The following is a 72,089-nucleotide window of genomic DNA, read 5'->3' on the forward strand; positions in this document are numbered from 1 at the left end:
CGACTTCTGTGTCCGACTAATTAGTTTACCAGTATCTGTTAATACCGAACCCCCCCCCCCCCCCCCCACCCCACCTCCTGAAGCAGCTCTGTTTGGAATAACAAATGAAACTAGTTTTTTCATTTTTAATCTAAACAATACGAATACGTATTGTTTACACTATATACACTAAAGCAATGGTAGACATTTAACATTTTACTTTAACTTGTAAAACTTGCAAATCAAATTGTAAGCAACGCAATATGGAGTCCATTGGGTTTTTAACAAAAACGCAGCTTCGTAATTGGAAAACCACAAATAAAAAATTTCAGAACTAAAAAGAGAGTAAAACGTTAATTGTCTATCATTGCTTTAGTGTATACAACTTTGCTGCGAACGCGTTCATCAATGGAGATTACATGAGCCTTTTTTATCTGAAGGTCACAACCCCATGTAGGCACACCTATACAGAGATAATGACCTGGAAAATGTGTCAATTTATTTCTGTGTATTATTTGAAGAAAAAAAAAACTTAAAAAAACGCCAACTTTTTTTGCAAAAGAAAAATGCACTCAAATAATGTTTTTAAATATTGCAAATTCCAGCGTACATTGTTTTGGGGATTTGCAATGGACCTATACAAGCATTTTGTGCGTTTCATTGGAGTTTTGCTTATCGGTTGCTAAAGGGACTATTGGTGGCTGCCGCTATAAATTGGCTAGCCGATAATTTTCTAACATATAATTAGTAGCTAGTCATCAGCTAGCCACTTTTGGCAACTGCAACTAATGGTCCACTAGATAACCGATGAGCAAAATTACAGTAGACCGCTCAAAATATTTGCTCGAATTACTTGCGTACATTCAAACATTAAAATGCACTCAATATCAATGTGATCCTTTCAATCAAAGGTGTAAAAATTAAACATTATTTGAATGTTCGAGGCTGGAAACTGCATGACGGTAACAGTTCATTATTAAGCTGATCAATAATTCCCGAAAACCCTGAAATACACAGATTTCTACCACATTTCTAAAAGTTATATACAAAATCCTCGAAAAAATGGTTCTTTTTTTTTGTTTACTCACAACAATATTCTTAAGGACCAAGACCAAAGACCTAGTTCCAGGTCCTCAGGGAATTTCCCCGGTCTTCAAACAGCGCCGCCTTATGGCCATAAACTATAGCAATGGCTGCGCCGTTTGAAGACCGGGGAAATTCCCTGAGGACCTTGAACTAGGTCTTTGGTCTTGCTCCTTAAGAATATTGTTGTGAGTAGTATAGCATGTGTAATTTACGAAATAATTTTTTGTTATAAATTATTGTTTTTTATTATTTTTATTAATTATGGATAAGTTTAAAGACTTTGATGGATCTTATTATCAGGGATATTATTATTATTACTAAAAATGATGGATACTATTATTAAGTTTAAACAAGTATTAGATCGATTTCAGGTAGCTTATGATGCATCAGATAATCGTCGTGGAGCAATGGCTACATCGACTCCATCAAGAGGTGTTGTTGGTCACAAAAGACCTAAAGAGGAATAGTCTCCTATATTATTTGATTCACCTTTTAATGCTGGAAGTAAACCTAGTATTCCTAATATGGTTCCTATTTGACAAGGTAATTCTTTGGTGTTAGAAAATAATAGTGGTACTCCTGTTAGGGCAGAAAATTATAATATCCATGCTGCTGATCATCATTATAAAGAAAAAAGAATATTAAAGACTGTATATCAAATGCAATGTAATAATATGTCAACTTATCCTTTTATATTCCATGGAAAAGCATGGAAATACATCCATATGAAACAATAACGGAAGTTATGCGTAATGTTTCAAAATGGAAGCCTGTTACTGCAACTGTTGAATTTGATACTGGTAGAGCTTATTTAATTGAGCCCCCAACTAATTTTTTAAGTCAGCAAAGAGAAGCGTCAGATTTTGAAATGTTATTCTTTGCAGCTGGAGATAAAAGTCCTCCTAATTTAACTATATTTCAATCAGGTGCTGATGCAGATAATTGGTATAACCAAATTTATGGATATGATGGGTTAACTTATACAGTTCCTCCTAAGCGTAATTTACTTTATGATTTTGATTCTGCTTCAAAGATACCAGTTACAAGAAGGGATCCTTGTTGGATGACTAAAATTGCTGGACGTCAAACATTTGGATATTTTAAATGGGAACATAATTTACATGTAGATTCGCCTTGGCGTTCTAATAATGAACCATTCATGAATAATGAAACACAGTACTATGACATTGATAAACCTTTGGATCCATTATTTACGTATGATAATATTAGTTTACTCAAAATTTATCATTGTAGTAGATTTGATTACTAAGGTGGTTATGTTGAATCTCCACATGTTCATTTTACTTCTTATGATCAAAGGAGAATAATTGCTTCAAAATTAATACAAGATAGCGCTGAAGCACCTATTCATCCATCAGAAATACGATTTACAGATTTGGAAGCTTTAAATTTGAAGTATCAAATGGAAGGATTGCAAACACAAATAAATAATGATTACGATAACTATGCTCTTAGTAATCCACCGCAACGAGTTGTAGATTATAAATTTAATAAAGTACCTGGATTTTTGAATCATAAACAAAGTCTATTATCAACTAGTTATCGACAATTATATTTTGAAAATAATATTCTGAAACCTATAATGTTTTGGCCTAATCAAATACACGGTGGTGATTTTAATATTGCGGTTATTATTAACCGCATTATTATTAACCACAAAAATTGAGGTTATTGTTTCTAATAGAAGAGCTTACCCTGAAAATATTTATAGTAAATGCCAAACCGTTGCTAAAAATCATGAATTATTTAATGCACCTGACCTAACTAAAGATGCTTCAAAAACAATTAATATTTTACAGACGCTTATCAAGGTAGACGTGTTTATGCAGAACAGGATGCTACTTGGACTTATTATATTCCAAAATGTTTTCCTATTATGTTAAGTTCAATAAAAACAATTACATAATGTAAATTTTTTATTAATAAAAATTAAATGTACAATTATTAAAAACATTGTTTTTTTTAAATATATCCAAATCTTCGATGTGTTGATTTAAGTCGTTAAGGTCAAAAGTACAATTATTAAAAATACTATTTATGTTAAATATATCGACGTTGCCTCTTCGTCTGAATAACCTTCAAGATCCGTTTGATTCGTTACCGTCGCTCTTATTTCTTTTCTCTTCAAGTAAATCATGTACATTCGACTCATTATATTCGTGCTCTTTTCGATTATCATAGGAAGATATTGTTCTGGGATCGTTTGGTAATCTGTTTTTTAACATATATATAAAACATCTGTTTAAAATTGCTTCTTTTTCACTTGAAATGAATATACAATTATCACTTATATTTTGTCCATTAGCTGTTATTATTATTAGCGTTTTAGGTATTGTTATATTGTCTTTATACTTTACATTGCCTAACAATGATGGGTTACCTTCAAACAATTTTTTAAAATCTTGTGCAATTTATGAAGTTGTTATAACTAGTTCTTCACATCTTTTTATATGTGTAAATACACATCCTTGAAACCAAAATTCGCTTAACCTATCATTGTTAGGCCCTAATATTCCTCCAATTTCATAACTATGATAAGGAGAAACTGTAAAACTGCTTAAAAATGACTTACCTGCATTTGATTCGCCAGACATTAGTGATTTATTATTACTATGACTAATTTGTTTAAAAAATGAAATCATTAAACCACATAATCTTGAAATTATTAGATTTTCATCTATTACATAACAACTCATAATTTTCTGAAAAAGAATTACTTTAAAATCACTCATGCAACGAGTGTATAGTTTATTTATAATATTGTTAGTGTTATTCGGAGGCAATTTATTATGTAGTTCCCTGAACTCTTTATCTATTTTTAAAAAATGTAATAGCATAGTATAAGATGTAATTTTATATTTAATAAATAAATCTGTAAAATTGTAAAAATTACTAACTTTTGGAATTTCATAATAGTTACTTATAGTATTCTCCTTATCAAATATAATATTGAAAAAATTTGTATTTAAGACAATATCAATAACCTTATTCTTCTTCACTGAAACTGGTGCTTCCTCTATACAATCTGTTTCTTTGATATTTTTCCGCTTTTCTGATTTTTTCGTTGACGAATCGAATATAATCTTCCCAAAAGCATGGTTGCTGGTATTGGTCTTCGCATAATGCTGGAATAAGTCCGTTTGTCTGGTTTTCGTCGATATGTGAAAGACATTGGGGGCAATTTTTGCAATTAAGTTGGCAGTAAGACGATTGATATCCAAGCTTGATCCGGATATAAACGATTGTATTTTCAAAGTAATCTGCGGTATTGCAATATTTGATGTTGGCAGTGTGCACAGATCCGCTATATTTTTTATAACAAATAATGTCAAAAATAGCGTTAGTTCTTTTGGGCATTTCCTAGCATTTATTCATTTGCCAAATATCATATTCTCTGTTTTGATTGCTTTTAAGTTAGAAAGTATTCTGCGATATAGCAAATATCATTATTTAATAATTCTTCAATGAAATTAAAAATCTTATTTAAGCAATAAATAACAGTGTCATCTGCAAATATTATAACTTCAACGTGTTTTAAGGATTTCACAAAGTCATTAAAGTAAAGTATAAATAGGAAAGGTTTTAAAATAGAACCTTGTGGAACTCTACTTTTAACATGTAAGGAACTTGTTAGAGCTCTGTCTAAAGAAACTATTTGTGTACAACTAAGAAGATAGTCACACATCCAATCAAGTTCTTTTTTGTTTATACCATAAGCTTCTAGTTTACTAAGCAGGACTATGACTTAGGGTATCATTTGGATTTGTCTATGTTGTCCATAAATAAGGTTGCAGCAAGCTCAGTGAAACGTTTAAGCCTGTATACGAATTGTGAACTGGATAGTAATAAGTTTTTTTCCAAATGTTCAGAAAGCTGATCATGTACAACTTTTTCTAGAATTTTTGATAATACAAGTAATACAGATATAAGGCAATATTTCTCGATTTTTGTTAATGATGTTTATTATGTGACTCATAGGTGTTGATACGTGTGTCTTTTAAAAGTTCTGCAGGTAGTTTGTCAGCACCTGTTGTCTTCTACTTTTTAATTTCTTAAAGCTTTCTTTCTATATAAAATTTTGAAACATACATAGGTTGAAACTTGCTGGTGGTCTGCATTGGATACTGCCTATAGTACTCCAAACAAAGTTTATTAGCGGCATGGCTTTTAACTTTAACGATTGTGCACTTGAGGCAAAGAACCAACAAAACATTTCTGATTTGTTTTTTGCATTAGTCAATTTTACTGGAACACTTTCATCTTCTATAAAAGGTTTAGCGGTACATTTTATTTCGTTGGTTCATACTTGGTCTTATGTCGGTAGTAAGCCAAGGACAGATGAAGAAGCTCTTTGAAGAAACTCTGAAGAAGCTCTTTGAGGCTACTGTCAATGGTATCACTTTGTTGCTGAGTTTTAATTTCCTTGGTTTTTTTTATATTGTTTTAACAATAGGCTTGTATATTCACGGCATATTAACAGTATTCCTAAAAAATAATTTGGTTACTACTGCCAAACAAAGGTACAGCAACAAAGAGAAAAGGTTCATTTATTTTTAGTTTAAGTTAGGTAAAACACAAGCTAAAGCAAACAGAAAATTGAAAAAAATCTTTTTTATGTTTGTGGGATACAATCACCTTTAAAGATTGCGTTTCCTTTCAACCCTCAAATTTAAAAAAGATTAAATTTTAAATTTATAGTATTTTAACCGCAGTAATATTTTTACTATAAACAGCGTAAAACTTCATTTTTACGGTATATTAAAAAATTACTTTATAAATAAGAGGGTTGATCACGGAAACAAAAAGTAGATTCGTTTTTGATAAAATAAAAAATCAGTAATTTTGAAATTCTTTTTTTCATTCAGTTTTTTAAATTTGAATAACTAGTTTTGCACCGAAATTACTTTTTTTTTCCATATTCAAGAGACAGCATAATTTTATTTTTATATCATCGAAATCCTGAAAATGTAAACGAAAATATTTTTCTCTTTCGAAGTTCTAAAAAGTGTGTTTTTGAAATTGTGAAATTAGAACTAAAAAAATTTTCCATTTTCAAGTTCTAAAAATTTTCCATTTTCATGTTTTAAAAATTGATTTGAAATATTTTTAGGTCGGATTATATCTATAACCAAATTTTAGGAAATGTAATTCGATTTCAATTTCTATTATCTAGTTGTTGCTGTTGTTGTTAGTTTTTTTTATTCTTAAACCTTCCGTTTCTATAATCTATTTATGGTTTTTCTATATTTATTTGCTGTAACCTAGTTACATAAAATGAAATCCGAAAAAACGCAAATGGTCTATCAACAATTATTTTATAAATAAGATTAACGTTTTTTTTTTTGGTTTGTTTGTTTTTTTCGTTTTGTTTTGTTGTTGTTGTTTTTTTTTGGGGGGAAAAGGGTTAAGTTTTTGTGTAACTAAAGGTGTTTTTCTAAAACTACGGAAAAGATTCCGAGTCTTCGTACTTAATAAACAGACTTCTTTTTGCTATTTTTGGACCACTTATGTTAATAAGCTGTTACTTTTCAATCTGACTTTGGTTTCAATCAGACTTTGGTTTATAAAAGTATTTGATAAATTTCGACAAGAAATGCATAATTTTTAACAAAATGCAGGCATAACACTTTGGGATGGTAGTCGGTAAAATGCTAAATGCAAACCGCAAACTGCCAATTCGTCCGCTGAGAATTGGAGTGTTCTATGTCCATTTTTGAGTTTTTTGACTTAGATGCATTTTATCGTTGACAATATGCAAATGTACTATGTCCAAAAGTTTCTCATTGATCTGTCAAGTCTTGCACTTGTTTTCTTCAATAATCGTTTAAAATATGTCCAATTCGATGGGCCTGTTTAGTATTGGAGTGGTCTATGTCCGTCACCCAATAGAATTTCACCGTCCGACTGAAGTTGAAAATGGCAGCTGAAGAGGCTAGGATTCGTGTTCTTTTAGATGAAATTGATTCTGACGAAAGGTAAACTCATTTGTATCACTAAACTTTCATGTTATTCAATAAATCTATTAATTTTTATCTGTTTAAGTCATGCCTCTTCCAGACCTAATTCTTTATGCATTTAACATAGATATTTATTGTACCTTACATGGCAGATTAGGGTTATGTTTTATTTTTGTTTATTGTAATTGAAGTTTTTTTTATAGCCGGCATCAAGAACGTAGTGACCCATCTGATAGTAGTGATGATGAAGACGAGCTTGATGTAGATGAGGCTGCCGACACAGACGGGAAAGAAAATGAAGGTTCAGATGAGGTTGATGAAGAAGATGCTGTGTCCGCTGCTGATACGAACGATAACAGAGTCGAAGGTGCTGATGATGAAACTGCCGACTTGGTCGAGAATGGAATACTAACATAAGCGTTTTTAGCATGACACTTTTTTATTGAAAACTTATATTAATTATTATTATTATATTTGTGTTTCTTTATTTAACAGGGAGACTCCAAAGCTTCTTACGCAAAAAAAGTTGGTGGCGAACGTATTCAGGTTTGTAAAACCTATTTCTTAAATTCTCTCAATATAAGTGCTAGAAGAATTAGTTATTTTTTTGACCACAATTTAAGCCCAGACAGTGGAGTGGCCACGTCTCCAAAGAAGGGGAGAAACAAAAAGAAATTCTTGCCTCAGAAAACTGTGCAGCAAATTTGTGACCATATCAACTCTTTTCCGAGGGGGGAGAGCCACTACAACCGCGCCAATACAAAGAAAGAGTTCTTAGAAACCGAACTTAGTCTAAAGAAGATGTTTCAGCTGTATAAAGAAATCCACACCAATGATCGTGTCACTACTGAAAGCAAATACAGAGATACTTTCAACACAAAATTTAACATCGCTTTTCACAAACCGAAGAAAGATCGCTGTGATTACTGCGAAGAAATGAAACTGATTCCAACACCGTCCGAAGAGGAGGAACTCAAATATCTGGACCACTTATCTAAAAAGCTAGAGTGCAAGGAAGTGCGCGATAGGGACAGGAAAAATCACAAAAATGGAATTGACCCTACCGTTGCGGTTGTATCCTTTGACATGGAAAATGTAATGGCTTTGCCGAAAGCCAACGTTTCAAATTTTTTCTACAAGAGAAAGCTCAATATGTATAACTTAACTGGCCACTGCTCGCTAGACAATGTTACGTATTGCGCCGTTTGGCATAAGATGATGTGTGGCCGCGCTGGAAATCATATCTGCAGTGCTCTACTTAAAATTTTTACCTGAAATCGGTTTGAGGCACCCGGGAATTAAGAAAATCATCTTGTGGTCGGATTCTTGTGTCCCACAAAACAAGAACAGCATCATGTCTTACGGTCTGGCGCATTTTATGAGACTAAATCCTCAAAGTGAAAGCGTCGAGCAAAAGTACTCAGAGCCTGGCCACGGGAACGTGCAGGAGGTCGACGCCATTCATAGTCTTATTGAAAAGAGTCTGCGTTATTCCGAAGTGTTCAGTCCAGTGTCGGTATTAAGAAATTTACGTGTCCTAGGTGAAAAGACGGGCAAACTACGAATCCTTCGAATGAAATCAGCAGACTTTTTCGACTTCCAAAAAATTAGCAAATACTACAATTACGACCAAGTGCCTTACACGCTAATCAAGTATAGCAAAATCGTTTGTACCAATTTGCTGCACATAGAATACAAACGGACGTTTTCGGATGAACAAACAAACGTTCGTCTAGGGCGAAAACCTGCTCGTGGTAAGGTTCCTCGTGACGCTCGGCCTACTGTATCGACGATATCAATCAAACCAGTGATGACTGCTGAGAAGAAAAAAGATTTAAGCTCAATGTTGAAGTACATGCCGCTCGTTGATCGCCAGTTTTTTGCGACAATTTTGTAATCAAAAACATGTTAAGAAACTTAAAAATACAAATTCTATGAACATTAGAATGCATTTTTCGTTTAATTGTCGATGAATATTTTGAACTGGTATTGAAAGCCATTCTAATATCCCGTTTATACTATATCCATTCAATCCCTCTCCTAGCTTTTGAGTTTTGAGAATTTTCATTAAAATAAGGAAGTGTTTCTCAAAGTATCAGTAAAAAAAATGGACTTAAAACAAGTATTTTTTTAACTTTAAAAATTTTCGGAATTATAATGATCTATGTCCAAATTTGGTCAGCCGTTTAACGACCTTATAATTTTTTTTATTGGAATTATATATTTTTTTAGAATCTTTACATCTGTTTAAATAAATAAATGGCCTCAAACAACACAATTGTTTAATAAAGAACAATTTGAGCAGTGTTGAACTTTCAAACTTGATTATCTCCAAACTAGCTTTTGTGGACTTAGAACACTCCAATTCTCAGCGGACGAATTGGTAAAATGTAAAATTTTGTGAACCATAGTTCTATTTGGTTGTTAATGATGTAATATTTTTCATTTTCCGTTTACCGTTAAATTATTTTACTATATATTTAATGGACTTCAAGTAGAAGCATAAATTATATTTAATTTAGAAGAAATACAACTTAATTTAAATAAAATAAATTAAATTACTCTGTTTCTAATTTAAAATAAAAAATTGATGATTAAACGTTTTTTTAAATATCATAACTGTAATGATCATTAAAATATAATGTCTTGCTTCGCAAAAAAGTTTGCATTTTATCGGTTCGCAGTTCACATTTTACCGACTACCCTTAGGGATCGTCCGTAAATTACGCAATGCTAAACATAGCTATAAAACAGAACGGAAAACAATAAAAGTTTTCTCTCGCAGTGTAAATAAAACCTCCCAGTTTAATTAAACCAAACAGTCAAAAGCGCTTCAAGTTCAATTAATATCATCGCGCAAAAGGGTAAATAATCTCCTACACCAATTTTTCGAACAAACTTTTTGTTTTTAGAACATTAACAATTTGTTTTGTCAGAATTAAGAATAATAATAATTAATATTAATCTTTTGTCAAAGCATAGTAAACATTAGGAGGTTGTTAAAAAAAACTTTTTTTGGTTTAAATTTGTAAATCGTTGTACAGCCTTAAGGGGCAACTACCCTCAAATTTCAAAACTACACATATAAAGTAACTTTCTCTTTAGTCACATAGGAAATATTATACTGACATTAAAAATACCAAAAAACACATAAAATGGTAGCTCGTTGCTATTTAGCTGAAAATACCACAAAAACTGTGTTTACGCCGTAAAAAAATAAAGACTTGTGAGTAAAGGAGTGTCAATGAAGTTTTGCAGAACTGTTCTAAATATCTAAATTTGTGATATGAACAAAGCAGATTTTTGAATAAATATTTTTTTTCCATAAAAGGCTACAGACAAATTAGGTTTTTTAAAAAAAGGTCAAAATGCAAAGAAAAAAACTTAATAACTCAAAATCTTAAGTCAAAGTCTTAATTTTACTCCGATCATATCATAAATTTTGGCAAAATTAACAATCCCTGAAAGTTTCATAATGATAGCATGTATACTTTTCAAGATTTTTTTCCGGCGTGTTTAAGAAGCAAATTCTCAGAAAACGCAAAACAAAAAATAAAATCATAAATTATTGTTCATTTCATAAATATTTCTTTAAAAAAATTACTTTTTAAAAGAATATTTTAAAAACTACCAGATTCATTATATTCCTTGGCCTTTTCTATTGACTTTTGGTGATCATTCTTTGACAATATTTGACGTCGTAACAACTTTTGTTTAATCTTAAAACTTTCACTCGATTCAAATGATGATAGATTTATTCGTTTTTTGTTTATGAGTCTGCAACCAGCTAAAGTAAAATGTCCTGGTTTCATATTTAGTTTTTCATGAATTAAAATAACAGACTTCAAACCAATGTTATAATTTGCAACAGCATCGTTCACTTCGAACTCTAAACTGGCTAAACCAACATAATTACTTTAATTTTTCCCATATTCAATTATTAAAACTCTCATTACAATTCTGGGTTCTGCCATGCAGACATTTTACTAATTCAGAATCTTTACTTAAATCAGCATATATTAAATCAGCATTTATTGGCTTGATTTTGTGAATAATATCAACAGGAATTCCAGTTTTTGTTGCTATTTTTGTATAGTTTTTGGGTGTCATGGGTTTAGGCATATTCATGAGCTTAGAAAATTTTTCAATTCCAGTATGACCATGTCCTAATACTCTCATTGCATATATTGTCCTGTTGTTAATATCAAACCCTTTATCACAATTATCTGATGTATAAAACTCATGTTTATAATCACAAGATAGTGTAGTACACTTCAAATATAGCAACGATGCTAGTCCTTTCTTTTTTTTTCATGGTGATCACCTAGGTACAGTGCACAGTTTTCACATTGAGGACACATTAACAATGAAAGAACTTTAGATAAAATTTCAGTGTCTATAATACTGTAACCACTATTTTTTTTAATGTTTTTACTTGGTACATTTGTAATGAATTTAACTTTCTTAGCAGAAGCGCCTAAAATATTACTGCCATTTAACTCACATCCACTTACATTAAATGCATTTTTATTTTTCTGCACATTAAATACTCTTCTTTTTTGTGGTTCTTTGTTCTCTGCTTTACTCTATCATTCATTTTTGTGTTTCTAATAACATCCAAATCATCCAAAACATCTAAAGGATTTTATCATATTTTTTTTTGTTTCTGCTGTTAGATAAATTAGCTTTGATAATTTGATAAAATCGCAATTGTAAATGGCCTATGTTTGAATATAATAAGGAACAGAATATTATTTAACAAAGAAGATATAAATCAAAACATATATTTGAAACAGTACTCCAGGATAAGTTTACCAACAAAATATTCACACCATAACAACGCGTTGCTATGCAAATATTATTTGCTTGGGTTCAAAAAAACATAAATTAAGCAAAAACTTATGAAGAAATCTATAATTTTTTTGCAGGTTCAAAATCTACATAAGATTTTGGTCAACAATTACTAGAAAAAAAAAATCAAATTTCTGAAAAAATTTGAGGGTAGTTGCCCCTTAATAATAACCAATAACGAAAATAATAATATAAACTTACAATGATAGAAAATATAACAAATATAAACAAGGTATCTGAATAAAGATCGCAAAGATCAGAACCTTAAATAGGCATTTAATAAGATAAAATAATTAATAAGATAAGATTACAAAATTATAATAAACTTTTACAAAATTGCAAGGTAAATAATCTGTGTCTGAAGAAAGATCAAGAAGATCTTCTCATTAGAATTTTATACTAGAGTAAACCAACATATAAATTAAAAAGTAAAAAGTATAAGAACAATAAATTAGATAAGTAGGAATAAACTTCTATAACGTAAACATGTATATAAACAACAACAAAAAGTAGACTAAAATATATTTTTAACTTTTACTACTCATAATAACTCAATATATTATCTAATGAAAGAATGAGGTTTTTCAGTTTTTATCTAATGAAAAAGTGAGGTTTTTCAGTTTTTTTTTAAAAAGGCAAAAAGTAATAGGTACTTCAAAATCAAAATTCAGCAAAACAATTTTATTCCAAAGGTGTGGCGCTCGATAGGTAATACAAAATTGATTAAAGTTTGTTTGACAAAAAGCTTCATTTAAAAAGTTATTACTTCGCAAAATACATTTACTGATTGGTATAAAAAAGAAAAATCTTTGAAGACAGCAAGGGATAAGTTATTTATCTACATATATACAAAACATAAAATATTAGATACATTTAACTCGTATATATTCAGAACTCTCATTTCAATAAAACAATGCTTCGAATGAGAGAAGCGATTTGCAAAATTGATTATACGGATGGCGCGTTGCTGACGGAGATAAAGATGTTGCAACTTACTTTTTTCTGTACTTCCCTAAGCAATATTGGCATATTTTAAATAACTATGTATAAATGAGTAATAAAGTTGGATTAAGACTTTCTTATTGAAATAGATTCGTGATTTATGTAGGATCCCCATGTTTTTAGAAATTTTTGTAATTATATAACCATTATGGTGATTCCAAGTAATGTTTTTATCAAGATAAACACCTAAAAATTATGTAACAAAAACTCATCAGAACAAATGCAATTATCTAGGGGTTCTAGATAATCAGTAACCAAAGACTTGGTCTTAGGGATTTTTTCAGTGTTCGTCCTATATGAGTGAAATATTTGTTAAATTCTTGAGCTATAGTTTTTGGTTCATATAAACTTTTGTTATCGACTCTAACCATTTGTGGCAGGAAACCAGAGCATGATTTTTTTTTGACAATAATTTCTTTCATTATTTACCACGTGCACTTTGTGTCGTTTTTAAATGTATTGAATAATTGAGAGTAATAATTTTTCTTCAGGTTTTTGCAAATTTTTTCAAATAGGTTTTTGTAGGTCTTATAAATTTTTTTGCTTGAAGCTGTTTTTGATTTTTTAAAACCTTTAGTAATCCAGGGTGCATTGGCATTCATAAACAGAAAAATGTTTTAAAAAAAGTTTCATAAATATTATTTGCGTTATCATCAAAATTTACGTTTTTCCAATCCAGCAATGATAGTTTAATATTAGTCTCATTATATATGCGTTTTCGTATTACTTTTTTGGTATGAATGATTCTTTCTGGGTTTGTTTTACTAAGTTTTGGGAATATAGGAAAATGAGCTGATATATCAGTTTTTATAATACCTATATGTATATATTATTGAAGATATCAGTAGTTATAATATTACCTATAAGATTTGCTGTGTTTATTGTTACTCTAGCGGGTCGATTTATTAAAGTAACTGACTCTATTTCAAAAATTGCATCATAAAAATTCTTAGTTTTATAGTCGTCATTATATAGAAAATAGTTCTTATTTAAGTCTCCGACTATTTAGTTTTCTTTTTTATCATTGGTTCCTTCTTTAATGGTTTGTTGTAAGAACATGCTCAGGTTATTGCTCACGCCGTCAGGTGGCCGATAACAACAGCTTAGTAAAATGTTTTTGGTTTGATTGTTTGTAATTTCAATAGTTTAAGGGGTAAATAGATTCTATCTGTTGACCAGCCTCGCACCCTTTCTTCATCTATTAGACTGGCGCAGATGTATTTTTAATACATTGTTTCCAGTTTAGGATGTTGAATGCTGGATCTTCTTGACTCAATGCATGGGTTTTGCTTATGTCTCTGTTTTTATGACTTGGCAACTCATTCTATTATCTCCTAATGAGGGTTCAGCTCTAAAACTCAGTTTTATGGTTCTGAGGCCGGCTGGTAGTCAGGTTTCCTGAACTCTGTGGTAGCTCTCAGAGAGGCTGAATCAATCAACAGCTGAAAAATATCGAAGTATTAACCATGTATGTTGCGCATGGATGTTGTCCCTGTTTGTACTTTTGGTGTGCATTGCGGAGGCCACATTCGGAGCCCTTTGCTACGGTTTAGGGTTTATTAATAGTAATGAGGCAATTGCTTGGGCTACTAAACAGTGTTCTGAGTACTATCTACGCTTTGAGTCAAGTTCTTCAACAAATATAAAAATGAATAAAGTACCAAAAACTATAAAACACAAAAAACCATTATCATCACCAGGTTTTTCTAAACCTATCATTCACTAATATTTGAAGTAACTTTTCTTCTGTTAAGTCTTATCTCTTGCAAATTTCACCAGACCTACTTGCTCTTTATGAGACTCATTTGAGTTCAGCTGTGTCATCTTGCAACCTTAGTGTTGATGGTTATCTTACTTTAATTCGTAAAGACTCCAATAGTCACATGCTTGGTCTTGGCATATACATTCGTAAGAATTCACCCGTGTGTCGTGAAACTAGGTTTGAGTCCAAAGACTATTCTTTCATGTGCTTTCGTTTAGCACAACTTCATTCTATTGCCTTTCTCTTTCTTCTATATCGCTCTCTTTCATCTCAAAACTGCACTCTTTTTGATGTTATTTCTGATAATATTGACCAAGCCCTCTCTCTTTATCCATCAGCTAATATAGTTGTTGTCGGTGACTTTAATGCTCACCACTCTGAATAGCTTGACTCTAGTGTCAGTGATTTTGCAGGCATTAAAGCCCACAACTTTTGGCTTTCTCAATCCCTAACTACAAAAGTCAAATTTCCGATTCGCTTTCCAGACAACCCGAATCATTTACCTTCTCTACTTGACTTATGTCTTGTTTCTGATCCTAGTCAGTGCTCAGTTTCTCCGCATTCACCCTTAGGTACTTCTGATCACAGTTTGATCTCTCTAAAACTAATATCTCATTCTTCTTCATCACCTGAATCCCCCTATTATCGTACCTCTTACAACTACCATAAAGCTGACTGGGACTCTTTCCGTGATTTTCTTCGTGATGGCCCTTAGTGAGTAGAAACCTTTCGTCTTCCTGTCGATACATGTGCTTCTTACATAACTTCGTGGATTCAGGCTGGCGTGGAATCTTTTGTTCCCTCTCAGCGAATCCAGGTCAGTCTGATTCTCCTTCATGGTTTTTCTCACGCTGTGCTGCTGCTGCGTCTGTTTATTACTACTAGAAACCATTGTAAAAAGGTTTTGTCTGACGCTAAAGCCCGCTATTCTCAAGCCCGGTATCTCATCTCAAAAGTTAGGCTCTTGCGACTTCTGGAGAATCTTTAATAGCATTAATAATAAGGGAAAATCTTTTATTCCACCTATCTTGTATGGTTCAGACTTTATCACCTCACCTAAAGACAAAGCTGAATTGTTTGCTAAAAGCAATTGTTTACTTTTTCATCAATATCATCTCTTGATTCCATTAGTTGCGTTCTACCTGATATTTCCAACAAGCAGGTTGATCCATTGCTTGACATTCGTATCACTCCAGCTTCTATATCTAAAGGGATTTCCTGCAAAGACTCTTTTACACCTTGTGGCCCGGACAACATACCTGTTATTGCCTTGCAGAAGTGTTCACCGGAACTGTCATCAATACTCTCAAAACTTTTCAAGTAGTGCTTATCAGAATCTTGTTTTCCGGCTTGCAGGAAAGCAGCATTTGTTATCCCTATCTTCAAAAAATCTGGAGAGCTATCTGATTTGTCTAACTACCGTCCCATTACTCTTCTTCCTATCATAAGCAAGGTTTTTGAATCTTTAATTAACAAATACTTAATTTCTTATCTTGAACTAATAACTTACTTTCTGACCATCAATATGGATTTCGATCTTCTCGTTCTACAGCTGATTTGCTAACAGTATTAAACAATAGGTTTTATCGTGCATTAGATAAAAAGCGGAGAGGTTAAGGCCATTGCCCTTGACATTTCAAAAGCTTATGTTAAAGTTTGGCATGCTGGTCTTCTACATAAGCTTTCTTCTTACGGTGTATCTGTCAACATCTTTAAAATATTGAATTCTTCCTTTCCAATCGTAGTATAAAATTTGTTCTCGATGGACAGCACTCTTCTTCTTATTCTGTAACTTCAGGGGTTCCTCGAGGTTCTATCCTTGGCCCTACATTAACGATCTTCCAGATATTTACATTAACGATCTTCCAGACCTTTTCACATCTAAGATGGCATTTTTTGCTGATGATACTACCATTTATTCTTGTCGTGATAAGAAACCAACACTCTCTGATTGCTTGGAAGGGGCATTTGAGCTTGAAAAAGATCTCACTTCTGCTACATCACTGGGCTCACATTGGCTGGTAAACTTCAATACAGTTAAAACTCAATTTTTTTCTGCCAATCGTTATCGCAATAAGTTAGATCTTTCTATATTTATGAATGGTGATGTACTCAATGAGTCATCTACTCTTCATCTTCTAGGATTAACTCTTACTTCCGATCTTTTTTGGAAACCATATATCAAATCAGTTGCAAGTTTAGCATCTGCTAAGGGCGCATCTCTTTATTAAGCTCGACACTTTCTTACTTCGGATTCTATTCTTTATCTCTATAAATCTCAAATTTTTTTTATTTTTTTATTTTTTTTTATTTTATGTGTCCCAAGAAGACCTAACGAACTTGTCACAGAGCACCGCAGAAATGCATTTAACCAGGAAGTTCACGCCTCAATTTATACCGTGACGTGTAATTATGTCGAGAGCTCGTTTTGAACCTGAATCTCCTGGTTATAAAGCAAGCGCTCTAACCACTGCGCCACGGCTGCAATCCGGTCTTGTATAGAATACTGTTGCCATATCTGGGGCGGATCTTCTAATGATGCCCCTTCTCTTTTAGCAAGGTGCAAAAACGCATTGTAAACATAATTTGACCTGCTCTTGCAGCCAACCTCCACCCATTATCACATCGTCGTAATGTTGCTTCTCTTTCTCTATTCTACAGATTCTATATCTAGGCACTACTCTAAAGAGCTTGCACTTCTTGTGCATCTACTAAAATTCATTCTCGTGTTACTCGTCAATCAGTTAAGTCTAATCCTTTTTCTGTGACTGTTCCTAAGTGCTCCAAAAACTGTTATTTGTTTTTTTTTTTTCCTCGAGCATCAGTTCTTTGGATTTCGCTTCCTTCATCTTGCATTCCTGATTTATATAATTTGCTATTCTTAAAGTTGTCCGGCAATCGTTTTCTTGCTCTGGATATCTTCCTCTTTTCTCTTCCAGTAACTTCCAACTTTAATTAGTGGTTGCTTGCAACCTTGTTGGAAGCGAAGATGTTTAAAAAAAAAAAAGAGTTACAATTTCTTTCTCGCAGCCAGAAACGCTTAAATCATTCCTAAAACAATACTCAAAGTTTTCGTGAACATAAATTAATACTCCACTGCCGCGCTTATTTGTTTTTCTCTCCATAAAGATTATATTAAAATGAGGAATATCAAAGTTACTACGTATTTCATCTACTGTGATCCAAGTTTCAGTTAAACAAATTATATTAAAAATGCGTTTTGTTTCTTCTAATGGATTTACAAGTTTTTCCAAATTGCATTTCAAACTTCTAATATTGAGGTGGAGAATTACAATATGAATATTATTTTTTTGCGATCATTCTTAAAAAGAAACCCTTCTAGTTGGCTAGGAAAATGATACGAACAATCGGATAAAAATACTGCGATAAAAATTATTTTCAGGGTCTAGGTTTTCTTCTAAAGAAATTAGATTTGTTTCATATAAATTAAAAATCTGGGATTCAAAGTTATTAGTCATGGCCATGATAATAAATGAAAAAAAACAAAGGGTTTCTTTTTAGTAGTGCTAGTAATTTGTTAAGATTGATTTTAGAATTATTATTCAGATAAATATTTTTGTCATATCCTTCCGTTAAATTTTTAACCATTTGAGCGCCTTTGTTTAACTTCCCCAAATAACTTTTTCCGAATAGCAACGGTCTTGCGAGTACATTCTTCGTTAATAAAGGAATTCGTACCTTTTAGTCGATGAGATTCTTTCAAGATTCTTATTTTGTCTTTTTATTTCTGCAGGTTAAGCACTATTGTCCTCGGTCGCCGAGGACAATAGTGCTTAACCTGCAGAAATACAAAAATCATTATCTTATTTTATATTTTTTACATAACTTTTTTTGTAAACAAATATAAATAACAACATTTTTTTTTGTGAATGTATATTTTATTTAACGTTAAAGACTTCATAATTTCTTGTTCATTGCAAAATCAGTTCACTAATTCAAAAAAACCAGTCTTACCCTGAGGCTAATTACTTTTTATCATTCGCTTACAGTAAATGATAAAAAGTAATTAGTCTCAGTAATGAATCTATACGACAATCATTTTTAACAACAGACACCATCGAGAAGGTGAGCTAAGGATTGTGTCAAAAACATTTGTGCTTTTCTATTAACACATGAAGTACACTTTAATACCGTCATGTCAATATCATTAAACAACTGTTTTTTCAGTAACGAAATGCGGCTTTCCATTAACGATATCCAGTATAAAAAACTGTTATTTTTTTCGCAGTATAAAAGACTGTTTTTTTCTCAAGTATCAAAGACTATTTTTTTAAATTGTATCAAAGATCGATTTAATAACCAGAATTAAAGACAGGTTTTTCTCATTCTCAATAACTTTAGTTTCTACAAAAACTGGCTTTGCAGCAACAAAAACAGTAAGTCAAAAACAAAAGTGGCTTTGTTTTTATTTATTAAAAAATGTAGTGTCTAGTAGTAAAGCAAAAGTAATAGTTTATAAATTTATTACATTTGTAATAAAAAATAAAAATAATACATCATTTTGTAAAATAGTACAACATTTTGTGTGTAAGATTTGTTAAATCCCTTACATTGTAATACATGTTTATCAACTTTAAAAAACAAACTCTTAAACTATCTTGTTATTGAATATGCAAAACATAATTGGACATGTGAAAAGCAAGGCTTTTTAAGATAAAAACTAATTTTATCAAAAGTTTGACCATGAATTTTATTAATGGTCATTGAGTATGCTAATCTAACTGGAAATGGGCAACGTTTAAGTATAAAAGGTAAATTTGAATCTGCTGGAGCTGATTGAACTCGAGAAACAAATACTCTGTTACCAGCTGATACCCCTCTCAAAACTTTACCATCAGTAATTTTGTTATGCACGTACCATCAAACAGGTTCTATCACAAATTCCAAAGATCTAAACCTCTAAGTAGCATAATAACAACACCAATTTTCAGTTTTAAGCAATAAACATAACTACCTGATTAAGACAAACTATTTAAAAACTTGACTGAAAAATTATAAATTTCATTACGATCATCAATTTTAATGCTAATTTAACTTAAATAAATTTTAGCATCATTAGGTAAACGATCAAGGACTTATTTATTTATTGCCACTGAATCAACATTTGTTGGCGTTAAAATAGCACGTTTTGCATAATCAGCTTCTTCTGTGCCATCAAAAAATCTTTTCTATAATAGTTTCAATATCATTGAGAAAGCACTGCTCAGGTATTTCAACAAATCCTCGCAAAGGATATTCAGACTTGACAGGTAACGTTCCACTTCCAAGCTTTAAAAGCCATTGAGAAAATTTCTTTTCTCTTATTTGAGCCCTCATATTTTAGTTAATAAGAGCTTTTGCACATATTGCCAATTTTCAGAACATTTCATAAATTATTCTATAATTTCTGCTGGTCTCTACCTCTCTTCAACTCACAACTTCAACAACCTCAACCTTGGTCGAGGTTGTTGAAGTTTGGTTTGTTGGTTTGTTGATTGGTCTATTGAAAACCTCTTCACAAGTATTTCTTAAAAGTCTCTACCAATATGATAACTTTACTACTAAAAGGAAACTATTACAAATATCTTGTAATAACTTATTAATGGCATTCAAAGCATGTTTAGGTATCACAGATGCTTCATCAAGTAAATACAAACTTACCTGTCTCAGAATTTTACCATGGATGGAGTTTGGAGTTACATTACATGTGCTATTTTCCAAAATTGGCACAGAAAGTTTGAATAAGCCATACAACGTGCATCCATTTTTAAGAAGAGTTGCAGCCATTCCTGTCTATGAAGCTAGTGTAGTTCTGCTATGCTTTCTTGCGTGTTTCAGCAATTAAATAGTTGTAAGTTAATGTTTTACCACAACCAGCAAACCCATCCATAAAAAACAATCTTGAATGTTATTTTTATTATTAAATTTCTCATTAAATGCAGCAAGGATTGCATCAGCGACATTACGCTAATAATCGTTTAATAACTGTCCTACTTGATTTGATCTATCAATTAATACCTGAACATTTTCATCATTATTTTTTAGGACATAATTTAAAAACTTGTTTAAAGTAGGCAAATCATAATTAACTAAAGTTTTATCACTCTGATTAATTATAGATTCAATTTGACAAAAGATTACCTGTTCAGCAAGTAGGACGGGCATCAAACGATATATGTAATCCTCCGCCATAGAATTTTTGAAGGTGTCCCGAAGGTGTAAAGGATTATCATGTTGACATAAATTCAATATGATGGAAAAAAGTTTTCTAATCTGTTTACGCATTTTTTTTGCAACAGCTATAGTTAATGTGCTTCTCTATTTAATGTTATCTTACAATAAACCTAACTGATAACATGCTTCACAAAATATATTAAAAACAGTACCATGCACAGTACGCAAATTCTTAACAAAAATTGCATCTTTTACATGCAAAAGCAATAGTCTAAGAAAAAATACTTTTTAAGTTGGATTGACTTTAAACATTCGCGCAATCATCTTATTGCTACCTCTATATCTGTTGTGCCGCACAATCTATAACTACTCGCTCTTAACCTTTGTTTAAATATATTATCTGATTATCACGAAGGTGGGCTTGAAAGCGGATAATGGTATGTGACATATCACATATGGAATACTGATACATTCGTTCAAGAGCTTATGGTGCAGAAATAAAGCGACAGTCTAAAAATGTGTTAATTTCATTATGGTCAAGACTTTCATTAAATAACACAGGCATACAAGTTTCAAAATTTATGTGCGCTTTGTATTTTTTAGGTAACCAGAGGTTAGAGGGTACAACCCATCGGTTATCAACTTGGTTATTTTTTAAAATGAATATACTAGCATTGTCTAAGCGCCTATAGTGCGGATAGCCATTTAAAGTTGCAATGGTATAAAGATTGAACTCTTTAGGAAACTTTTTTTGTGAAAACCCCATTTTTTATGCATTGATCATAAAACCCAAGGAGAATTGGGATTTATGATCAAGGAATTCTTCTGTTTCTAGCTTATCATCATTTACAAAGTACAATAAAATATGTATTTGTGGCAAACCACGTTTTTGAAACTCTTTAACCTGTATGTTAACCTGTGGTCTGTCAGTTGCATTCTCATCTGTATTTAAACTTTCAGCAATTTCTCCCCATTTCGGATTACAGGTAAAATTAATAAAAAGATCTAACTTGCCATACTTCTTGATAATTGCCATTGCATCTTCAAAATTTTTTCTGAAACTCTTGGACTTCCAACATAAGAAGTTGCCAATAAAACAACACGACCTGGTCTTATATTAAGACTATTTTTAAAGTTATTTCCATGTGCATATAATGTATCATATTGTTCACTTCTAAGATTGCTTTGGTTACTTCTAATAAAGGCAAGGTGCTATCCGTCAATCTTGACATATGCACCAACATAAAAATTATTGAAAAAGCTTCTTACCATTAAATATAGGATTGAAAGTTTTTCTAACAGAAAACCTATAACTGTTATACTGAGACAAAGTAACACGGTTTCTAACACTTAAAGCTTGGTCAGGATTGTGCTCTAGTTGATCATGCCATCTTGCATCACCTCTTGGATTACATATAGGATATATCATTGATCAAGATTTGTTGACATACTTAATATTTTTTTAAATTCTAATCTTGAGGGTATTTAACAACTTCCTAGATGGAAGCGGAGCACCATCGTCTCCTACAAGCACAATGGCAACTTCCTCATGTGAAGGTAGATTGTATTGACGTCTATTGCGACCTTCAAACGATGATATTTTGACAACTAAAGTTGATCGACCTTCCAAAGTTGTTTGCCGTATTTCTTCATTTTCCATTTTTACAATGGTTTTAAATGCAAGAGCAAGTAGGTTCTCTTGACTAATTATAGTCTGTAATGGCTTCATCAACTCGCTTAAGTAACAACGATTTTGCTCCATTCGAAAATTTAAAGCAGTATTGGATCATAAATATATATAATTGACAATATTCAGGTAGAATGTTTTGATCAGGTCTCAGGTTACCAACAAGATGCACAATTCGTCTACAAACCTTAGAACTTGGTGGACCATAATTTGAGAGGGGAGCTGTTCTGGCTGTAAATGAAGCAATAGATAGACAGGCATTTTAACTTTGAATGTGATTGAAGAAATTTTGATTCAAAGCACAATCAACACGGTTGCTGGTCATTTAATCAAGTTTTCCTGAATGGCAGCATAAAAGATGTATTTCATTGAAAATATATTATCAACACTATACTGAAAAATACGGTTTATTTTTCCAAGGTAATTCCTCTCTTTAAAAAAAATATTTCTTGCTATGCAATGCATTCTACTAAGTAGTTAGTTAGGTTAGTAGAGTATTACTTTTTCTAAGTAATAGTCTACTATATTCATTTCTTTGATTTTGGCGCAATTAGTTTCTTCTCGTCTAGCCTCATTTTTTTTCATTTTGACGACAATAAACTTCTTCTCGTCACGCCTTACTTCTTTTATTTTGGCGACAATTAATTTTTTCACGCCTAGTTTCATTTGTTACATTTCAACCATTTCTTCGATTATCACCTGTTGAGTTATTTGGCATAATGAAGAATTTGTTAAAACTTAATTTGTTTAATTTTTCCTTATACTAATCTAAAATAAACAAACACATATATAAAAATACATATAAAACACACATATTAATCTAACAATCTAGTCCCGATGGGAAAAAAATAGCTAGGTGACACAAAACGTGTTTAAAACGTCTAAAACATGTATTACTACGTATTTTATACGTCTTAAACGCGTCTTTCACCCATACATTGCGACTAGCTAGCTAGTCGCTAGCTCATTTCCCACCGGGATCTATCTATCATAAACATATTTATATATCTATGTTTCTTAATGCCCATAAACCTAACTAATTTAAAATAGAAATAAACGTAGAATTGGTATAAATAATAAGTATTTTATTTTTAGTAGTAAAACAAATAAAATATTTAAATAAAAAATTTAAAAGAGAAAAAGATAATAATGACTTAAAATAAAACCAATAACTAAATATTAAAGAGTAAAATTATTTACAAATAAAAAAAATGACATGCCAACTATTGCAAACAAAAGTTGTCAAACATGTTACATCATATTGAACACTTGTTGCTCTTTAATGATTTGAAATTCTTTTTTTTTTAAATCTAAAGAGAATAATAAAGACGTTGTATAGTGTATGACATAGTATATAGTGTAAGATATTGTATGTGTATGGTGCGTATGCAAAACATGTGATACATACAAAACTACTATACTGGCAAAAAACAAAATAAACAAAAAGAACTTATTTTAAATGTTAGCCTTGTGAAAACTGCATGGTTGAAAAACTCGATTGGCATTTTACGAAAAATTAAAATTCTGAACTTTAATGAACTTCTTTTTTTTTTCTCGTTAGCGTTAATTTAAGTCAGCTCTGTGTTGAAGTGCTTAGAGCTTACCGGACTCGTAATTAATATCTTAACGTATGTTATGTATATAATATCTATAAAACTTCGAAAGTGTTATATTTTGTATTTTAAAAAAATAAAAAAAAATAGAAAAGGTCTTAGTGGTAGGATTCTAACCATGGCACTTTACTTCAGCGAGCTAACCACTTGGCGTGTTTTTTGACGAAGATTTTAAAACTAATTAACAAACAGAAGACTTAAAATAAAACTTAAAATATTACCGTTAATTTCAGCGTTATTATATAGATTGGTTAATATAATGATATTTTATGACAACAGCTTTCAATTTTAATAGCTATTTAGTATAATTGACGTCATGACATTAGGTAGCAATTTTAATATTCAATATACTCTAGCTTATGCTTATATGAAGTTATTGGAATACAATCTCATCCTACGATATGAAATTTTTTCACTGAATTTGAGGGTCAAGATTTTAATTTAAAAGCAATCAAACTTGTAATGCAAAAAGATTTGTCAGGTGAAGTACTTAATAAAATAAATCTAAAAAGTATTTACGAAACCTGCAAATACTGGTTTCGTAACTACTCAATCAGCTGAAAGATCTTTTAGCAATCTGACAAACTTATTGAAAGCAAATTAGCAATGTACAACTTGTCAAGATTGCTTAAATTACACAGGTAAACAAAAAAAAATTAAAAAAACAAATTAAAAAAGCAACAGATTTTAACTGCAACAAAGTAGGAAGAGCAATCTCTTCCTTGTATAAAATTCCTTGTATAATGTTCTATAATCAGTTCTGAGTCTGAATTATTTTTAGTATTTGCAAATTGTAAGAGAAACAATGCAAAAACGTTTGAAGGAAAAATGTAAATTAACAATGGTAATTTTAGATAGTACTCAACTATTTTTTCAAATACAGTCTGCAACTTTTTTCCAATTATAAATATAAAAATACAGGAAAAGAATTAATGGGAATAGCACTGAATATAGCCAAAACTTTTGTTAAGCATTTTATCAAACCAACACTGCTAAATATAAAAGTTCAACTAAGCCTTGAAGACAAAAACTAAATGAGAAAAATTGCTACTGTTCGTATTCACGTAAATAGAGCAATACAGCAAATAAAGAACTACCACGTTTTGAAAAACTTGTTTCAGATAAATAAATATAAATTACAAATATGTATTTAAATATTTGAATTGAAAATCTTTTATTAAATTAACTAAATTTTATTTTTTTTCCAGTGCCTTTTAAAAATTTTAATATCTCAATATTCTCTTTCAGTATTAACTATAAAATCTAAAGATTCCATTTCTAATAATGCCACTACACCTTGACAATGAATCATTGTGAGATAAAATAAATACAATTTCATTAAACCATTGTTTTATTAATAACAGCAAAATTTTTTGATAATAGCAAGTTTCAGGTATAAATAAATCTTTTTTTTTTAATAAGGATATTTTTTAAGTGTCCACAATTTGATACAACGAGGTGCTTTTGTGAGTTTCTTCAATCTTTTTTAAAATCACTTTTTTCATAAGAAACAATAAAAAGTTTATTTGCATTTAAATTTTTGTTTGCAGCAGGAACATACCAGTGTTACAATACTTTTGTGTATGTTTGATTGAATGGAATAAAAAATGGAGATTAAATTTAATTACTTGGTAACTTGATTGAAAATAATACTGCAACAGTATGTTTGCAGCACCCTTCCATACCAGCATTACGATTACATTTAGCATATAAAACATCCCCTTCTTTTTGATAATGCGAATATAAATAATGTGCTGATTTTTTTTTCCATTAAAGTTGAAACATTAACTCTAGGAAGAAAATAATTTATTTCAACATTGACTTAACAACTAAGTTAATAAAATTCTTTTTAAATAGCGAATACGCAAAGGTTTTATGTTTCAAAGCACATTTAGCTCCAAAAATTGTAGAAATATCGTCTATGATTAAGTATTTGTGTCTTTTTACTTGACTTAAATTAGGTGGCAAGGAAAGACAACTTGATCTTGAACTTGTTTGCTGCTGTACATCTTCTTCGCCATCTATCTTAGTTGATTTTCAAAATACTGGTTGAGAAATGGTCAAAATTATTTTAAAAAAAACTTGCTTCAATTTTAATAACATTTAAATCATGTTTCAAATTGCTTTCATAGCTAACAACTGTCCCCTATAACGTTTTAAAGTTACGTTACGTCTCAATCGGTTATAATTGGTAAAAAGGTTACATTCTCTAAATATTATTTAAATATTAAGTAAATAAACTTGAAAATCCTGTAAATGTTTGTTCATCATTACCGTATTGCTAAATACTATCTTTTATTTTATTTTTATTGTAAAATAGCTTCGTCTCAATTGGTTACTTTGTCACGAAAAGAAATAAAGTCTCAATTTGCAATATTACGTTTTGATTGTTTGTTTTTTATGACTTTTAAAAGTGTAATTAGTTGAGACGTAACGTTACGTAACTAAATCTAGATTTGAGACGTAACTAAAATACGTCTTAAACTTAGATTTTTTCAACGTTACGTTACGTCTAAATTGGTTACCCTTTAAAAAAAAAAGACGCAATAAAACGTAAAAATATTGTGACTAACCCACAAGCGTGGGTTATTTTTTAAAAAAATAACGCGTTATTGCGTTTTCAATAATCAAATACATAAACAATCAAATATATAAATGTTGTTAATAAAAAATTTTGTTAAATTTTGTAACTCACAAGTTACGGTATTTAACAATGCGTTTGTCGAGACATTTGTAAACTCTTACGAAATTCGGTTTTTCAAAAAACCAAATTTGGTTTTACAGCTTGTCCCAATAAACGAACCAAATTTGAATATCTAGAAAACCAATTTTTTTTGGTTTTTCAGAAAACCAAAATAATTTGGATTTCTGGAAAACCAATTTGAATATCCAGATAATCAAACCAAGCTGGTTTTCTAGAAAACCAACGCTATTTGGTTTTCTGGGTAATCAAAATTGGTTCGTTTATTGGGACAAGCCGTAAAACCAAAAATTAGTTTTTCAGTAATATCCATAAAATGATATTTTATGTCAAAATTCTTAACGCTTATCACGATTTTTTAATGCATTAATGATTATTTTACTAAACTTGGTTTTTTTTTACAGAATATAAATAATCGGCCAGAGATTACAATATAATACAAAAACTAAAGTATATTAATTTATTACCATATATACTTTTGATACGTATTTATATACATTATATAAATATATGGTGTTATATATAAATCGTATTCTAAATAGAAATATTAATGTACTATGAAACATAATAATATACTACTATATCAATTGAAAAAGAAAAAAATTCTCTATAAAAACAAATAAAAAGCGATAGCGAGTTCAAAAAAATAAACTTGGTTTAAAAAAGAAGGGTTTGAAACAATGACATTTTTATGTTATTTTTATAATTTATATTAAAAGTTAAAAAAACTGACAATGTTTTGAATGTTGCAAAAAGCTAAAAATAAAACAAAGAAAATGACATCACAACGCCATTAAATTAAGTAAAAAAAAGGCTGACTCCCACCCTAACATTGCAAGGGCTATTCTAAAAAAATTTGGGAAACAATACCCAGGAGCTGCATGAATATGCGATTTAGCAGAAAAATATATATTTACAGACTTTGAAAATAACAACACAGACTAATAAAAAATTAAAGTTCAATAAAGACAGAAAAAATTAATCTTGATTTTCCCAAGCCAAGGAAGTAAAAATATCTTTAATAATACAACTAATAGTCTAATTTAGTTTTATTATAATTTCAATTTTGTTAGGTATTTTTAATATAGTTTATGTTTATTTAAAGTATATTTCTTTATAAAAGTAACAAGACAAATGAAATTTGTTATTTCAAGAATTGTGTGAAGTCGCTATTAAATTCATATAATGGGCAAATTATAGCTCAATTCAAGAACGCTGTGGTTGCAGACAACAGACAACATTATCAGAGCAATATAGATACAAAAGAAAACATAAAAACTACTTACAACTTTTTCATAGTAAAGTGCTGGGAATTTAGTAAGTACATCCAAAGTTCTTTCATTTTGACATGTATATTTTAATGCCTCGATTGACAAGACAATCTGGTGAGCCAAAAATTCATTATCAGGGCGCAGTTTCTGACACTCATCAGCCATGCTTTTTATAACATCTTGAGTTATACCATCGTCCACATTCTATAATACAATAAATAAAATATGATAAGTAATTTTTTATGGATTGATGCAAACCGGATAAATGATACAACAAAATTTATGTGTTTTCTCATATAAACATATATGCTGTGAAATCATGCTTACCTTATCACTTGAGTGATGACAGTGACGTTTTGCTGAGCAAAGATTAGTAGCCTCATTCAGCAAGTCAGATTTCCGCTTACGACCAGAATTAACTCTAGAGTACTTTATCTTAAACTGTGCCACTTGCTCATCATTGAGAAGAGGTCGTCTAGCACGCTTAAATTTTGCTTTCAACAAATGCACAAGAAGTTCCTGACAATAGAATAAAAGAAAAAACTTCTTTAGCTATAAAATTTTGTAACACCATTGATATTATAAGTTTTAATTATACAGTTAACTACTCACAGAGCCATTGCAGTGATGAGGTTTAAGTGAAGGATACCTTAGAAAAAGCTCATTTGCTATTTCATAGAAGTTACTTGTACTTTGAAATCTATAAAGCATTTTATTTAGTGAAAAGCAATAAAATACTTCATTTCAATTTTTATTATTATTGAAATATATTATATGTTAAAGAAATATAAAATAGCAGCATTTTAACATTTTAACACTGATGCTAATAATGTTTTCTTTTAAAATTAAAAAATTCAATTATATGAACTTATAACTTAAACAGCAAGCAAAATACTTACTACCCTTACTGTTGCCTAATGATATCAAATAGAAAATCCATAATATATTCCTTTAGTTTTGATCTTTTTGGATGACTAAAGTTAATTTCTTTTCTTTCTTCTCTCTTAAAGTTAATTTCTTTTCCACAGCAGCAAGGAGAAGAGGTGGCAATGTAAGTTTATCTGACTGAATACTAAAAATAAAGTCAAAGTCCAATTAAATTATGCCCTTTTTATGTTATAGTAGCGTGAAAGTGTGCATGCATATACAAAGTATTGGCTAAATACATTGTATCAATTTAATTATTATTTGTTTGTTTAATAATATTAAATTTTAAATAAGATAACATTTAAAGAAAAATAAACATAGTTATAAATGTTTACAAACAAAAAAACATAACTTACAAAGGCTCAGAAATAGCTGGTGCCTCGTTACGAACAGGTGACACTGTAAAACTTACATTACAGTTTAACGTAGGTGACGAAGATCTTACACATATAACATTCTTTGATGCTAATTCTTTCTTAAAAAGAATTCTGTCTTTAATTGGAGGAATTAGTTCCTTTAACATAAAATCATCTATTTCGTTAATAACCGAACCATCAATATCTTCATCTGTATAAGTTATATAATGTTATAATAACAATACTATAATATTAAAAAAAAACATAACCTTACTGAATAAATGTTCAAAATGTTTAAATTGGAATGAAAGGTTTGAAAACTATGCATAAATGTTTAATATGTTTAAAATTTAATATGTTTAACATTATTATATATTTGCTGTGCTATTATATTTTTATTATAAAATAGATCAAAGATTGGTACTATGTGTTATATTGAACCAATTCTTGTATAAACCAATTTATATTATATAAAAATCAGATAAAACACTTTTAATTGTCAAAATCAAAACAAATCAGTCAAAATCAACAAAAAAATTGTTTAGTTTTAATCAGTTAAACTAACAACAGTAATACATATAAATGCAATATTATTTTATTGCCAAACTACGTAAAGTAACTAAAAGTTATCCATCAGACATTAAATATCCATCCAAGGGTTCATTGGATACTTCTTGTCCAGAAAGAATTACAACCCAAGAAGATATTTCAATCAGATTATAAGCATGGGAATAAAAAATAAAACTTTCACAAGAACACAGTTTACCACACAAGAGCCATAAACCATTAATTTTAAGGATATATTTAAGTGACATAAAAACAGGAGTACCATCATCTAGAATGTTTAGAACAATGAAGTCACCAGTTTGGAAGGAATAATGATTCACTTTAACATTTGTAACTTTCCACATTTGAGTGTTTTGATCAAGTAAAAAGTTAGTCATAAGTTCTATTTGAAGACCATCAGGTAATGAAGTTAATGATATAATAACACTATTTCTTTGATTGTGTTGCTCAATTCTCATAAAATTAACTGAATTTAATTCACAGCACTGGCGCATTTGATGGCGCTTTGACAATGTATAAGTGATATTTTTAAAATTAGAAACAACACGAGAAAGACACTTAAAGTAGTTGTGCTTGGCTTCAAACCGCATGCACCATAAATGCCGCAAAGGTCCATAAAGTTTAAACTGTCTGGGATAATGCACCATGTAGTGCATTTTGGGAATAAAATTTCCTGGCCATATATCCACAAAAGAATTAACAAATGATGCAATCATATAAGCTAAATATCCTAGAGAATCTCTTTTAATAATTGGTGAAAATATGATATCAGCTATATTTCTTAGTTCAAGATATACCAACCAGTAAGCAGGGCAATCATCACTAAAACTGGATATGTAACCAAATATTATAATTGGCAGACATCTAAAAAAACACCACAATTCAGATGCTTTTCCAATTATACGACCCTTCTTAGACATAACTGATGCACTTAGAGGCACTGGTTTACTTTTTTTATCATTAAATCCAAATGAAAAATTACATATTTCATAATTAAGTTGCTTAAGAGAAGTAATATTATGTGATATTAATTTTTGGATAACTAGTTTCAAAACCATAGGAACTATTCCTTCTAAGAAACAGAGGCGTGGTGGCCCCAGAGGCTAAGCGGGATTCCCGCATGGGCTTTTCACTTTTTCATCTAAGTATGGGCCTTTTGGCAAATTTTAATTGTTTCTATATTTTAAAGAAATTCCACAATCATTTAAAATATTTATGTAAGCACAAATTAAATTTTTTTAATCACTTGATTTAAAAAGTCTTCGAGTTTGAGCGCAATTATATTAGTATTTTGCATAATAATAATATTGCTCTGAAAACAAAGTAGATGTTTTGAGACTTATTATGATATTTTTTTCATGAGAAAATAATGAACCCATAAACGGTTTTTAACGATCCTAATGTTGACAAAATAAATTTAAGAAAGTCCGCAGGCCCAACAATAATAATAGCTATTATTATTGTTGGACTTGAATTAACTTAGTTTAACCCCAAAACATTTTTCTTAAATAAATTAAAACGCAATACAATTACTATATAGTAATTGTATTGCGTTTTAATTTATTTCAGAAAAATGTTTTAGTGTTAAATTTTAAACTATGTTTTATATAAATAAGGATCGAACTCATGTTTTACATTTTTGTAACGTTTCGAAACAGATATAAACTTCTTTAATAATAAATAAAGTTTTTTTATTTTTATACAGTTTATATTATTGTATGTAAATAAAGAAATCAGTTCGTAATATCCTGTCCTCAGACAGATTTAAAATAGGATGATGAACTGCTAAATGAAACCACATTATAAAAACTTTTATGTTTAAACTATGTCAATAACGGCACCATTTTAAGAGCGGCATTTTTACTGTTTATGCAAAAATGTTAAAAAAAGTTAAAACACCGAATTAAACAAAAGCATAAACTAAAATGAATTTTTTTATAAAATAAAAAGAATTTCTTATTTTTCAAGATTTTCAATATTTATTTTAGAAAAAAAATTATACATGATTTAAAAAAATTTATATTATTGTACAATGAAATATATATCATTATATAGTAATAGAAAAATTAAAATCTTTGATTTTTAATTTTGTGTTAGGCTATGTTCTTCAAACAATAAAATACTAATCGTATTTGCTTGCAGTAAAGTTGTGTTTTAAGAAAATCAAAACAAAAACGTGGTCGCTACATTGTGTTGTTACCATTTTTATTTTGAAGTTTTGCAAACAATAATATAAATTTTACATATATATATATATATATATATATATATATATATATATATATATATATATATATATATATATATATATATATATATATATATATATATATATATATATATATATATATATATATATATATATATATATATATATATATATATATATATATATATATATATATATATATTTATATATATAAATATATATATATTTATATATATAAATATATATATATTTATATATATAAATATATATATACATATATATATAATTTTTCGTATGGGCCTTTACATCAAGCATATATGGTAAAATCCCGCATATATAGGCCTTTTAATAAAAATCCCGCATGGTCATTTTAGAGCCACCACGCCCCTGCTAAGAAATCATGGTGGATGTCATGCGGAAAACTTTCCAAAACATTAAAAAATGATAATTTATTCAAGCAACATGATTGATTTATTCCATAAACAGATTTGTTAGCAGGAAATTTATTTATTCCATTCAACTGTTGATTGTAGTTATCATCTGTTCTTAAGTAACAGTCAGTGTGATATTCTTTTAGCCTCATTGTTTTAAAATGAACTAGACAGGTTCGACACACCCTACCCGAACTAAAACAACAGCGAAAACCTGCTAGTGCATGAGCACCTAAGTTGTCAGCTGAAACTGTTGCAAGACTAACTTTAAATGATTGACTAATATTATTAGTTTTTAAAATAATCCTATTGTTGCTCAACTCTATAAGTTCATCAATTAATGGTTTCATAATTTCAGCATAAGATGTTTTCTTTAAAACATTAGAACGGACCAATGCAGCTAAATGAACTTGAGGCATTTGAGAGCGATAGCGTGGATGCAAATTTCCAATAGTGTAATAAATACCAATAATTTTATGTTTGCCTCTCTTGGAACCTAGAGGATTAACAGATTCAAACTCATTTATGAACAAATGAATACGAATTACAGTTGGATCGGTAGAAAACAAAGGATGTTTTCTTAAAATTTCTCCATCATTGAAATCACTTAAATTGTCTTTATCATTGTCTTGAACTGCAATTTTACTTAAATAATTACCAAATTCATTGCAAACCTCTTCATTTGAAAGTATTTTTTCAAGATTACGTTTCAAACTAATATAATGGAATTTATGAATTTTATTATTTGTATCAACAATTTTAATTTCTAACGGCTCAACCATAGAAAGAGTATTTTTACAAAACTTAACTAGTTGATATTCACTCAAAAAATGAGAAAAGACATCACACAGAAGGTCACTATCAAAAATACTTTTAAGTGTAGCATCTATTGGCACTGGTAAGCACTTTTCAATGACATCATTGTATGATGTCAAAAAAGTTTGAAACAGTTCTTTAAAATCAGACACAAACTCAATGTGAACTTGGCTGGAAACTACATGTTTTTCTCGCAACTTTAGAAACATTAACCCAACACAATATTTTAATTCAGACACAATCTTTAAAAAAAGAGAGTGATTATCAACTACTACATTAGAAGTGTTGCAACTTATAACTAATTCTTCTTTATCAACAACAGATTTGCAATGATTATTACCTTTTTGTTTTAAACCATAGTTCTTATGAGAACGGTAGACATGTTTACGAAAGCTATTTATATTATAAAATGTTTTTTTGCAATTTGTATAACAGCATTCTACATTAAAGTTAAAATCATGACTGTGAAAAACCGTTAAATGTCTCAGCAACTTAGAGAGGGTAATGGGTGTAAGGTGGCAAATAGAGCAAAAAAATGTATTTTCCATGTTGCAAAATAAGATTTCAAAAAATTATTGAATACCTTTAAAAGCACCTATATAATTAGTTGGTCCAATTAAATCTAGCCAACTGCAACAATCCAATAAACTCCATAATTTAACATTTGCCTAAAAAAGAGTTAAATAACTTTGAATTTCAATTTTTTATTAGAGAATATTGGGACAATAATTATAAGATATAATTTATAACTTATAATACATGCAAATTACGGTTTTAATATATATATATATAGACGGGTTGCTTTGTTTACATTCTAAAGCGCGTGCGCAAAAAACGACAGGCAAAACATTGGAGCTAAAGCAAAGTAAGAAAAAGTTTTGGTGTGAAGTTTGTACAAGTAAACTATGTGAATAAAAAAAGTCTCACACTAAAGTAGAACCAGCGCGTTAAAATGTGTCAAATTTTGTTAACCAGTATCAAAAAATACTTTGCCAATTTTTAAAAGTAAAATAAATTTACAAGATATACTTCTAATAATCTATACTTCTATCAACCCAGGCTGGGTCCCAGCTAAGTTATAGAAAAAACCAAGAATTTGTATCAAAGTTTACATAAATTAGCATCAAAAGCTGTTGTTTTTAAAATTATTAGTTGGTAAATTGATGAAACAGATACTGTAATGAAACAGACACCGCATATGCTTTGATGAGCTTTACATTGCAAATAAAAGTTCAGGCTAAACCGATTACTGCTCGTTATGAGCCATTGCTTATTAACAAAAGCCAAGATAAAATTACAGAAAAATCAAAAGTTTTACTTGAATTGTTTATGAAATCTTATCAAAATCAACTTAATACTATAGAAATTTTTTCTAAAACTTAAAGGAAAAACACTTCTTGAAAAATCCTCAGGGCTGGACTGGATTTGTTTATAAAATACTGTAACTGATCATAAAATAGGGTACAATGTAAATATTGATAACCACTCACAAGTCTTTAGAAATCAGATAATGTAATATTCTGAAATTGTTTGCTATATTCCAACAGATTATAATTTTAAAATGGAAAGTAGTTGCAAAATATAAACTTTTGAATGCAATGTCTCTTCAACAAATAAATCTTTCCATTTCTGTCTCAGGTTTGTACATTGATGTTGATTATCCTAAGTGCAAGTCCAGATGGAATTAAAAAATGAAATTGTCATGGAATGGGTATTTTTTAAATGAAATTCTCTACAAATATAGAAACAGCTTGGAGTTGTGGAAAGATGACCAAAAGTATCCACTTAATAAAGATGGTCTAATTAAAACTAATCACCACTATTACTATCAAATGCAACAACAAACGATGGTAACCAAAACAAAATATTGTCTGTTGGAGTAATGGAAACATGATATACAAATGATAAACTCTGTATCTGAGAAATTCTTTTATATGTTTAAAGATAAACTTAAAATAGTTTTTGAAAAAGTTACATTGACAAAAATTGTAACAAGAAATTTGAATTCAAATCAACTACAGCTATTCTGCATGTGAAAATGTTCAAAATTTCTTCCTTTGACAGAGTGTATTAATTTTCATTGTCCAGTAAAATGGTATCATTACAAGTGTGCTAATATTACAATACCTCAGTCTTCAAATAATGTTTTTGTTCTACATGCATTTTGCAACTTAAAGACAATATAAAAAGCTTTTGTGTAACATTACTGAATTTTTATATGTGAATATAAATATTCAGTAACATTACTGAATATTTATATTCACATATAAATTAATGTAACATTACTTTTGTGTAACATTAATGTAACATTACTTTTGGTAACATTACTGAATATTTATATACACATATAAATATTATTCATATGAGTATATAAATATACAGTAGTATATAATATATATATAAATATACAGTAGTATATTATATATTTATATATTTTATATATAAACATATAAATATTATTTATATGTATATATAAATATTATAAATATACGTAAATATATATAACTATATATATATATATATATATATATATATATTTATATATATATATATATATATATATATATATATATATATATATATTATTATTATTTTTATTATTAATGGATCAGAAAAAATAATCTACAATATTTTAAAAAATTTGAATATTTATAAGGTTTATAAAATGTTTTATAAAATAAATTTTGTCAATGAATCATAAAATATTTTAGGTTATATACAGTATACAGATATATTATATAGTGTAGTATATAATATATATATGCACTGTTTTGGAAATAGGCATACATATATAGGGGTTATCAATATTTACATTGTACCCTATTTTATGATCAGTTACAGTATTTTATAAACAAATCCAGTCCAGCCCTGAGGATTTTTCAAGAAGTGTTTTTCCTTTAAGTTTTAGAAAAAATTTCTATAGTATTAAGTTGATTTTGATAAGATTTCATAAACAATTCAAGTAAAACTTTTGATTTTTCTGTAATTTTATCTTGGCTTTTGTTAATAAGCAATGGCTCATAACGAGCAGTAATCGGTTTAGCCTGAACTTTTATTTGCAATGTAAAGCTCATCAAAGCATATGCGGTGTCTGTTTCATTACAGTATCTGTTTCATCAATTTACCAACTAATAATTTTAAAAACAACAGCTTTTGATGCTAATTTATGTAAACTTTGATACAAATTCTTGGTTTTTTCTATAACTTAGCTGGGACCCAGCCTGGGTTGATAGAAGTATAGATTATTAGAAGTATATCTTGTAAATTTATTTTACTTTTAAAAATTGGCAAAGTATTTTTTGATACTGGTTAACAAAATTTGACACATTTTAACGCGCTGGTTCTACTTTAGTGTGAGACTTTTTTTATTCACATAGTTTACTTGTACAAACTTAACACCAAAACTTTTTCTTACTTTGCTTTAGCTCCAATGTTTTGCCACTCGTTTTTTGCGCACGCGCTTTAGAATGTAAACAAAGCAACCCGTCTATATATATATATATATATATATATATATATATATATATATATATATATATACATATATATATATATATATATATATATATATATATATATATATATATATATATATTTTTATATATATATATATATATATATATATATATATATATATATATATATATATATATATACATATATATATATATATATATATATATATATGTAAATTATGTTAGTGTATTTTACAAATAGAGTGCTCAATGTTCTTAAAGAACAGAGCAATAATTAGTTAGTAAAAAACACTTATCTAACTTTTATCTTCGATTTGAAGTTTCACCATTGCTGGATCATCAGGAAGAGTAACTCTTCCTGATGATCCAGCAATGGTGAAACTTCAAGTCGAAGATAAAAGTTAGATAAGTGTTTTTTACTAATTATATATATATATATATATATATATATATATATATATATATATATATATATATATATATATACATATATATATATATATATATATATATATATATATATATATATATATATATATATATATATATATTATATATATATATATATATATATATATATATATATATATAAATATATATATATATATATATATATATATATATATATATATATATATATATATATATATATATATATATATATATATATATATATATATATAGGTATGTGCCATTAAAATTTTAAATTAATTAAATTCTCGGTTGTTATATATCATTAGAAAGAGCTTCGATTCAATATTGTAAAAGTGAAAAAATTATCAAAATCAAACAATTCCATAAAAAGTTATGTCGTTTTTAGTACCGTTTTTTCGATATATGGATTTGTTGAAGAAAGTGTTCAATGTGTTAGAGTGCTCAATGTTCTTAAAGAACAGAGCAATAATTAGTTAGTAAAAAACACTTATCTAACTTTTATCTTCGATTTGAAGTTTCACCATTGCTGGATCATCAGGAAGAGTAACTCTTCCTGATGATCCAGCAATGGTGAAACTTCAAGTCGAAGATAAAAGTTAGATAAGTGTTTTTTACTAATTATATATATATATATATATATATATATATATATATATATATATATATATACATATATATATATATATATATATATATATATATATATATATATATATATATATATATATATATATATATATATATATATATATATATATATATATATATATATATATATATATATATATATATATATATATATATATATATATATATATATATATATATATATATATATATATATATATATATAGGTATGTGCCATTAAAATTTTAAATTAATTAAATTCTCGGTTGTTATATATCATTAGAAAGAGCTTCGATTCAATATTGTAAAAGTGAAAAAATTATCAAAATCAAACAATTCCATAAAAAGTTATGTCGTTTTTAGTACCGTTTTTTCGATATATGGATTTGTTGAAGAAAGTGTGGTCAAAAAAATGTTTTTATGAACTAAAAGTTTAATTACTTTGTCAATTCTTATCTAAAAGCTTATAACTTGGTATCAAATGATAGATGTAACGGTAGCCTGCAAATTTATATAGGTACTTAGTAACCGGGCGTGTCCAAGGGGCTAGAGGGGGCAACAAACCACCACTTTTACCATCAAAAAATGAAATTTTTATCCATAAAAGATCAATTTTTGAATAAATTTATTAATTTTCATATGCAATAAATTGCTATAATTTTCTTGTAGACTGCCACCAAATAGGAGAGGTTCATTTTTTAAGTTAGGGTGCATGTGGTGTAATGATTTAACACACCCTATTAAGAAAAACGATTCATTATAAATATTTCGATTCTTATTAAAAAGGTTTTTTTAAAAATCATCAAAATAAAATTTATTATTTACAACATTACAACAAACAAAGCTGCACACTCATTGATTCGGGGGAAGGGGGCTTGTCCACACCCCCTCCAACCTTAAAAAACATAAAATACTTTATTTAAAATTTTGTTTAAAACAAAAAAAAAGAAAAAAGCAATGACTTTAAATAATATATTGAAATACAAAACACATTACACATTACCACCTTACAAGTTGGACTTTTCATACGGAGAGCCGGGTGTCCCCCGCAGACCATATTTTTTTGTCTGTTTTAAAATAATATTTGAATTAATTTGAGTCTTGGCTTTTAGTTAATGATTAATATATTAAATTCCAATAATGAAACTAAATACAAATCATTGTTAACAATAGACAGGTCATGAACGTAAGCCAGAGCCGTCTATCAAAAAAATTCCACTACTCGCTGTACATTTATTTTGCAAGTCCCACTACTCGCTGTACATTTATTTTGCAAGTTCCACTACTTGCTGTACATATATTTTGCAAGTTCTACTACTGGCTGTACATTTATTTTGCAAGTTCCACTAATCGCTATACATTGAATTTACAAAATCCACTATTTTCTGTACACTGCTTTTGCAAGTTCCACTAATTGATGTACATTTATTATGCAGGTTCCACTACTTGCTGTACATTTATTTTGGATGTTCCGCTTGTTGAAATTTCCGAATGCTTAAAATATGAAATTAATATGACCCAGATTAGCAATATTTAACCAATTTATGCCTTGCGTTGCATACTTTGCTATCGTACAATTAATATGCTCACATACAGCAATTAATTTGAATTACGAAAATATTAACTCACCTGATACAATATCAGCAACCAACTGTATTTTTTTCATGCAATAATCAACAGCTTCAGAATCAGTTTCATCTTTAGACCAGTATGATATAGAGTAAATGATATCTGTCTGTGTTTTTTTAAGTTTTTCAACTCTGCCATCATACATGTTTGTCATTCTTGATTCAGTATCATACCATTGATGGCAGAGATTTCTGCCAACAGTTCTGTCTAACATAACATTATTTAAATCAGCAACTTGCTTTGTTGACAAGTTTTTATGTAAATTCAAAATTTCACTTGTAGTAAATATAGATAATTATTGCTCTAAATTTCGTTTTTCTTTTTCATCCATTTTTTGGCGTTTTTCAGTTTGTCTTTGGGAAATCTCAGCCCTAATTTCAGCATGTTGCAGACAACTTTTTAGTCTTTTTTTTCTTGCCTCCTGCATAGCCCACCTAATAACATTTTTTCTTGAATAGTCACCGAGATTTTCAAGATAATCCACTGTCCTATTCTTTTTTGATCTTAATTTGCAAGATATATAATCAATTGATGCATTAGGGGATCTTCCTTTTGCAGCACTGAACATTCCCATTAACTCTTCACTATTTATGCTATGAAGTCTTGCACTTGCTGTCTCCTCTTTAAGTGTCTTTGTAATAGTAATGGCAAAATAGTGCTTGTACTGACAATTTAAAACCTCTTCTATTGCAACAAGACTAGCCTTAGTCATGGTGATAAGCTGATCATCAATTGTGCATGTCTTTGATACCAATTGTAAAGTATTTGGTTTGAGAAAATTTCCAAAGAAATCTGTTTTTCTGGTAAATAGATCAGTAGGATTACTTTTTGAACTTTTAATTGTTTGCACAATTTTTTTAACTATAGTGATACCACCAACATGATCAAAAGTCGCATTTTCGGATGATACATAAAACGTAGTCATCCAGGGTCCTGTAAGAAGTTTTCCAAATAATGCAAGCATGCACATTTGTTTTATTTTTTTTGACTACAGTATTTTATAAAAATGAAACAAGTATGGAACAGAGTGTGAAGCCGGTTACTGCGATACCTTGGAATGATACCTTGTGGAAGTTTGTTATTTTCTGAAAAATTTACAAATCCTTTTGGGTCCCCTTTCATATCTTTAAACCTCATCTATTTCATAGCTAAAACAGTTTTGACTGCCATACAATCATATCCAAATAATTGACAAGTTTCAGTTTTTCAGAGACTTTAATGCTGAACGACATGAAATAGCAATTGTATCAAGAGGATGCAAACGGCAGTTTAACTCATTCAGATTTTTAGCCCCAGATTGCACCGAGTTTTCTTATTGTAAGATGGTTAACCGAAACTCTATCAGACATTGTGTTTGATATATTTGAGATAATCAAATTACGACACTCTTCAAAGGGTTGCAAATAAAAGTTAGAATAAACTAAAGCACTATGATCTACTTCATTACATATATGGTTTGCATAATCAACTGCTGTCCCACATGGTAATTGGTCAATAGCAATAACCTGGCATTTATTTTTCGATGTTAGGTGAATGCTATTGATATGAACGCCTTCTTGCATTGTTGCATCAAACCCTAATGTAAGGTGATTATTAGTAATAGCCCATTCTGCTATTTGCAGGTCAGCAATACTGCCTAGCTCATGAGCCATTTGCTCAACAGTAATATGGTGAGGAATGTTAGAAAAAAACAACACCTAAATATTGCCTCATTTTCTCAACAAGAAATGGTATGTTACTTGTTGGGACAATAACATGCTCTAAATTATCATTCCCATTTGCAATGGAAAAGTTTTATCATCTGATGTATTTGTATTAAGTATATTGCCCTCCTCCATCTTGGTCATATCATTTTCTAAGCTGGTAATAATCTTTTTATTTGTACTAATAGCAGCATTATGCTTGAGAGTTACTTTTCTTAACTTTTCTCTTTCTTTACTTTTCATTGCTTTTTTAGTAGCAATAAGATTTCAAATTTATCAACTGTAGTAATATGTTTGCAGTTTATTCTTCAAGTCTCTAACCTCAGCTATTAAACCTTTGATAACGTCTTCTTTTCTTTTAACAATTTGCCTTAAAACTTTTAATTTGTATGGCATAGTGTTTAATTTTGCTTTCACTTCAGCTATCTTGATTCGGTGTTTTGTGCAAATACTAGCTAAATTTGAAGGTGTCATATTCTCTTGTGAAGTTTATCTATTTGACGCATTTTCACTAAAAGCTGAGCTTAATTGTTCCCTTTGAGTTGGAGATGAAACACTGCCTTGGTGAGGTGTTACAATTAAAGAACTTGTTGTAATTAAACTACTGGTTGTAGACTGTAATGACTGTATTGTCGGTGTTGAAGCTGATAATAATACATTAGCAATACTAGAGCTTGCAAAAGGTTTTCTGCAAAAAGCCAAAAAAATTTCATAATAACTAGTCCTGAAAAAATGATTTGCCCAGATTTTCAATTTATTTACTAAATTTTCAATTCGACTTTTTGATGTTATGATTCTAAAATATTGAGTGACTTGATTATAAGTTTTAGTTGCTGATTCCCTGCAACTAACATAGACAAAATAAAGGTGTCCATTCATACACTCACTGGTTTGAACAGGCAAGGAGAAGTTATCAATTAAAAATTTTTTGGCTGCACAATAAAATACAATATTTTTTTGGGACCCGTGATAGCTAGGGGGAAAATATTTATTAAGTATTGAAATCATAGTAAATATAAAATGATATTCAAAAATTTTAAATACTTTAACCTAAAGAATATTTTCATTTCTTAACTAAAGGCAGACATAAAAAATTTGGTTAAGTCGGCCTATAATTAAAAAACTTATTTTAACTAAACATGATAGTAAAAATAAAATTCAAATATGCTACTTAGACTACTACAAGCCTTTGCAGAATTGTAATACAAGACAAACAATACATACCTGTTGCAAACAAATGTGAGTCAACAACAAAGTTTTCAATTTATTTTTTTTAGTTTACTATGATTTAATTTAATTAATTAGAAACAGCAACACATATATAAAAATATATATAATATACAATACAAATACATAATATACAATACACACACACACACACACACACACACACACACACACACACACACACACACACACACACACACACACACACACACACATATATATACATACAATATATATGTGTGTGTGTATACAATACAAATATATTTATATTTATACATATATACAAAATATAACAAATATATTTTATGTATATGAGAAATAACTATAAAAATCTTTTTAAAAAAACATTATCTTATTATAATAAACTAATAATTTCATTAAACTAGGCATTTTAATTACTTTAGGCATTATAATAATATTAATTCTAAATATTATTTCATTTTTGCATTAAACAAACTGTTTCATTAAACAAAAAATGTAATCTAATGTACATTAAAACTTTATCTAATGAGTACTTAAGTATTTATTGTAAAGTTATATTTTGACAATGTAACTTCACTAAATTTTTGTAAACATTATTAAAGTACACTACAAATATGTTGTAATTAGATTAAAATTACACTTTAGAACCTGAAGTATAAATTAAGCTTTTTAATCAAAAATTTTTAAATTTAATTTAAAATTTAAATTAAATTTGAAAGTAAAATGATTAAAGTATGAACTTTATATGAAGTTTCCGATAGACCCCCTCTACCATATGAGGCGTAAAATTGCCGAAATTATGTACCTTTTTTGTGCATTGTAGTAAGGTATGTGTGCATCCAAATAATACAATAAAATTTGGCAAGTGCTTAGTCTAAGCACTTGCGTTTGTTTTTATATCTATTTTCTAAGCCTTAGAAAATAGATATAAAAACAAACGCAAATAGTTTTAATAGTACGCACTACCTTCCTTCGATAGGAATTTAATGAACAATCGACATCAAAAATTTTGATAGCCATTAACTTTATATAAATGTAAGTAACTTCAAAAATAGAAAACACTAATAGAAAGTATAATTATTTCAATTTTTAAAACATATCTAAAGTGATATCAAATTCTAAAAAAAAAGATACTCCTATTGAATTATAAAAAACCCGTATCCGCGTCCCGCATTGCGCATAAATCTGTGATAATTTTACATAAGTTATTTTTTGTAAACAACATGCGTAATTTATTCAATGATATATTAAGAATATTCTTATTCTTATTATATCATTTATTTAAAATATTTTTCAAAATATAGCCTAAACCATAATAGTTTTATAATTATAAAAAATATCCACATTTTATATTGGATATTTTATTGAGGAGATTTTTTAGAATTAAAACAAAAAAATGCAAAAAAACTTTTTTTCTCTATTTTGTTGAATCTTTTCTCTATTTTGTGGAATCTTTTTTTAAGAGATTATTTTTTCTTTAGGCAAAAGTTTTGTTTATTTGTTTGTTAGAAGGGGCGGATAGGGGCGAACGTTATACCGTGGATACTCTACTTTTTTTAAATCTATAGAAGAGAGTGGTCTAAAACGGGCCTTTCTGTTGAGACAGGCCCCCATCTCATCTAATCATATGCTTAGCCAAATATTATTGAAATTTAACATTAGTATGTTGTTCAGCTAACCATAAGAAAACTATCCCCGGAAAGAAAAAAGCCCTGTTCCACCCTCACTGTTAAAAATTTTTTTAATCTATTCTTTTATAAGCAATATTGAAAATAATGTTTTTAACAAAATGTTGATCAGATATTATAAAAAGGTAACAACTAGAGGAGTACCGGATATGATATCCGACCGGATAATCCGGCCAAAATGCCGAATAATTGTATATCATATATCTGGCCGGATATATCACTGTAATATCCAACCGAATATATCATATGAATCGATGTATACAAAAACGTTCTAAGTCATAAAAGCTGTTTTTTCGGGGAACGAGAAAAAACTTATTAAATCCAAAATTATTACTTTTAATAATTTCAAAAAAAAAATTTGGGTGCTTTTTGACATCTTTAAATATTAGATTTGTTAAAATACATATCAAAATTTGTGATGTTTATATGTGTTATACATAGTTAAAGTTGTCTGACTTAAAAATTGTTTTTATGACTTAGAACGTTTTTGTATACATCGATTCATATATCTTAGATAATCTCTCATCCCACCTGTACACATATTGTTATGCTGTAGTAGTTTCTATGACTCAGTTACAGAAGAGCTTTGAGCACATTCTGTCTCAATTAAGTTTACTTCCAGTGTCAAATTTCTAATATGGTTATGGAACAGATGATTATTTATTACTAAAATATAAGTAACCGTCAGTTCTTGATTAAAACTCGGGTTTTATACAAGAATTAAATAAGGAACCCATTTTAGGCTAACACTAGGGTGAAATGGGCCCCTGGCATCTCTCTTTTTATCGGTTGCTTCTTAACATAAGGCATATATGCACCTTTAATTTTCAGATAACAAATTGTAGAGCATAAATTAAATATCCTTTAAAAAAATTGTTTTTAGGTTTGTGTGTGCGAGGCCAGATGATTATATCATTTTTTGAAAAGGGGGATATTTTAGACAACTCTCCTCAAATATTTAACAAACCACGTTGTTTAAAAACTGAAACAAATTAGGCCTATTAAACAGGCTATTTAAAAATGATATGACATTTTATTAAATTTGTTAAGTTAATGCCTGATTTAAAACTTAAAAAACAACTAGAATTAGACAGGTCCGTACCGAGCCAACTTAGCGCTTCGGGAAAGCAAGAAAAATTGTGCTCCCTTCCTCTAAAAAAAAATTAAATGTTAGTGTCTTTAACTCTGACATAATTTTTATTTAAAGAGACGGGGCGCAATTTATCTCATTTACAGAGCAAAAGAGCGCTCTTTTGTTCACTAAATGAGCTTTTATTAATTAGAGTTTACGTAAGAAGGCGCAATTTTAACTATTTTTCGTATCAACATCAAAGAGACCAAATTTATGCGCCCCCGGCCTTGCCCTCAGTACGGCCCTGTAAATAGAATAGAATGGAACTAGATTTTTCATGTCATTTAATGTTTTTAAAACAATTTGTGGCTATGAAAACAGCCGTTTTTTAAACTTGATAGGGTTGTATCATTGACATTGGAAAGTATCACTGACATCCGCATCTTTGATTGAAATGTGGGCACACTCGCAATGATATCATTGTGGACATTTTGTGCATTGCACCCAATCGTTCTTTTTAGAGGATGTGTTCTTGCAAATCTGTAATAATAATATATTAAATGTCATTCTTGTAATCACTACTACAATATCTATTACTCCATCATTTTCTCAAATTTCATAGACAGCTATAATTTAGATATAACTGTAAACAACTCAAAGAAACAAGGAAACATGTGTTTATAAGGATAGGACCTTAAATGTAACAACGGTATATATTTATTTTTCGCCAACCAAATCGCATTTAATTCAAAGTGGACGAACAAAATAGTAAAGGAACAGGTTATTCCCTAATACAATATTGGAATAAAAATTTCAGCTTATTATTATGTTAAAATAAAATAAACACTTACCCTACAAATATCGTACAAACGTTCAAAACCACTTTCAAGGTTCTTTAAACACCTACTGCATAAAGTATCGTATATATATTTACGAAATTGTACTTCATTAAATGGATCATTGATATTTTTTTTTGAAAACACAATTTTAAAGAAAGTTAAATAAAATAGAAAATAAAAAAATTCGTGTAATGATGCATTTTTAAATAGTCGCAGACAAATTATAAGTTATGCAAACTATAATTAACAATTATAATTTATTGAACAATTACAGAATTAAATTTATAGTTAATAATGCATAAATGAATTTATATATGCAATTAATTAAATATAAGCAACATAATAAAAAATTAGTTATAAAATCGACAACTAAAAAAATGCTAATATATAAATATTACTCAAGATGCACTCTGTATGCAGAATGTATATTGTGTAAAAATAATGATACCTTCACAAAATTGTAATGCATAATAGCATATGTAAACACCACAGTTGTAACTATCCTTCTGTAAACAATGACTTGGGGCTGAAATGACGGTTGGGTTTAAAATGTTAAATTTTAGTCGAAAAAGGTCTTTAGCAACAGCAATCGATTTATTGTGTGAAAAATTATTTGGCATAATATTGCAATGGAGTGGATCAAGTACAGTTACTTCTTTTGTTATAACTTATAGATATATTAAAATCCAATGAGAATTAGTTGGGTTAAAAGGAATAAGGACTTGTTCTATAACTTTAGTATCAACATCTCTCCATAAAAGCCGTAAACTTTTTGAACAGCTTAAAGCTGATGCTTCAGTTGGATCCAAATATTTCATTGAAGGGTACCTTTTTTTTAAGCAATGAAGAAAACTTCCTATGAGTTTATCTTGAAGCCAGCCTTTTTGAAAACCTGGAGTGCTTTTTTTAAATTAAAGGAAATGTCAGATGGTATATTGTTTTCTAATGTCAAAAGGGAAATAAAAGATACTTGGTGAGAGCCATGTCTAAATATATCAATAAATTAAAAAATATATATATATATATATATATATATATATATTTATATATATAAACAAACACACATATATACAAATAATTTATATTTTACACACAAGTATAACTAATATACTGAAGGAAATATAGTTTATTGTTTTATTTACTGTCTAATATATTATCAATAACATCAAATTAACTTGAATAAGCAAATTTATTTAAAAGCTAAGATATTCGTAGAAAAATTGAATAGTAGCAAGTATTTGAAAATGTATTTAAATAGCTTACGTAATGAGAGTGTTGGTAAAGTCACGAGTTTCAATCTTATCGCATATTATTGTACTTTGTTTATCATGAATTTGATCAACATGCTGCTGAGACAATTTCAGAACTATCTCTTCTTTTTGGTTTTGTGCAGGATTTTGATATGGTTTTGTTTCCTTTTTCCTATTTTCTTTTCTTGTTCTCTTAAATTTATTAGGCTGCCATTGATTATCCAACTTCTTATTTGGTTCAAAATTTATAAGGTTATTATGTGGCTTTACAGGTATCTCAATTGAATTCATACTTTTGATGGCTTAAGCTTGACTGATCATGTCTTCCAGCTGTCTGTTCATTGAAAGAAGTTGCAAACTTATTATCATGGGATGAGAAATTAATGTAGATATTTCATCAACATTTTTTTGAAACCTTTCAGTCTCATTAATAAATGTTTGTGATTTTTGCTTCACTTGATTATTACCAGTATTAAGAGCTAAAGATACTTTTGTGCAGTTTTTTTCTTGAGTTCTTAAAAGAAATGATCGTAACTTATGAACATGCTTGCAAAGGATTAGGATGTCATTACAATTACACCTATATAAATGCTGACACAAACCATTACAGGCAGGATTTAGACATGATTCTAAACACAAACTTTCCTTACAAGTGTCAGTTAGAATGTCAACATTATATGTTACATCTTTTGATTGACTTTTAACTGTGTACTGAGTTAATGAACATTTAATAATACATTTATCTGAAATCAACATTCCTTTTTCATGTCTTTCTTTGTACTTTTTTGGGAGAGATATTGTTCCAAGATAAATGGTGTCTCTTTTGTGGCGCCAATAAATATCTTCCTCGATTCTTAAAAGTAAATTGATTAAATCGCCTAACCTTTTATTAGGTCGTCTTACCATATAAACTGTTTTCAATTTGTTATGTAATGACTCACATAACATATTAGTATCAGTGTCAGCATGTTGAAAGTTGCGATAACAAAAAGCCTATTTTATATGTCGAGGAGCATAGTATGTAACAAAGTAACTAATGAAGTTAGGACATTTATGTTCATATGCCTTTACAAAACCATTCATAGTTGATAAAAAAACATCAGGGTTTTTTTCGTCAATGATTGTCTCTAAGATCCTAAAAACTTCTTCTTGTAAATTAGATGGACCGACTAAAGGAAGTTTATTGCGCCATGCACGTTTTACATGCCATTTGCATAGCAAGTGGCGCACATCTCCAAAAACATTATTAAAAGAATTCCAGCCTGAAAAATCATCATCTGCCATAACAGCATTAACTTTTACAGAATGATTGCATCTCCTTTTCATTTCCTCTAAGAATGGTGTTATGATTTGTTCATCTGCATGGTTAGAAATAAGAAAAGCTACTGGATAACCCCTTTTAAAATCATCTCGAACTAGTAAAGTTACAAGAGGAAATGCATACTGATTGGTACAGTGTGTAGCATCAATACAAACAATTTGTGATGAATGCTTTTTAAACATTGATAGTTGATGCTTTTTTTGTATACCAACGACAAAGGAATCCTTATTAAGGTCAATGTTGTCATACACTTTTAGGCCGATAACAGTTTGCTGTCCTTGTGGCTTATAAACCAGAATGCTATTAAAATCTTCAGACTTCAACTTTTGAACAAGTAAAAAAGTTGAAATGCTATCATCAGGGTGAAGCCGACATCCCCTTTTTTACTGCTCTGTTGATAACAGAAATATTCTTTTTTGTAAGAAGACGTGATTTAGTTAAAACAGCATCTTCATCATTTCTATTTTGTCTGTCTCCAAAACTTTCCCTAAGATCACAATAAACTGTATTTACAGTTACACCTAATGATAATTTAGCAGAAATAATTTTTTTAATATTACCTGGGATAGGTTGGTACATGGTATTTGTAATATTAACACTGTGGTTATGAGTTTTGATATACTGCACATTTGTGACACCATTTTTGTTTACTGTGACAATCATTCTGACAGGGCAGAAGGCACCTGATTTAACACTCCCTATGTAGTACCTTTTATTAGTTTTTCTTGCTGGTTCACTAACAGAGCGATGCGGTTTAGAATGACTATCATTTTGACAAATGAAATAACTTGTTTACTGAAAAAAAACAAATGAAATAACTTGTTTACTGAAAAAAACTACCACTTTGTTTACTGAAAAAAACATAACTATTAAGTTCCTCTTTTTCCTTCCATGCTAAGAATTCAGATTCTGATAAAAAATTGTAGGATTCTTTAAAAAATATACCTTCATGACATTCCTCTATGTGTTTAATAAGTTTGACGTTTTGAAAAAATACTTGGCCGCAGTCTTGATAGTGACATGGAGTTCTTTTATCTTTGGATTGATCATCTCTAAAAATGGTTTTATGTACCTGTAAAGCATGTCTTTTCATATTATCTTTTATTGTAAATGACATCATGCAAGCAGAACACATAAAACTAAAAACAACAATTTTTATTTAACTCTTTATATACTTTAGTTACTTATTGACATCAATTAAGTATTTTTAAACTGAATTTCTGTTAAACTATTCAATGGATCAATTGATGACAATGCTGAAAAAAAATAATATATTTTTGTTTTTAATTCACCACAGAAAACCACTAAAAAGTTTCATAATATCAACATAATGGTTCTTTTAACTATTTAATTTTAAAAAGGGGAGAATTTTCTCATATGAAAAAAATCCTTAAAATATGAGATTTATTGTATAAAAAAAACTTGACAAAAGTAAAACTTACTCTTATAACAAAAACTTTAAAAAGGGGAGAATTACTCTCATACGAAAAAAATCATTAAGAGAGGAGATTTACTCTTTTAAATAAAACTTGAAAAAAGTAAATATTACTCTTACAACAAAAACTTTACAAAAGGGGAGAATTACTCTTCCACACCACCAAATAGGTTAATTTTATTAATAAAATGATTCTCTTTAATAATTTAATTTTGAAAAGGGGAGAATTACTCTCATATAAAAAAATCCTTAAAAGAGAAGATTTATTGTTTTAAAAATAACCTGATAAAAGTAAAACTTTCTCTTAAAACAAAAACTTTAAAAAGGGGAGAATTACTCTTACCACAGAAAACCACCAAAAAGGTTCATTTTATCAATGCAATTGTTTTTTTTTAATATTTAATTTTGAAAAAGGGAGAACTACTCTCATATGAAAAAAATCCTTAAAATATGAGATTTATTGTTTCAAAAAAAACTTGACAAAAGTAAAACTTACACTTTTAACAAAAACTTAAAAAGGGGAGAATTACTCTTCCACAAAACACCACCAAAAAAGTTCATTTTATCATTAAAATGGTTCTTTTTAATAATTTAGTTTTGAAAAGGGGATAATTACTCTTATATGAAAAAATTCTTAATTTAAGGATTTTTTTTATATGAGTTTTAAAGCTTATAAGAGGAGATTTACTTTTTTATGGGACTTACTCCCACTATCGATATTACATAACAACTCAAAAAACTAAAAACCCTACCTTCATAAGGATTTATTTCTGCAGCATTAACAAATGATAATTTATCACTAAGATTGTTAAACATTTCTTTGTTTAATTTCATAATAAGTTTATTTACTTTAATAACACCAGGAATTCAAAAACTTTACTATTCACGACAAATTTTCACGACTAAAACATGCGACAAACTTTATGCAGGTCAATTTACGGGCTAATGTTTACGTCGGGAGTATTTCTCCCCTACGTAAAATTCCTAGAAAACACGTTGTTACCACACTTACTTTGGTCGGACTTTAAAAAACGTGGAACAGAATTTTGGCACAAAAATCGGTTCCGGAAAACACGGAATTCTACGTACTTAATATATAGCTATATATATATAATATCATATATATATATATATATATATATATATATATATATATATATATATATATATATATATATATATATATATATATATATATATATATATCATAATATGCTTTCATTTATTTTCATATGCTAAATATACATGTTTTCATTTTCAAAATTATTGCTCAGCAATATATATATTGCTTTATATAATTTTGAAAATTAAAACGTTTGATAGAGATGTAGTTTATAAAAAAAAGTACATACAGGTAAAAATATATTCGAAGCCATTAGTTTAATAAATTTATCAAACGACTAATCTAACATTGAAATTAATGATAGAACACTGAACTTGTCATGAATTCTATAACTAACGAAAAAATGACAGACATTCCCGCGCTTGTTTAAAACTAGTATGGAAGCTATAAGTAAACAACCAATCAAATTTAAAGATGATAGATGAAATTCTGGAAAACCAAAAATTAAAAAAAAAATCTGAAAAACCAATAGTTTTTCAAATTTGAATTGTTGGAAAACCAATTTAATTTATTTACTCTAGCGAAAAACCAAGTCATTTTTTGTATATCCCGTAAAACCATTGGGTTTTCTGGGAAACCAATCGATTTTCTAGATAATCAGTGAAAAACCGATTTTCATAAGAGTGTAACGACAAAAAAAATTTTTATAGCTGCTAATTATTGTCGTTTATTTTAATTGTAAAATAGATTCATCTTCATTATTAACTTTTTTTTTTTTTGTAACTAATTTGTCACTAAAAAAAAAAAGAAGTTACAATTCGCAAAATTACGTCTCAATTATTTTATTTAAAGTTATAAAAGTGCAACTTTTAAAAAGTGTAGATTGAAACGTAACTTAACGTTAAAAAAAAATCTATATTTGAGACATATTTTAACTACGTCTCATATCTAGATTTTGTTACGTTACGTTTTTTTTTTGTCAATAATACAAGCGTAATACTTCACAAGTTTTTATAAACCCACAACCCAGCGGGCACAAGCACCTACAATGTACGTACATTGTACGTCCAAACGCCGTTCGTCCGTTCTCGGATTAGAAATGAACCTTGAAATTTTTTTAAATAGTTCGAAAATAACAACTAAACTTCAAATATATATTTTGTGAATGTTTACAAAAAACAAAATTTGGCGTTATCACCTATTATCTATTGTCACCTTTTAAAGCGGGCATTTTATATAAGAAACGTGGTGCTTTTTCAAGAATCAGCATAATTCGCATCTGAAACTCAGTGATTTTTTAAATGGCATCCAATGTAAAAAAATGGAAAGGTATCAATAGAAAAGTAAATGCATTTTTAGATTCGTCAAGTGAGGATGAACAGTTGTTGAAGAACATGTTATTGATTTTTCTCTTCTTACAGAAAAATCATCATCGCTTGGTTCTACAATTTAGGTACGTGACATGAAATTTTTAAATTAATCCATCACTAGATTGTTATATATCATTGGAAAGTTTTTTAATTCAGTATTTTAAAGGTAAAAAAATTATCAAAATTGAACAATTCTACAAAAAGTTATGGCATTTTGAGTACCGATTTTTTGATATATGGACTTCTAATAATAAATAGTATTTATATAAAACACAAATTTTTCATAAAAAAATCAAACTCAACTATATACAAAAATTAATATACAAAAATCTCCTCCTCAAAAACCTCTTCCATCATCAGGCCCATATGCAGAAGGCCCTTTTTGATTTAGGCCCAGGGTGGCTTTGGCGCCAAACCAAGAAATCACTCCTAGACAAGTCTATATTTAAAAAAAATATATTAAATGAGTGTTCGAAAAATTAAAACTAAAAACAAAAATTAAAACACAGTAAAAATCTTACCAATGAGGTCTTGGTTTTCACTCTGGGTGCAAGATGGCAGTGATGACGTGGATGAAGTTGGTAAATTTAATTTTTAAAATTTTTAATGTGAAATAAGTTTAATAAAAATTATAAAAAATAGTGTTCATTTAGTAAAAAACCATTTAAAAAAGCAAATTTACAACATCATTAAGATATATCTACCAAGTTCCTCCCTTTTGCGCCTCTTACCTCCTTTAGTGTCTAGAGTGTCTTTAGTGTAATAGAAAGTGAGAAATACCTTTTATATTGTCGCTTCAAGACAACTTGCACAGCATCAAGACAAGCAGAAGTCATTTCTTTAAGCTGATTATCAAAGAAGCTTATACGAGTGTTAGTGGTTAGCAATGGAGTATATATTGATTTTAAAATGTTAGGGGCAAGAGTATTCCCAAAAAATCTGTTCTTCTGCAAAACTGAGCAGCTGTATTGGATTTACTATTTGTAATTAATAGCACAACTTTTTTTCACTAACTGACTTCCAGAAACATGATCAAAAGTTGCATCCTCGCCTAAAACATAAAACTTTTCCATTCAAGGCTCAGTAGGGAGTTTTCCAAACAATGCAAGCGCGCACATTTCTTTTATTGCAGTTTTGTTGCAAAATGCGTCTCTTAGAATTGCAAAATTTTACATTTTACTGTTCCAACAGTGAGTTTAAACTCACTGTAATGCTTGATAAAAATGAAACAATTATGAAAAAGAAGATGAAGCCGATTTCCATGATATCTAGGAATAATACTTCGTTGTAGATCGTTTTCATTTAAAAAATTTACAAATCCTTTTGGATCACCTTTGACATCTATAAACCTCATTTTGTTCATGGCAAAAACAATTTTAACTGCCATTCAATCATTTCCAAATAACTAACAACTCTCACACTCAAGAGAACATTCAAGCGACATGAAACTGCACACTCAAGCGACATGAAACTGCAATTGTGTCAAGAGGGTGCAAATGGCAGGTCAGCTCATTTAAATTCTTGCCCCAGGTTGCACAAACTTTGCTTATAGTAAGATGGTTGACTGTCTGACATTGTGTTAGATATATTTTCAATAATCGAGTTATGACGTTCATCAAAGTTACTTTGGTAAAAATCTGAATAAACAAATGCCATATAATCAATTGAAGTGCATATATGACTTTCATAATCAAATGCTGTTCCTCCTGGTAACTGATCTAGAGCAAACACAAGACATTTATCTTAAGATGTTAAGTTAATGCTATTAATGCGGACACTTTCTTGTGTTGTAGCATCAAACCCAAGAGTAGGATTATTATTATGCATAGCCCACTCTGCTGCTTGCAAATCTGGAATACTGCTTTTTTTTATATAATATACTTTTTTTTTCAGCTTTAAAGTGACAAATCTGCTCACTGTAATTTTATTTTTTTGTGTGTGTTTTTTCAGATCTGGTATTTCTGCCCTTAAAGCTTTATATATTTTTACTTTTTGTTTAACATTTTGTCTTAGAACACATAATTGGTTTGGCATGCTGTTTAATTCAGCTTTTAAAAGTGCTAACTTGTTTCAACATTATTTGTAAGAGTTACTTTTTTTTTTTATAGGGCCTAATTTCTCTCTAAATATGTTAAGTTATGTCTCATTTGCTATAACCTGCAGATGTTGATGTTCAACTATTTAACGAAGATAAAACATTCATATTGGTATATGAAACATCTGAGAAGCCTGATGATAATACAGTATGAGACAAACTTGATATATGGCTTCAAAAAGGTTTATTGCAAAATTCATAAAAACGCTTACTGTCCTCAGCCCTGCTATAATTTCAGACCATTTCAATGATTTATTTATGAGACTTCTAACCTGATTTTTCCATGTTTCTATCTTAAAATGTCTAGTGACTTGTTGAGATGTTTTGAGAAACGAATCACTATTTTTTGTGAATAATAAAAAAATATGTCCATTTCTACAAACTGTATTACACTCTGTATTAGACTCAATGCCTATTTGCGACAATTCAAAAGTAGCAGTTAAATACTTTTTGCATTCACTATAAAACCCAAACTTTGTTTTTGGCCCCATGATAGCAGAAAAAAGTTTAATTTTTATAAATAAAATATAATATATTTAAATAATAGTAAATGTAATGACATTAAAATCCTCCTCACTGCAAGTGTGTGTTATTGAAGCTTAAAAAGTTATCTAATTAGAGAATAATGTTAAGGTGTCTGAGTATGCTTTTTTTTTCAATGAAATTTGGCAGGTAGTAAGAAAAAAGGTTATTAAAGGTGAGAGAATATATTAGAAAAATGAACCAGCATTCCTTCGATACATACTTGATGTCCAATTAACAGCAAAATTTTACCTAATTGGAGTAGAGTTTTAAAGTGTCTGAGTATGCTTTTTTTTCAATGAAATTTGGCAGGTATTAAGAAAAAAGGGTTTCAAAGGTAAGAGAATATATTAGAAAAATGAGCCAGCATTCCTTCGATATATACTTGATATCCAAACAACAACAAAATTTTACCTAATTGGAGTAGAGTTTTAAAGTGTCTGAGTATGCTTTTTTTTAATGAAATTTGACAGGTATTAAGAAAAAAGGGTTTTAAAGGTAAGAGAATATATTAGAAAAATGAACCAGCATTCCTTTGATACATACTTGATGTCCAAACAACAACAAAATTATACCTAATAGGAGTAGAGTTTTAAAGTGTCTGAGTATGCTTTTATTTCAATGAAATTTGGCAGGTAGTAAGAAAAAAGGTTTTTAAAGGTGAGAGAATATATTAGAAAAATGAACCAGCATTCCTTCGATATATACTTGATGTCCAAAAAACAAGCAAATTTTTAACAACAATAAATTCATAATAAAGAAAATTTTAACTCAAAAAAATTCATGTAAAATTAAAGTTCCATAATTCTAGTATTCAAAAAATATCTATGCTGATACATATTTTTAAAAAATAACAGAGCAAAACAAGTTCATACCATGCAACTTTTCAACTAACTTGAAAAAGCGTGTCACAGAATTTGGCCGAAAAACGGCTTTGTAAAATCTGGATTAACGCGTACCTATACAATTGTTTCATTTTCATTTGATGACTTATATTTAGTGAATAGTGACAATGAATTATTGGAGAGTATAAGTATGTCAGACAATACATTTTTATGCGATAATGCTTACTTAACTGATGATTATTATTCAAACAGTAGTGAATCTGATAGTAACAATACAGATTGCTGCAGTAGTGATGATTCTAATGAAGGTGAAATGTCATCATTAGATAAAAAGCTTGCTCAATGAGCAACTAGAAATCGTTAGACTCGTTCATCTGTTAATGAACTTTTATCTATCCTTAGTGAAAATTGTTGTCCTCTTCCCGAAGATGCAAGAACTTTTTTAAAAACACTAAGAAAAATACCAGTAGAAAGAAAATGTGGTGGGAATTATGCATATTATGGAATACTTAAAGGAATTAAAAGTGTTCTAAGTGAAAAAAATGTTGTTGGTTGTTGTAACGTTAATAAATACCAGAACTTGTAATGAAATACATATATATTATAAGTAAGCCATCTTTACATGCATATATATATTAACTAAAAAAAACGCCACGTATATATATAAACATTGTTCCTGCTCGTCCGCATAATTAAGCTCAACGGCTTCACATCCCGGTGTCGCGTTAAATAAGTAGATCGTTAAATAAGTAGACAGTCAGTTCTGCGCAAGCGTAACGCCTGCGCAGATACAGCGCAAAGCTTCCGTTAGGTAGGTTAAATCTATCGTTAAATAAGTAGCCTTGCTTCCGTTAGGTATAAACTCAAAAAACAAAAATAATCATGTTTTAAAATTTGTTTAAATTATATAATTAAAATGCGAGTCTATAATTACTCTGTTGAAGATGTTTAGCAGTCTCTGATGGAATAATAAATTATTATAATAAAAAAGGGTCAACTTTGTGGTATGTGTATATATAACCCACTATTTAAGTTAAACTTTTATATAATTTATGATTAAGAGTTTATTATTATTGTATATTTTATATTATTTTATGTTTCTGAAGTTAATTTTATACTATGTCTCAGCATCTCAAAAATCACAGTTGTTTTGGGACTTCCATTTTATGCATTGACTTATTTGTCGATTTTGCTCAGAACTATTAGTCAATTTTGTTATGTATTTAAGAGTTGCAATTAAGTATTACTAGAAATATTTATTGAAAACAATCTAAGACCAAATTAACTGTAAATTTATTATGGATTTGAATCTAATTTTCCGAAAGTGACCCTAGGTACAGTTTAAAAAAAAGCTTATTGTACCTAGGGTTACTAATTTTCAAACCCTTTTACTTGATGGAATTTTATTAGTATAAGTCAATATACTTATACTAATACAAAGTAATTAGTATAGAGATGTGATCGTATCAGTTTTGCCTTCTTTAGACAAGTCTGGGGACTTGAATTTGGGCACTAAAACAATCTGGCTATAGGTACACAAACTTCCCTTAGACCTTATTGGACCTCTTGCCTTAATAAAACTTGAAAAAAATATATTATTACAATTACTGATAATTGAAGTAAATATATTGAAAAATTAACAATTTATGCAACTACTTTATTTTATAGATTTTTGGTTCTCTTCAAAAAACTCTAAAATTTTAGATTATTTGATAAAGTCTGCTTATTTTCCTTAAACCAATCAATAAGAAAAAGGTTCAGAGTTTAAACTGGTAGCGGTAAAGGTTTGAAAAAAGCTATTTGTTAATGATAGTATCGTTGTAAAAAGGGGCTGTCGAAGTTCAAAATTTTTCTAAAGTTTTCTTTAAAGTTTGTCAATACAGTCTTAAGACAAGGCCTTAGATATTTTAAGAGACTCACCTTGCTGGCTTGATGATACCTTGATTGATATAGCACAAAGTTTGTTTTTATATCAGTTTTCTAAAATGTTTGGGTTTCCAAGTTTAAAATATCTGGATTTTTTGCATTTTTAGTTGTTTTAATTCATGTGGTCTTTCAGAAAGATACAGTTGTATGCAAACGATTAATGTTAGAAAATCATATTGGGTGTTTCTAAGTAATGTGTCCTGATGTTGTTTTACATTGGAAGTGTGTTTAGTTTTATGATTCACTCTTTAATAGTTTAAGTAAAGGTGATGTGCCATTGTTAATGCATAGAGTTGCACATTAAAATGATTGTGATTTTTTCTTAGAAAGAAATGCAATGGTTTTGTGTAGCAGTATCAACCTAAGTTTAGTTATATAAAAAGATAATGACACGCGGTAGCATTACCTGAAATGTATTGAGAATGGTAAATTAGAGATGTTTCCTTTTGTTACTGTGTTATACTGTCATAAACAGTTTGTCTTTAGTACTATCAATGTTGTGAATATATCCTGTTATTTCTACTGTTTTTGTTTTTATGACATATTTGAATATTTAAATTCAATCAATATACATAAATATGTTTTTTTTGTTTTTTATTGTTGATTTGTTTATGTACCTTATGTTCTAGTTAATATTAAAAAAATTCATTACTTAATTTATTTTTGTAAGTGTCTTATAGATGTCTAAAGTTATACAATTGGTTAATTTAGGTCAACTATTGTTTGTTCTTTATTTTGTTATTGGCATGATGATTTGTTTTGCTCACTTTGTAGTTGTTTTTTTCTTACTGTCATCAGTTATTCAACTAGGGTTGTTGATATAAGATATAGTCAATAGGTACAGTTATTAAAGTCAGTTCTTTATTTACATACATTTTGTTGCAGTTGCAGTTGATTATAGCTACTATTACAACTACACCAAAAGTAGTATTTAAAAAGAATGGCTATGTAATTTTTAATTATAATGAGATATTTGATCAATTTTTTATAGCATATTGTGAAAGTATAGACTATTCTGGCATGTTGATATATCTTTGATGGGCGGACATAAGAGTATAACTGCATTTTTGACCATTTAACGATTTATATGAGAAAATGTGTCTTGTGTATGCCGGCATCAATGGTTTTAACAGTATAGTTACACCATTCGGTTCAAACAGAATAAAAGTAATAACCCATTTCTCAAAATATGACTTCTGTAGCAAAATAATTGGGTTCATAATAATGTTTTTTTGCTCTCCTGAAAAGTTACACTTTTGCAGTTATACTCTTATGTCCGCCCATCAAAGATATGGCTGTTTTAACATTTTTAACATTTATTTGATTTAAAAATTCAAATCCTTCAATTAGATTTTGTAAATCAATTTATTGACATACATTAATCAATGCATTTATTAAGTACTCTTCTGGCACAAAAGCATTTTTATAATTGTTTTATTTATTCGTTGTGATTTTATGATACTATTTATATTATACTATATTTCTATTCTATGTAGGCTTGTAATTTCATGTGGAAAAATCGAATTTCTTCCGAAAATGCCCAAGTTTCAACCAAGTTAAATTTTTTCAAAAGGACTTAAAAACCATGTTGTTTTATTTTGCTATTTATATTGTGTAAAAATATTATTTTTCTCATTGATGTGTAAGGATATTATTATATTGATTTTATTTTCCAAATAAAGTTTTAGTGTAGCATGAAGTGTGTCGTTTTTTTAATATCGTTTGTATTTAAAACATTCTCATGGTAAGAAATAGTAAACTAAGTCACATTTTATTATTATTGCGCTATGCATACATTAAGATCGCTAAAATCGTCGAATAATACCCGTCTAGGTTGTTATTCAACGGTAGTACAATAGTGGTGTAGTGGTAGAGCGCTCGCCTCATAATCAAAAAGTGTTCTGAGTTCGATCGCCACCACGTCCCTGGCAGTACCGCGCTCAACTTGTTTCTCTGCGTAGCGATCTTGATCGTCATGGTTTGTGTTTCGAAGTTATAGAGTTGAGAGAGGGTTGTAACAACAACTAAAGCAGCCTCCTTGACTGTAGTGTCTTTTTCGGCTTTGAGGAGGTAAATTAACACACAAAAAAAGGCTAGACACGAATTAATAAATTCTCTTCTTTTCTTTTTTCTGGGATAACATCAGAATGCTGTCCTTACTATTTATTTGCGATATATCAAGTAACAATTATAAATTTTACAATCATTAAGTTTAAGGGTTAAGGATAAATAATTTAACGTAAAACATTTTGCTAAAATGCACAGTTAAATTATTTAGGAATACAATAAACTTCCTTGTGAGATGACTATTTTATTTGATATCATTAATACGGGTGAATGGCCTATCAAAAAGCTTTTTCTTAAAAATATGTTTCTTGTCATACTATACTATAAAGATATAAATTGCGATTAGAATATACGTTGTGAGTTAAATATTATTAAAAGTAGTAAATTATCACTGTAAAAATGCCCTTAAGTAATAACAATTCGCATGGCAAAGGAAATGCTTTTAGTTTGGTTAACGTATGTTTTTTTTTAAATTTGTTCGTCTGGGTTAGCAAAATGCCTCGATTGTTCAGTTTGTCTACTTATTTAACGATCTACTTATTTAACGTGACTTAATACGTTAAATAAGTATCCGTAAACTAACGCATGCGCAGAATATCATTTTGTCTACTTATTTAACGATCTACTTATTTAACGTGACACCGGTGTCGCGTTAAATAAGTAGATCGTTAAATAAGTAGACAGTCAGTTCTGCGCAAGCGTAACGCCTGCGCAGATACAGCGCAAAGCTTCCGTTAGGTAGGTTAAATCTATCGTTAAATAAGTAGCCTTGTTTCCGTTAGGTATAAACTCAAAAAACAAAAATAATCATGTTTTAAAATTTTTTAAAATTATATAATTAAAATGCGAGTCTATAATTACTCTGTTGAAGATGTTTAGCAGTCTCTGATGGAATAATAAATTATTATAATAAAAAAGTGTCAACTTTGTGGTATGTGTATATATAACCCACTATTTAAGTTAAACTTTTATATAATTTATGATTAAGAGTTAATTATTATTGTATATTTTATATTATTTTATGTTTCTGAAGTTAATTTTATGTCTCAGCATCTCAAAACTCACAGTTGTTTTGGGACTTCCATTTTATGCATTGACTTATTTGTCGATTTTGCTCAGAACTATTAGTCAATTTTGTTATGTATTTAAGAGTTGCAATTAAGTATTACTAGAAATACTTATTGAAAACAATCTAAGACCAAATTAACTGTAAATTTATTATAGATTTAAATCTAATTTTCAGAAAGTGACCCTAGGTACAGTTTAAAAAAAGCTTATTGTACCTAGGGCCACTAATTTTCAAACCCTTTTACTTGATGGAATTTTATTAGTATAAGTCAATATACTTATACTAATACAAAGTAATTAGTATAGAGATGTGATCGTATCAGTTTTGCCTTCTTTAGACAAGTCTGGAGTCTGGGGACTTGAATTTGGGCACTAAAAAAATCTGGCTATAGGTACACAAACTTCCCTTAGACCTTATTGGACCTCTTGCCTTAATAAAACTTGAAAAAAATATATTATTACAATTACTGATAATTGAAGTAAATATATTGAAAAATTAACAATTTATGCAACTACTTTATTTTATAGATTTTTGGTACTCTTCAAAAAACTCTAAAATTTTAGATTATTTGATAAAGTCTGCTTATTTTCCTTAAACCAATCAATAAGAAAAAGGTTCAGAGTTTAAACTGGTAGCGGTAAAGGTTTGAAAAAAGCTATTTGTTAATGATAGTATCGTTGTAAAAAGGGGCTGTCGAAGTTCAAAATTTTTCTAAAGTTTTCTTTAAAGTTTGTCAATACAGTCTAAAGACAAGGCCTTAGATATTTTAAAAGACTCACCTTGCTGGCTTGATGATACCTTGATTGATATAGTACAAAGTTTGTTTTTATATCAGTTTTCTAAAATGTTTGGGTTTCCAAGTTTAAAAAATCTGGATTTTTTGCATTTTTAGTTGTTTTAATTCATGTGGTTTTTCAGAAAGATACAGTTGTATGCAAACGATTAATGTTAGAAAATCATATTGGGTGTTTCTAAGTAATGTGTCCTGATGTTGTTTTACATTAGTAGTGTGTTTAGTTTTATGATTCACTCTTTAATAGTTTAAGCAAAGGTGATGTGCCATTGTTAGTGCAAAGAGTTGCACATGAAAATGATTGTGATTTTTTCTTAGAAAGAAATGCAATGGTTTTGTGTAGCAGTATCAACCTAAGTTTAGTTATGTAAAAAGATATTGACATGCGGTAGCATTATCTGAAATGTATTGAGAATGGTAAATTAGAGATGTTTCCTTTTGTTACTGTGTTATACTGTCATAAACAGTGTGTCTTTAGTACTATCAATGTTGTGAATATATCCTGTTATTTCTACTGTTTTTGTTTTATGACATTTGAATATTTAAATTCAATCAATATACATAAATATGTTTTTTTTGTTTTTTATTGTTGATTTGTTTATGTACCTTATGTTCTAGTTAATATTTAAAAAATTCATTACTTATTTTATTTTTGTAAGTGTCTTATAGATGTCTAAAGTTATACAATTGGCTAATTTAGGTCAACTATTGTTTGTTCTTTATTTTGTTATTGGCATGATGATTTGTTTTGCTCACTTTGTAATTGTTTTTTTCTTACTGTCATCAGTTATTCAACTAGGGTTATCGATATAAGATATAGTCAATAGGTACAGCTATTAAAGTCAGTTCTTTATTTACATACATTTTGTTGCAGTTGATTATAGCTACTATTACAACTACACCAAAAGTAGTATTTAAAAATATGGCTATGTAATTTTTAATTATAATGAGATATTTGATCAATTTTTTATAGAATATTGTGAAAGTATAGACTATTCTGGCATGTTGATATATCTTTGATGGGCGGACATAAGAGTATAACTGCATTTTTGACCATTTAACGATTTATATGAGAAAATGTGACTTGTGTATGCCGGCATCAATGGTTTTAACAGTATAGTTACACCATTCGGTTCAAACAGAATAAAAGTAATAACCCATTTCTCAAAATATGACTTCTGTAGCAAAATAATTGGGTTCATAATAATGTTTTTTTGCTCTCCTGAAAAGTTACACTTTTGCAGTTATACTCTTATGTCCGCCCATCAAAGATATGGCTGTTTTAACATTTTTAACATTTATTTGATTTAAAAATTCAAATCCTTCAATTAGATTTTGTAAATCAATTTATTGACATACATTAATCAATGCATTTATTAAGTACTCTTCTGGCACAAAAGCATTTTTATAATTATTTTATTTATTCGTTGTGATTTTATGATACTATTTATATTATACTATATTTCTATTCTATGTAGGCTTGTAATTTCATGTGGAAAAATCGAATTTCTTCCGAAAATGCCCAAGTTTCAACCAAGTTAAATTTTTTCAAAAGGACTTAAAAACCATGTTGTTTTATTTTGCTATTTATATTGTGTAAAAATATTATTTTTCTCATTGATGTGTAAGGATATTATTATATTGATTTTATTTTCCAAATAAAGTTTTAGTGTAGCATGAAGTGTGTCGTTTTTTTAATATCGTTTGTATTTAAAACATTCTCATGGTAAGAAATAGTAAACTAAGTCACATTTTATTATTATTGCGCTATGCATACATTAAGATCGCTAAAATCGTCGAATAATACCCGTCTAGGTTGTTATTCAACGGTAGTACAATAGTGGTGTAGTGGTAGAGCGCTCGCCTCATAATCAAAAAGTGTTCTGAGTTCGATCGCCACCACGTCCCTGGCAGTACCGCGCTCAACTTGTTTCTCTGCGTAGCGATCTTGATCGTCATGGTTTGTGTTTCGAAGTTATAGAGTTGAGAGAGGGTTGTAACAACAACTAAAGCAGCCTCCTTGACTGTAGTGTCTTTTTCGGCTTTGAGGAGGTAAATTAACACACAAAAAAAGGCTAGACACGAATTAATAAATTCTCTTCTTTTCTTTTTTCTGGGATAACATCAGAATGCTGTCCTTACTATTTATTTGCGATATATCAAGTAACAATTATAAATTTTACAATCATTAAGTTTAAGGGTTAAGGATAAATAATTTAACGTAAAACATTTTGCTAAAATGCACAGTTAAATTATTTAGGAATACAATAAACTTCCTTGTGAGATGACTATTTTATTTGATATCATTAATACGGGTGAATGGCCTATCAAAAAGCTTTTTCTTAAAAATATGTTTCTTGTCATACTATACTATAAAGATATAAATTGCGATTAGAATATACGTTGTGAGTTAAATATTATTAAAAGTAGTAAATTATCACTGTAAAAATGCCCTTAAGTAATAACAATTCGCATGGCAAAGGAAATGCTTTTAGTTTGGTTAACGTATGTTTTTTTTTAAATTTGTTCGTCTGGGTTAGCAAAATGCCTCGATTGTTCAGTTTGTCTACTTATTTAACGATCTACTTATTTAACGTGACTTAATACGTTAAATAAGTATCCGTAAACTAACGCATGCGCAGAATATCATTTTGTCTACTTATTTAACGATCTACTTATTTAACGTGACACCGGGGTGTCGCGTTAAATAAGTAGATCGTTAAATAAGTAGACAGTCAGTTCTGCGCAAGCGTAACGCCTGCGCAGATACAGCGCAAAGCTTCCGTTAGGTAGGTTAAATCTATCGTTAAATAAGTAGCCTTGTTTCCGTTAGGTATAAACTCAAAAAACAAAAATAATCATGTTTTAAAATTTTTTAAAATTATATAATTAAAATGCGAGTCTATAATTACTCTGTTGAAGATGTTTAGCAGTCTCTGATGGAATAATAAATTATTATAATAAAAAAGTGTCAACTTTGTGGTATGTGTATATATAACCCACTATTTAAGTTAAACTTTTATATAATTTATGATTAAGAGTTAATTATTATTGTATATTTTATATTATTTTATGTTTCTGAAGTTAATTTTATGTCTCAGCATCTCAAAACTCACAGTTGTTTTGGGACTTCCATTTTATGCATTGACTTATTTGTCGATTTTGCTCAGAACTATTAGTCAATTTTGTTATGTATTTAAGAGTTGCAATTAAGTATTACTAGAAATACTTATTGAAAACAATCTAAGACCAAATTAACTGTAAATTTATTATAGATTTAAATCTAATTTTCAGAAAGTGACCCTAGGTACAGTTTAAAAAAAGCTTATTGTACCTAGGGCCACTAATTTTCAAACCCTTTTACTTGATGGAATTTTATTAGTATAAGTCAATATACTTATACTAATACAAAGTAATTAGTATAGAGATGTGATCGTATCAGTTTTGCCTTCTTTAGACAAGTCTGGAGTCTGGGGACTTGAATTTGGGCACTAAAAAAATCTGGCTATAGGTACACAAACTTCCCTTAGACCTTATTGGACCTCTTGCCTTAATAAAACTTGAAAAAAATATATTATTACAATTACTGATAATTGAAGTAAATATATTGAAAAATTAACAATTTATGCAACTACTTTATTTTATAGATTTTTGGTACTCTTCAAAAAACTCTAAAATTTTAGATTATTTGATAAAGTCTGCTTATTTTCCTTAAACCAATCAATAAGAAAAAGGTTCAGAGTTTAAACTGGTAGCGGTAAAGGTTTGAAAAAAGCTATTTGTTAATGATAGTATCGTTGTAAAAAGGGGCTGTCGAAGTTCAAAATTTTTCTAAAGTTTTCTTTAAAGTTTGTCAATACAGTCTAAAGACAAGGCCTTAGATATTTTAAAAGACTCACCTTGCTGGCTTGATGATACCTTGATTGATATAGTACAAAGTTTGTTTTTATATCAGTTTTCTAAAATGTTTGGGTTTCCAAGTTTAAAAAATCTGGATTTTTTGCATTTTTAGTTGTTTTAATTCATGTGGTTTTTCAGAAAGATACAGTTGTATGCAAACGATTAATGTTAGAAAATCATATTGGGTGTTTCTAAGTAATGTGTCCTGATGTTGTTTTACATTAGTAGTGTGTTTAGTTTTATGATTCACTCTTTAATAGTTTAAGCAAAGGTGATGTGCCATTGTTAGTGCAAAGAGTTGCACATGAAAATGATTGTGATTTTTTCTTAGAAAGAAATGCAATGGTTTTGTGTAGCAGTATCAACCTAAGTTTAGTTATGTAAAAAGATATTGACATGCGGTAGCATTATCTGAAATGTATTGAGAATGGTAAATTAGAGATGTTTCCTTTTGTTACTGTGTTATACTGTCATAAACAGTGTGTCTTTAGTACTATCAATGTTGTGAATATATCCTGTTATTTCTACTGTTTTTGTTTTATGACATTTGAATATTTAAATTCAATCAATATACATAAATATGTTTTTTTTGTTTTTTATTGTTGATTTGTTTATGTACCTTATGTTCTAGTTAATATTTAAAAAATTCATTACTTATTTTATTTTTGTAAGTGTCTTATAGATGTCTAAAGTTATACAATTGGCTAATTTAGGTCAACTATTGTTTGTTCTTTATTTTGTTATTGGCATGATGATTTGTTTTGCTCACTTTGTAATTGTTTTTTTCTTACTGTCATCAGTTATTCAACTAGGGTTATCGATATAAGATATAGTCAATAGGTACAGCTATTAAAGTCAGTTCTTTATTTACATACATTTTGTTGCAGTTGATTATAGCTACTATTACAACTACACCAAAAGTAGTATTTAAAAATATGGCTATGTAATTTTTAATTATAATGAGATATTTGATCAATTTTTTATAGAATATTGTGAAAGTATAGACTATTCTGGCATGTTGATATATCTTTGATGGGCGGACATAAGAGTATAACTGCATTTTTGACCATTTAACGATTTATATGAGAAAATGTGACTTGTGTATGCCGGCATCAATGGTTTTAACAGTATAGTTACACCATTCGGTTCAAACAGAATAAAAGTAATAACCCATTTCTCAAAATATGACTTCTGTAGCAAAATAATTGGGTTCATAATAATGTTTTTTTGCTCTCCTGAAAAGTTACACTTTTGCAGTTATACTCTTATGTCCGCCCATCAAAGATATGGCTGTTTTAACATTTTTAACATTTATTTGATTTAAAAATTCAAATCCTTCAATTAGATTTTGTAAATCAATTTATTGACATACATTAATCAATGCATTTATTAAGTACTCTTCTGGCACAAAAGCATTTTTATAATTATTTTATTTATTCGTTGTGATTTTATGATACTATTTATATTATACTATATTTCTATTCTATGTAGGCTTGTAATTTCATGTGGAAAAATCGAATTTCTTCCGAAAATGCCCAAGTTTCAACCAAGTTAAATTTTTTCAAAAGGACTTAAAAACCATGTTGTTTTATTTTGCTATTTATATTGTGTAAAAATATTATTTTTCTCATTGATGTGTAAGGATATTATTATATTGATTTTATTTTCCAAATAAAGTTTTAGTGTAGCATGAAGTGTGTCGTTTTTTTAATATCGTTTGTATTTAAAACATTCTCATGGTAAGAAATAGTAAACTAAGTCACATTTTATTATTATTGCGCTATGCATACATTAAGATCGCTAAAATCGTCGAATAATACCCGTCTAGGTTGTTATTCAACGGTAGTACAATAGTGGTGTAGTGGTAGAGCGCTCGCCTCATAATCAAAAAGTGTTCTGAGTTCGATCGCCACCACGTCCCTGGCAGTACCGCGCTCAACTTGTTTCTCTGCGTAGCGATCTTGATCGTCATGGTTTGTGTTTCGAAGTTATAGAGTTGAGAGAGGGTTGTAACAACAACTAAAGCAGCCTCCTTGACTGTAGTGTCTTTTTCGGCTTTGAGGAGGTAAATTAACACACAAAAAAAGGCTAGACACGAATTAATAAATTCTCTTCTTTTCTTTTTTCTGGGATAACATCAGAATGCTGTCCTTACTATTTATTTGCGATATATCAAGTAACAATTATAAATTTTACAATCATTAAGTTTAAGGGTTAAGGATAAATAATTTAACGTAAAACATTTTGCTAAAATGCACAGTTAAATTATTTAGGAATACAATAAACTTCCTTGTGAGATGACTATTTTATTTGATATCATTAATACGGGTGAATGGCCTATCAAAAAGCTTTTTCTTAAAAATATGTTTCTTGTCATACTATACTATAAAGATATAAATTGCGATTAGAATATACGTTGTGAGTTAAATATTATTAAAAGTAGTAAATTATCACTGTAAAAATGCCCTTAAGTAATAACAATTCGCATGGCAAAGGAAATGCTTTTAGTTTGGTTAACGTATGTTTTTTTTTAAATTTGTTCGTCTGGGTTAGCAAAATGCCTCGATTGTTCAGTTTGTCTACTTATTTAACGATCTACTTATTTAACGTGACTTAATACGTTAAATAAGTATCCGTAAACTAACGCATGCGCAGAATATCATTTTGTCTACTTATTTAACGATCTACTTATTTAACGTGACACCGGGGTGTCGCGTTAAATAAGTAGATCGTTAAATAAGTAGACAGTCAGTTCTGCGCAAGCGTAACGCCTGCGCAGATACAGCGCAAAGCTTCCGTTAGGTAGGTTAAATCTATCGTTAAATAAGTAGCCTTGTTTCCGTTAGGTATAAACTCAAAAAACAAAAATAATCATGTTTTAAAATTTTTTAAAATTATATAATTAAAATGCGAGTCTATAATTACTCTGTTGAAGATGTTTAGCAGTCTCTGATGGAATAATAAATTATTATAATAAAAAAGTGTCAACTTTGTGGTATGTGTATATATAACCCACTATTTAAGTTAAACTTTTATATAATTTATGATTAAGAGTTAATTATTATTGTATATTTTATATTATTTTATGTTTCTGAAGTTAATTTTATGTCTCAGCATCTCAAAACTCACAGTTGTTTTGGGACTTCCATTTTATGCATTGACTTATTTGTCGATTTTGCTCAGAACTATTAGTCAATTTTGTTATGTATTTAAGAGTTGCAATTAAGTATTACTAGAAATACTTATTGAAAACAATCTAAGACCAAATTAACTGTAAATTTATTATAGATTTAAATCTAATTTTCAGAAAGTGACCCTAGGTACAGTTTAAAAAAAGCTTATTGTACCTAGGGCCACTAATTTTCAAACCCTTTTACTTGATGGAATTTTATTAGTATAAGTCAATATACTTATACTAATACAAAGTAATTAGTATAGAGATGTGATCGTATCAGTTTTGCCTTCTTTAGACAAGTCTGGAGTCTGGGGACTTGAATTTGGGCACTAAAAAAATCTGGCTATAGGTACACAAACTTCCCTTAGACCTTATTGGACCTCTTGCCTTAATAAAACTTGAAAAAAATATATTATTACAATTACTGATAATTGAAGTAAATATATTGAAAAATTAACAATTTATGCAACTACTTTATTTTATAGATTTTTGGTACTCTTCAAAAAACTCTAAAATTTTAGATTATTTGATAAAGTCTGCTTATTTTCCTTAAACCAATCAATAAGAAAAAGGTTCAGAGTTTAAACTGGTAGCGGTAAAGGTTTGAAAAAAGCTATTTGTTAATGATAGTATCGTTGTAAAAAGGGGCTGTCGAAGTTCAAAATTTTTCTAAAGTTTTCTTTAAAGTTTGTCAATACAGTCTAAAGACAAGGCCTTAGATATTTTAAAAGACTCACCTTGCTGGCTTGATGATACCTTGATTGATATAGTACAAAGTTTGTTTTTATATCAGTTTTCTAAAATGTTTGGGTTTCCAAGTTTAAAAAATCTGGATTTTTTGCATTTTTAGTTGTTTTAATTCATGTGGTTTTTCAGAAAGATACAGTTGTATGCAAACGATTAATGTTAGAAAATCATATTGGGTGTTTCTAAGTAATGTGTCCTGATGTTGTTTTACATTAGTAGTGTGTTTAGTTTTATGATTCACTCTTTAATAGTTTAAGCAAAGGTGATGTGCCATTGTTAGTGCAAAGAGTTGCACATGAAAATGATTGTGATTTTTTCTTAGAAAGAAATGCAATGGTTTTGTGTAGCAGTATCAACCTAAGTTTAGTTATGTAAAAAGATATTGACATGCGGTAGCATTATCTGAAATGTATTGAGAATGGTAAATTAGAGATGTTTCCTTTTGTTACTGTGTTATACTGTCATAAACAGTGTGTCTTTAGTACTATCAATGTTGTGAATATATCCTGTTATTTCTACTGTTTTTGTTTTATGACATTTGAATATTTAAATTCAATCAATATACATAAATATGTTTTTTTTGTTTTTTATTGTTGATTTGTTTATGTACCTTATGTTCTAGTTAATATTTAAAAAATTCATTACTTATTTTATTTTTGTAAGTGTCTTATAGATGTCTAAAGTTATACAATTGGCTAATTTAGGTCAACTATTGTTTGTTCTTTATTTTGTTATTGGCATGATGATTTGTTTTGCTCACTTTGTAATTGTTTTTTTCTTACTGTCATCAGTTATTCAACTAGGGTTATCGATATAAGATATAGTCAATAGGTACAGCTATTAAAGTCAGTTCTTTATTTACATACATTTTGTTGCAGTTGATTATAGCTACTATTACAACTACACCAAAAGTAGTATTTAAAAATATGGCTATGTAATTTTTAATTATAATGAGATATTTGATCAATTTTTTATAGAATATTGTGAAAGTATAGACTATTCTGGCATGTTGATATATCTTTGATGGGCGGACATAAGAGTATAACTGCATTTTTGACCATTTAACGATTTATATGAGAAAATGTGACTTGTGTATGCCGGCATCAATGGTTTTAACAGTATAGTTACACCATTCGGTTCAAACAGAATAAAAGTAATAACCCATTTCTCAAAATATGACTTCTGTAGCAAAATAATTGGGTTCATAATAATGTTTTTTTGCTCTCCTGAAAAGTTACACTTTTGCAGTTATACTCTTATGTCCGCCCATCAAAGATATGGCTGTTTTAACATTTTTAACATTTATTTGATTTAAAAATTCAAATCCTTCAATTAGATTTTGTAAATCAATTTATTGACATACATTAATCAATGCATTTATTAAGTACTCTTCTGGCACAAAAGCATTTTTATAATTATTTTATTTATTCGTTGTGATTTTATGATACTATTTATATTATACTATATTTCTATTCTATGTAGGCTTGTAATTCCATGTGGAAAAATCGAATTTCTTCCGAAAATGCCCAAGTTTCAACCAAGTTAAATTTTTTCAAAAGGACTTAAAAGCCATGTTGTTTTATTTTGCTATTTATATTGTGTAAGGATATTATTTTTCTCATTGATGTGTAAGGATATTATTATATTGATTTTATTTTCCAAATAAAGTTTTAGTGTAGCATGAAGTGTGTCGTTTCTTTAATATCGTTTGTATTTAAAACATTCTCATAGTAAGAAATAGTAAACTAAGTTTAGGTCACATTTTATTATTATTGCGCTATGCATACATTAAAATCGCTAAAATCGTCGAATAATACCCGTCTAGATTGTTATTCAACGGTAGTACAGTAGTGGTGTAGTGGTAGAGCGCTCGCCTCATAATCAAAAAGTTCTGAGTTCAATCGCCACCACGTCCCTGGCAGTACCGCGCTCAACTCGTTTCTCCGCGTAGCGATCTTGATTGTCATGGTTTGTGTTTCGAAGTTATAGAGTTGAGAGAGGGTTGTAAAAACAACTAAAGCAGCCTCCTTGACTGTAGTGTCTTTTTCGGCTTTGAGGAGGTAAATTAACACACAAAAAAAGGCTAGACACGAACTAATAAATTCTCTTCTTTTCTTTTTTCTGGGATATTATCAGAATGCTGTCCTTACTATTTATCTGCGTAGAATCAAGTAACAATTACAAATTTTACAATCATTAAGTTTAAGGGTTAAGGATAAATAATTTAACGTAAAACATTTTTGCTAAAATGCACAGTTAAATTATTTAGGAATACAATAAACTTCCTTGTGAGATGACTATTTTATTTGATATCATTAATACGGGTGAATGGCCTATCAAAAAGCTTTTTCTTAAAAATATGTTTCTTGTCATACTATACTATAAAGATATAAATTGCGACTAGAATATACGTCGTGAGTTAA

The 72,089-nt window shown here is 29.0% G+C and overlaps 3 protein-coding genes and 2 long non-coding RNA genes across 5 annotated transcripts; 1 reads left to right on the plus strand and 4 right to left on the minus strand.

The window, feature by feature from the left end:
- Positions 1-18,535: 18,535 nt before the first annotated feature.
- LOC124814834 (uncharacterized) lies at positions 18,536-42,558 on the minus strand. The gene is made up of 8 exons (XM_065798962.1): positions 42,505-42,558; positions 33,994-34,078; positions 29,388-29,598; positions 29,004-29,176; positions 28,717-28,804; positions 28,432-28,623; positions 28,120-28,308; positions 18,536-23,829 (listed from the first exon to the last, which is right to left on the minus strand). The coding sequence occupies exons 3-4, from the start codon at positions 29,552-29,554 to the stop codon at positions 29,056-29,058; spliced, it is 288 nt and encodes a 95-aa protein (XP_065655034.1). The 5' UTR covers positions 29,555-29,598; positions 33,994-34,078; positions 42,505-42,558; the 3' UTR covers positions 18,536-23,829; positions 28,120-28,308; positions 28,432-28,623; positions 28,717-28,804; positions 29,004-29,055.
- Positions 29,812-31,402, minus strand: LOC136080919 (uncharacterized). Its single transcript, XM_065798300.1, has one exon. The coding sequence runs from the start codon at positions 31,010-31,012 to the stop codon at positions 30,014-30,016; it is 999 nt and encodes a 332-aa protein (XP_065654372.1). The 5' UTR covers positions 31,013-31,402; the 3' UTR covers positions 29,812-30,013.
- A 3,018-nt stretch (positions 42,559-45,576) lies between the features above and the next one.
- LOC136081583 (uncharacterized) lies at positions 45,577-46,155 on the minus strand. The gene is made up of 2 exons (XR_010638920.1): positions 46,101-46,155; positions 45,577-45,789 (listed from the first exon to the last, which is right to left on the minus strand). It is a non-coding gene; the product is annotated as an uncharacterized LOC136081583 (long non-coding RNA).
- Positions 46,156-48,331: 2,176 nt separating this feature from the next.
- On the minus strand, positions 48,332-50,928 carry LOC136081120 (uncharacterized). The gene is made up of 5 exons (XM_065798406.1): positions 50,847-50,928; positions 49,873-49,915; positions 49,487-49,798; positions 49,047-49,422; positions 48,332-48,982 (listed from the first exon to the last, which is right to left on the minus strand). The coding sequence occupies exons 1-5, from the start codon at positions 50,926-50,928 to the stop codon at positions 48,332-48,334; spliced, it is 1,464 nt and encodes a 487-aa protein (XP_065654478.1).
- A 17,537-nt stretch (positions 50,929-68,465) lies between these two features.
- Positions 68,466-71,351, plus strand: LOC136081584 (uncharacterized). Its single transcript, XR_010638921.1, has 2 exons — positions 68,466-68,739; positions 71,149-71,351. It is a non-coding gene; the product is annotated as an uncharacterized LOC136081584 (long non-coding RNA).
- Positions 71,352-72,089: the final 738 nt, after the last annotated feature.

Source organism: Hydra vulgaris, chromosome 06, assembly GCF_038396675.1.
Source record: "Hydra vulgaris chromosome 06, alternate assembly HydraT2T_AEP".
In the NCBI taxonomy this organism is placed as follows: domain Eukaryota; kingdom Metazoa; phylum Cnidaria; class Hydrozoa; order Anthoathecata; family Hydridae; genus Hydra; species Hydra vulgaris.

What these genes read in the sequence shown, in the direction of transcription:
- LOC124814834 (XM_065798962.1), bottom strand. Translation starts at nt 29,554, where the DNA reads ATGTTAAAGGAACTAATTCCTCCAATTAAAGACAGAATTCTTTTTAAG. An exon ending in CCAGCTATTTCTGAGCCTTT is followed by an intron (nt 29,177 to 29,387) that starts GTAAGTTATGTT and finishes CTTTATTTTTAG; the next exon opens with TATTCAGTCAGATAAACTTA.
- LOC136080919 (XM_065798300.1), bottom strand. Translation starts at nt 31,012, where the DNA reads ATGGTTTTGAAACTAGTTATCCAAAAATTAATATCACATAATATTACT.
- LOC136081120 (XM_065798406.1), bottom strand. Translation starts at nt 50,928, where the DNA reads ATGAAATTAAACAAAGAAATGTTTAACAATCTTAGTGATAAATTATCA. An exon ending in AGAAATAAATCCTTATGAAG is followed by an intron (nt 49,916 to 50,846) that starts GTAGGGTTTTTA and finishes ATTTTTTTTCAG; the next exon opens with CATTGTCATCAATTGATCCA. An exon ending in AATAGTTTAACAGAAATTCA is followed by an intron (nt 49,799 to 49,872) that starts GTTTAAAAATAC and finishes TGTTGTTTTTAG; the next exon opens with TTTTATGTGTTCTGCTTGCA.